This window comes from Lagopus leucura, unplaced genomic scaffold, assembly GCF_019238085.1.
Source record: "Lagopus leucura isolate 7727_CA_CO unplaced genomic scaffold, USGS_WTPT01 Super-Scaffold_100053, whole genome shotgun sequence".
NCBI lineage: Eukaryota > Metazoa > Chordata > Aves > Galliformes > Phasianidae > Lagopus > Lagopus leucura.
The window spans coordinates 2,015,651-2,085,724 of NW_024962299.1; the positions used below are offsets into that span (position 1 = coordinate 2,015,651).

At 51.0% G+C, this 70,074-nt stretch overlaps 2 protein-coding genes and 1 long non-coding RNA gene across 5 annotated transcripts in view; 2 read left to right on the forward strand and 1 right to left on the reverse strand.

Moving 5' to 3' along the window:
* Positions 1–2,082: 2,082 nt before the first annotated feature.
* On the reverse strand, positions 2,083–44,029 carry JPH3 (junctophilin 3). 3 transcript variants are annotated; one of them, XM_042885953.1, is made up of 6 exons: positions 43,244–44,029; positions 30,645–31,422; positions 18,062–18,166; positions 14,646–14,770; positions 10,289–11,199; positions 2,083–3,929 (listed from the first exon to the last, which is right to left on the reverse strand). In XM_042885953.1, exons 1-6 carry the CDS (start codon positions 43,623–43,625, stop codon positions 3,849–3,851), a joined length of 2,382 nt encoding a protein of 793 aa, XP_042741887.1. In that variant the 5' UTR covers positions 43,626–44,029; the 3' UTR covers positions 2,083–3,848. The 3 variants fall into 3 exon arrangements, with proteins under 3 accessions (XP_042741887.1, XP_042741886.1, XP_042741888.1); XM_042885952.1 differs by having other exon boundaries at positions 18,050–18,166; XM_042885954.1 differs by lacking the exon at positions 18,062–18,166.
* Positions 31,903–34,281, forward strand: LOC122188007. Its single transcript, XR_006181456.1, has 3 exons — positions 31,903–31,929; positions 32,421–32,570; positions 33,946–34,281. It is a non-coding gene; the product is annotated as an uncharacterized LOC122188007 (long non-coding RNA).
* Positions 44,030–60,311: 16,282 nt separating the features above from the next.
* The window catches only part of ZCCHC14 (zinc finger CCHC-type containing 14), a 42,960-nt gene continuing 33,197 nt past the window's right edge, over positions 60,312–70,074 (forward strand). Inside the window, exon 1 of the mRNA XM_042885881.1 lies at positions 60,312–60,911. Within this exon, the coding sequence (XP_042741815.1) occupies positions 60,348–60,911 (564 nt within the window). The 5' untranslated portion in view covers positions 60,312–60,347. The remainder of the gene's footprint in view (positions 60,912–70,074) is intronic.

Here is a 70,074-nt window from a genome sequence, read left to right on the forward strand (position 1 = left end):
GAGGCCAGAATGTGTATTGGTATCTCAGTCTTCTGAACGTTGGCTGAAAGTCTACAGAAGCCTGCTGTTGGATCAGATAGCTGGTGGTTTTCCACGCTGTAGATCCAGAAGGACCTTAAAGAAGGAGGTGTTTCACAGGCACACATCAGTGCAGTGACTTACCTAAAATGGTACCCAGGGGAAGGGCTGGGGCTGGAGCTCGGTGGAAAACTCGGAGCTGGGAAACTCCCACAATGTCTGTCATAACAAGAGTTGTTCCTGTCTGATGTGCACAAAGAACAGCTTGTGCTTTTTCAATGTATGAGCAGAACACTGATAAAATCCAATTATTCCTTTGGCATCTATCAGATGGTTATGTTTGCCCATCTTATTGTAAAGGAGTGAACGTGTCAACATTTACATAGCAGAAAGCGACCTCAGTTTATTCTTATATCTGGAAATAGTCAAGCTGTTGTGTTGGGATTTTCCTTGAGTTTGTTTTGCTTGTTTTTCAGCTAAAAGGCAAATCTGAAAGCTAAGGACATCACCTGCTGTTTTTTCAGGAAACTCTTCAGGAATTCCTTTTCCTTTGGGCCGCACACACATTGTAACCCCACTGCAAGCAGCATAGTGAAATGGGATTTTCTGTTGTGTTTACATGCAGAGCTGGGAGGAAAGAAAGGGCATGGGGGACTGCCAGCTGGAATGCCATCCACTTCAAAGGCTGCACAGAAAAGGCTGCAGGAGAAGGTATGTGGTGTTGTCTGAGTGCAGCTTAGCTTGCAACACGTGGGGTTACTTCTCCCATCAGTGTGTTTGCTTCAGCATAACGGGAGCATGGAAGCAAATGAGCTATCGGAGAGCAGCCAGGGAAACTGGGCTGACCTCAACTAAGCTCAATGCTGTTTGAAGGTAGAAGGCCAGTTCTTCACATCCCTGTTTTCGTGGGGCTGTGCTAACAGCAAAAGCAAAGTTTGGTCGTGCTGAGCTCCGTGGTTCTGTGCTCCTCATCTTCCTGCAAGCTGCTGCTCATAGGTGTGCTGTACCTGTAACTGCCAGAGCAGCAGAGCCAGCTGGGGGCTCAAGGAACTGACTTCTGCTGCAGGATCACTAAAACACCCCTGACAGCCTAAAAACCTTCAGCTATTCGTGTGCACCTGATGGCGTGGACGTAAAGCAGCAGGGATGGACAATTTATGTAGATTTATGAGCCTTGATGATGGATGTTTTCATGTGCCTTGAGTAGGTATGCATGAATCCAGGGCTCGTAAGGCAGAGAAATGCTCTGAATTACCTCTCTCTCCGGGCTTCCTCTCAAGAATATTTCTGGCCTTGGGCTAATGTGGAAAGCTCAGAACTAAGACAAATTGCTCAGCTCCCTATGATTAATAAAGGGATCGTTATTTTTAAGCACGTGGTGTGGGAGCCAATTAATACAAGTCTGCGGCTGTCTCTTGTGCTGAACCTCAGCTTGACCAAGGATTTGTACCCAGGAACAAAAGGATGGAAAATCAGAGTTGTGTTTGCTGTGCTGGGTTGGCAAATAAGGCGAAAGCAGGAACAAGTGGGTCTGCAGCCTGGAAATGCTACTCGTGAAATGAGTGCTACCTCTGTGTGATGGGTAACGAGGCATTTTTGCACTGTTTCATGCCTATCTAAATATCAGGCTGTTTGCAGGGAAGCATTTGACCCACTTCAATGGGATCTTTGTGTCATACACTCAACAGACATCCATAAAAAAACTTCTGCAGAGTCCTTAAGAAGAGCTGCATCCAGCATTACAAAACACAGCACGGATGAGTGCCTGAGGCTGCATCCCAATACGTTGCTGTTGGGTTCATCTCGGGTAGGCAGCATCCAACCACAATATATCACTGTTGGGTTCATTTCAGGTAGGTGGTGACCACTGAAGGGTAAAAAGGATGACTGAGGAGCAAAGAGGAACCGCCAAAAAGTGACGAGGTGTCAAGAGGATGGAGAGTTATTGTGGAACACGCCTTGGGAGATGTGCTGGTGTCACCTGCCCTCTGCCTGAAAGGGAGCTGTGGAGGAAGGAAAGCTGCGACAGGGAGCGAGAAAGACCATGTAAGGAAAAGAACTGAATTTAACTGGCACATGCTCTAATCCTTAGTTTATTTCTGGTTAAAAATATAGCAATCCAGTGCAGTGTAATAAGAAATCTGCTGAAAAGGTAGCAGAGAAACAGCTAAAACAGAAGCGAAGCAAAGCGGAGTCCGCTGCTCCCCACAGCATTGCATGTGGCACGCAGAGCAGGGCCCCCGTGGGTCACATCCTGCCTTGGGGGCACAGGGTGATGTCCTTGGCCATGGCCAACCCAAATCGTGTCTGTGGGGGCTGGGAGGAGACCTGGTGGCGGGGCAGGACGGCGCGGGGAACCGGACGTGGGGTCATCAGCCTTTACCAAGCCAGGACCACGCTCCTGTGATGGGGACCATAACAGCTCAGAACAGGGATACGGCATCTTTAATGAGTATGCATATTATTGGTGGGCAGAGGGGAAGGGAGAAAATCAAGGCAGGCATATTACAAAGATGGTATAAACAAACGAGTTGAGTGACATAGAAAAGAAAGAAAAGAATACATCCTTAGAGGCTGCCATTGCCAATGATGTTGTTTTTTTTTTTTTTTTTTTCTTTTTTTTTTTTTTTTTTTACAGGGACATGTTGGAAGCTGGAATATACATCCTGCATTACAAAGTGCAAAATACTACATGCTCAGAGCCCAAGCATGATGTCTGAAACAGTCCACAGCAAGATGTAAGGGACAAACCCACCACCCTCTCCCTCCTTTCTGGCACATGCTCCAGTGCTCCTCCCCAGATGCCATGTAAAAAAAAAAAAACCAAAACAAACCAAACAAAAAAAAAATACAACTTTTTATCTTATTTTGCTTAATTTTATTATTACTTTTTTTTTTTTTATATATACTAGGTGGATCAGAATCGAGCCTCTCTTGCTGCCGATCTGCTCCCTGGCATCTCTGTGGTTGGGTTGGGATGCTCAGCTCCACTCGGGTCACTGGAGATGCCTGCACGTGTTTGGGGGCCCTGGGCACGACGCCGAGCCAGAAGGAAGAGCTGTGAGCAGCACTCAGCCTTGGGAGGTGCACCAGCCCTGCTGCATGGGGACGGGGCTGAGGGCAGGAGTGTTTTCCCCCCGATTTCCCCCAAAGGAATTCTGCAAGACACTGTTTGCAGCTTGGTTTTGACAACAAAGAACAGAATGGGGCTGGGTGCTGCTTTCCATCCTTCACATCCCGGCAGGGCTTGTGCCTTCCTGTGCTCCTCTCCTCCATTCACAACCGGCCACCTGCTTTGGTTTTTCTCTCCCATTTCCTCTCTCGTGAAAGCTGTTGGATCCCCCCAGGAAGCTCAGCCCGGAGCATCCCAGGATCCACGCACCCTCACACCCATCCCCTCCTCTATCTCCATTTGGGAGTTGCTCACCGTTGTTACAAAATACATTTTCAGGGGTGAGGGGAAGAGGAAGGGAAATGAGGTTTTCTTTTCTCTTTTTTTTTTTTTTTTTTTTTTTTGTTGGGATTCCTTCTCATCCTTTCCAGTGTTGGGGGGGCAGAGTGTTGATAGCATTTTGCCATGCCACACAGCATAGTGTTATACAAGCAAAGAATTTTTGGCTAAAATCCAAAAAACATCACCCAGGAAAAAAAAAAAGGCAAACTGTGAGTGAGACTCGATCGTTTGTTGTTCTTCTGTGAAAAGACTTGGAAATTGTCGTAGGACAGTTCAAGTTATGATTTTCCCTTTTTTGTTGTTTGTTTGTTTGTTTGTTTTTTAACCCCCCATTCATACATGTAACTGTTATTTTTGCAAACAAGACAGTCTTGAATTAGATGAAAAAGTTAATAAACAAAATGGCGACTCCAATATTTAGTAAGATCACCATGACTACCAAGATGGGAGCTGAGCCCTGCAAGAGAAAGAGAAGGAAACGAGTTAGAAGGAGCCCAAAGCACTGCAGATCCTCACCCCTCCTGCTGGGACATCTTGTGGTGGTGACAATTCCATGTGGATCCCAGTGAGTGCACCCATCTACTGCAGTGTTATTTGCTTATGGGCTCTGCCTGGGTCATGTGTGTAGGAAATCTGGCTTTAGCAGAGAAGACTCGATAGCAGTTGAGGTGGTAACTGAAGTGAGAAACAGTTAAAAGAAAAAATTGAGTTGGGTTTTAGAGTTGTTGGGGGCGGTTTGGAGGAGTCTCCAAGGGATGTTTTCCAATGATTGCAGTTGCTGTACAGACATCCTGTTGATAGCAAAGGCTGGCACGCAACTCTGCGTCAAGGCAATGTTTTGGACAGCCCTGATGATCTGCTCTGGGCTCCACAGCAAATTCTATTGGGGGGCTGTTTGGGAAACATCCCAGCGTGGTTGCACCTGCCTGGGGTGGCACTTTCAGCATGGGATGAGCATTGCATGAGCTGCTTCTCTGAGTCCCTTTTGCAGCTGCCAAGGGTGTTGTGTCTGCTGGACCCCAATGGGGCAACGGGAAGGGAGTACACAACATTCCCTGTCCTAAAGTGATAGCAGGGAGAGCTGTGTGCAGGTGGGTGGCAGCTATTTCTTGGTGTCGCTGCATCCTCATCTGTTCTCACTGCTGCAGAGCTATGCTGCCTCTCACAGCCTGCAGTGGTGCAGGTGGTTCCTCTGTGCTGTACCAGAGCCCCTGTGCCCATCCAGGTGGCACGGGGCAGGGCTGTGGGCACAACTGTGGGGAAATCCTTGCACCAGTGCTGCTGGAAGAAACGCTCCGTGCCGGACACAGCGGGTTCCTCCTCTGAGCAATCTGATTCAGTTTGCATTGGGAGTGGGTGGGAGAGAGGATGCTGGAGCTTGCTGGAAAGGCATAGCTGTAGCTTAGCAACAGGGTCAGAGGGAGCTGAGCAGAGGGAGGGATGGCAAGGAACGGCTGTTGGCAGCCAGGTACCCCCCTGGCTGCTCCCAGCCACCTCCATCTGCACTGCCTGAGCTCGGGAGCCACAACCCGGCCCTGCTGCTGCCAGGTGCTGCAGTGCACGATTTAATTTTGGGGTTTTAGCTCCATTGCAGAAGATTACTGGGTTTTGTGATTTTTGAGCTCGTGTCAAATGCAATCACAGATTGTGAGCGATGATCGCTGCTGTTGTTTTTGTTGGCAGAGCAGTGTGGAGACACAAAAGGCATTTGGTTTCCTTCACCTCACAGTCAGGGCTGCTCCCTGGCACACTGACATCAGCTGTGGTCCACGCACAGCTCCGTGTCCCTGCCAAAGGGCAGTGACCATTTCTGCCCTGCTCTGCCCATTGGATCACCTCAATGACATGCAGACTTAAGATGCAAACTGATCAAGCAGTGCCATGAGCCCCTGCTGCTCTGGATGCTCTCTCCTCCCAGCTAAGGGCATGCGTAGGATTCCTCATTCCGTGATATCTGAGCTTTATCCTCACCTGGGGATAGACCCGGTGCTCTGGCTTAGATTACAGCACTTTGGTACCTGAGGCTGGGGAGGGATTTATCTGGGTGAGCCCTCAGCCAGAGAACTGCAAGAGTCAACCACCCAAGCACACACCTGCTGGCACCAGCAACACCTGGGCCCCCATTATATGAATGTTCTGCTCCAATCTGCACCTGTTTGCATCTTGCATTTCAGCGCAGAGCCAAGAGCCAACACTTGCTTTGCTGCTGTACAGCTGGACTCTTCTATGTTCTCCTCTCCCCTCCCAGCACTTCTCCCAGGGCTGGTACCCACTGGCCTTACAGTGCATTCCCTGGCAGGGGCTGGATCCCTGCCTGCAGCAGCTGCCCACATAAGCAGCTTTGGGACATTAAAGCTTCTGTTTTAGCTCCAATTACAAATCCTACTGCACTTCTCAATGCTTACATCTGGCTTATTTCTAACTCGTGAGGTCTTTGTGCCTTTGTTCAGGGCAGGCACTTGCCCTTCTCCCTGTGGATGGCAGAGGTGTCCTGAGAGATGTCTCATCTGCTTCTAAGCCATGATTCCTTTTTTCCCATCGTGGGATGATGGGCAAATTTCATCAGCACTGCAGCTCTGGGGCACAGCTTTATAATAAGATCCCTGGGCTCCTTTGTGGGAGAGGGAAAACAGCTGCCAAGGTTATGAAAGGTAGGGGTACCAGCAGGTGCTGGGGCTCCTGCAAATGCAGGGATCAGCTGTGGAAACTTCAGGCTTTCCTCCTGAGTTGAACAAGCCAAACCACAGATCCCAAGCCTTGGAAATGCCAAAAAGTGAACAACCCCTCCTTATGGCACAGCAGTGATCTCTGTGAATGCTTCCATCACTTTGGGGCATCTTTTGGCATCTCCCATTGTGGCATCACCACTCCTCCCCCCCCTTGCTTTGTTTGTGTGTTCTGTTGGGGTTTTGTTCTCCTTTAACCGTTGTGTAGCAACTTGAGTCTCACCAGGAACACATGGGACAGCTGGTTTACAAATTAATTATGCCACAACCGTATTTAGGTATTAACAATCCATTATTATCAGTTATCGCAGGGACACGAGCTTCATCTCTGCCATGGAAACCATCATGCAGGTTACCTAGGAATCCCTTTGGGATCTGTTAGGTGTAATTACTAAGGACTTGGATCAGCAAAAAGCATACGGGCGTTGTTTTCCAGCCTCAGCACTACAAGAAATGCTGAAAACTTCACAGCTGGGTGACATTAGTGCTGAATTGTCACCTCACTGCCAGGCATGGGATGCTGTGACACAGCTCAGGAGTGCTCAGCAAGGGGAGAAGGGGGGCTGGCTTTGGTAAGGGGGTGGCGGGTTCAGGATTTTGGTGTTGTTTTGGTCAGGAGGTGGCATTTGGTCTCAGCTTTCTCAGGAAGGGATGCAGAGGTGAGGGATGGCAAAGAGAGCTGCGCTCCTCAGCTCCATCTGAGGGCCCTGAGACGGAATGGATGGGGAAGGGACACCGCTGGGTTCAGCATCACGTTGTTCTCTGAACGCTATTTGTGTTGTGTTGGTGTAAGTAAAGCCTGCAATGTCTGCGAGTGGAAGAGATCAGAGGAAGAACAGGTTTAAGAAGCAAGAAACCCAAAACTCAGCATGCACCACAGTCCATCTGTGTGCCAGCAGCTGCCCCCCAAAATTGGGGGGGAGGGGGAGGGTGGTCCTGGTGGAAAAGGGAGGAAAGAAAGAAAAATCCGAGATAGAAAGCGGAGAGGACACAGCGCTCAGCGCCACGGATGCCAACCACAAAGCATCCCCGGGTGCTTTTTGCAGCACCCAGAGATGCAGGCAGAGCTTTGCCATCTGCTGCTTTAACCAAAATGCGGGGCTGGGGGCTGGGATGGGGCAGGGGGTGGTCCATGCGATCTGCCTTCCCCACGCCGCCGCGGTGCGGCTCCGGCAGAGCCGGCTGCACATTGGCTGCCTCCTCCCTGCTCTCCCCAGCGACAGGGAAACCTGCTCGGAATACATGGGTGGGAAATGCGCAGGCAGCGGGCGGGGGGATGCTGCAGCTCCTGCGTCCTCCTGCCTGGCACGGGGGGTGGTTTGTGCCGTCCGTAACCCTGCAGACGGTTCGCAGACCCCTGCTCGCCCTTTGCCATAAGAAGCAACGCTATCAGCACGGGCTGCGACCGCGGAGATCGCATCTGACAGTGGATCGGGATGTCAGGAGCGGATGGGGCTCTTTTCTTTTTGGTTCCTGCCCCACTATCAGGCTTTCTCAGTGCGGGGATTTTAAAGGGCCAAGCACCCAGCCTGCTCGCATCCCGCTGCCTTCTGCCGCTGAATGAGGACAGGCAGATGGGGGCTCCTTCCCACAGCTGTGCTGGGGACCCACGGCCCTGAAGTGTTCCTTTTTGGGGGCTGCAGATGTTCAGCACCTGCAGAAAAGGGTTCTGTTCTTTTTTTCTTTCCCCCTCAGTCCTAAAAATACAACCGATGGATAAAAGGAGCTGCTGGCCTCTTAGAAACCTTTCCCCTTCCAGCAGCTCAGCAATTCCTTTCCTCCTTTCCTTTCCTTTAGGCCATTTCAAAGGCTCCAGGAACCCGCTCGGACACAGGCTTGAGCTCTGTGCCTTGTGGTTCTCAGGGCCAGAATGGACAGTGATGTCTATATAAGTTATATTAACCCAAGAATGCTGGTCGCAATGCACTCCTTTATGCTTTCATCCAGGTGATGACTGATACAGGCTCATTCTGTACGCACACACACAGATCAGGCGGCTCCAAGCGTAATTTTTGGCTGTGACCCCCTGATAGCAGAGCACCAAGCATGGAGCAGGGAACGGCCTTACAGGGGAATGGAAACCAAGGGAACCCAGCTCAGAAGGGCAGAGAGGAGGGGGCAGGCGAGGTCACAGCAGTGCTGGTAGGATGGGACGTGGGGGTGGCACACGGCTGCCCCTGCTCACCACCCCTCACTGCTGCCCAGCCGCTGCAGCCGCCCCTGCAAGCACACTGCTGTGTGCTAGAACAAATTGTTGCTGGCATTGTGGGTTATTTAAATCTGCATATTATCCCTTCCTCTGTATTACATTAGCTTCCTCCCAAACCTCCGCCATCTGTTCCACCCTCGGTTATGAATGTGAGAAAACTGAACATGCTGCTTCGCAGCTACAGCACTTCAAAGGACGACGTGCAGCCTAATGGCTGCTCTGGGCACCGCCTGGCGTTCACCCCGAATTGCCATCGCTGTGATGCTGCCTTGGGATCTGTGCATCCAAAGCTGCAGCTCGTACTGGGAGCACTGGTTTTGCCGGGCTGGCAGGCTGCATCCTGCAGTCTACCAGCAGACATGCTGCCTTCAGCTCCTCTGAAATGCTGTGTGGGTGCTTTAGAGCCTGCGCTGAAGCTTGCAGGATGGATAGGAAGGCAGAAAGCTACAGGGCTGCGTGTGGGGGTGATTTATCATGGCAGGCCTGCAGCATCCTGGCTGCTCACGGGCTGAGATGCCACTGTTTCCTTCTCCCACCCATTTGTTCCCATCCTCTGGCAGCACAGGATCATCCAGCCCTGCCCGACTCAACGAGGGCCCACATCAGACCACCAGCACTTCACCCAGCACTGCAAAACACGGGGGAGAAGGGAGGCAGCTGTTCTTGGTGTGAGTCCTGCAATCCCCACACACAATGGCTGGGAAGGACCCAAGAAATCGCAGAGCTCAGCTTCATCCAAGCTGTACCCAAGCTGCAGATGCCCAAGCTGCTCTCGCACCACCTCTTCCCTCCCAGCCACCAGGGAATCGATCCCAGCTCTCAACTCACCAGCAGTTGCTAATGGCTCACCCCTGCCTCTTCTGCTCGCATTTAAGCCCATTAATTCTGTTCAAGAACAGATTATTACTTCCTACATTGCAGCAGCTGTTATACACTTGAAGATTGCTTTGTCTCCTCTTCTCTAGCCTGAACAACTCCAGCTCTTCCCAGCAGCCATCTCCATTGAGCCCCTCTCATCCCGAAATGAGGAACCCACAGGTGTCCCATGGGCTGTTATCCAAATCCCACAGGCTGTGCTGCTGGAAGCAGGCTCGTGCTCTTCTCCCTGACTTGTAGAGCTCCTGGCTAGCCCATCACCCTCATTGTAGTTGCCCATTGCTTTCCCTGCCTGAATTGCATCCAGCTGCCTGCACGGACTGAGCCCAACCCATTTGTGACATGCCCTGCTCCACCTGGTTCAGGTCCCCGGTACAACGTGGTGACAAAGACACTGCTTTGGCATCACACAGCAGTGGAGAGGTGCTGCAGGTCAATGCAATGCCCAACCATCACGAATTGAGCAGGAATGTCATGTCACGCTTTTGGGTCATATCATGCTCCTGGGTCATATCACGCTCTTGGGTCACGTTGCAATCTAGAGTTGTGCATCACCCTTGGGTCACATCATGCTCTTGGGTCATGTCACACCACTGGGTCAGTGTCACATCCTTGGGTCATGTCACAACCTGAGCCAGCATGAAGTTCTGTTGCTAAAACCCAGCAAGGAAGTGTCACCAAAGCCCACCTGCCCTTTCACCTTTCCCCCAGGTGAATACTTTGTGCCCACCAGCTCGCCTGTTCTTATTGCTGGCCCCCACGGATAGCTTATGAAGCTCAGGCTTCCCTGCTTGCATCCTCCAGTGATAAAACCACTGTTCCCACCAAGAGAACCTGCAGAGGAAACCCTGCATCCCCTTCCTGCAGGTACTCCAATGCAGCAAGGGAGAACAGAGGGGAGATTCCAGACACAGACCCATAGCAATGCAGAACTCACTGCAGTCCCACGACAGCTCCGTACCAGCTTTCTCAGCCAGATCTGAACACACAACGTTGCCTACTTACCGTACTGGATTTGAGCGCATCCCCACTGTCCTCTTCAGATTCTAGTGCAACAGGTAAGGATTTCTGTGGCGGGGAGAAGGTTAAGTCCCACCTTAGTAGCCGGGGCTCAGCTTTGTCCCCAAATCTCAGGTTTTCCAGTTTCTGAACCGTAGGCTCGGCAGAGGAAGCTGGCCTGAAATTCTCTTTGTTCTGGGACTTAGACCTCAGTCTCTGAACCCCGAAGCCCCGCTCTTCCCCGCGGTGGTCGTCAGCCATGCTCCTGCAGGCTCCCCCTTTGCTGTAGTGTCTTTTTTGGGTGTGAATCTCTTGCATATACGAATCCATCCTCATGAGGGGCTTCATCTCCATCTCGTAATTGCTCATCTTCTCCTCGTCTAGCTCAAGCAGCTTGGAGCTCCCTGAGCTGTGGTTGTGGGACCTGTGGTGGGAAGTCCAAGAAACCGTGGCTGGGGAATCTGTCCACCTCTCTCTTTGCTTGTGGTTGGAGGCCGAGTGTTTGTGCCCTCCGCTCCGCCCTCGGTAATCTTCGGGGACGTTGGCCGACCCGCTGCGCAGCGTCCCGCTTCTCACGCCGCGCGTCCCGCCCGCCTTCTCTTCGCTCCAACTGTTGGGTCGCAGGTAATCCCCGCCTCGCCCCTCCAGCAACATCTGGATCTCCCCACCCCTCTCTTCGTCCACCGAGACCTGCCTGGAGAAGTGAGCGCTTTTGTTCCTGCAGGAAGGGCCCAGCGGCGGCGTGGAGGAGGGGCTGGCGGGGAAGCTCTGCAGAGGACTGTCCTCCGGGGTCAGGTCGGACGGCGTTGTCCCTTTCCTGTAGAGCTCAGGGCTCTCCTGTTGCAGCGGGGTGCCGGTGGAGAGGACCTCGATGTCGTCGCTCGAGTTCTGGCGTTTGGGTCTCTGGCATTCGAGCCCTTTTCAGGGAGTGGTTGAAGGGGGGAAAGAGAGGGAGGAAAGGAGACAGGGTTATTTCTGTTCATTTTTTAATGACAAAGAGGAGAGATGAGCGTTGGGTGGCCAGGAAGCTACAGGGTCGGGTCAGGACTGCAGCAGAGAGGAGCCGTGCACAACTCGTGCCACCAGACCGAGAGCGAAGGCACCACACATGGAGCCCGAGGAGCACCAGGTGGCTTCTCCCTGGGGATGGGCAGCTCAGGAGCAGCTGAGTGTCTTCTGCAGGTGGCGGGTGAGAAGCACGGCGCTTCTCCAAACAACTAAAAACCCTGGGTGGTATGAATCCTTCATGAGACACTACATAATTTTGGAGGGTTGCAAGCCACCAGTGGTTAAGTCTCGTTTTACCCTCTCAAGGCATAGCTGTCCTCAGCTAAAGCCGTGTTAAATTACATGAGTAATTTGATAAATATATTAACTACCTAATGCCCCTGAAATGCATCTAATTGCAATTGCTATGGCTAGACAAGAAATGAGTCTCAAAAAGAAGAGCTCAATTTCTTACCGTGGTTTAAAAATAAATGCTCGCAAGTGCCTGCTCTAATCTCTATGCTTTCTCTGAGCCATTTGCTCTCGTGCAACTTCTTGGGGAGCCGTCCCTGTGCACCCCGTGATGTGATCTGGATACGTATGGGAGATGCTGATGGATGTCCCCACTGGAGGACTTGCAGGGGAGGCCAGCAGGAGCTTGGAATTTTCCTGCTGAAGTAATTTCTCAGTGGGAAATTGGGCTCCTAATATGTTTTCTTTTCTGTGTTGTTTGCCACAGGAAATTCTGCTTGTGTTTTGGGACAGTACTCAAACAGCTCGGTCTTAGTTGGTTTCCTGTGAATCTGTGGGAGAATGGGTTTCCCAGGGTTTATCTGGGCTCCCCGGGCGATCCTTGTACCACTGGGAAACGGAATGAAGGAGAAAGATAGAGCTCACAGCTCTGTTTTTGTGCAGAAAATCTCCCTGAGGGCCTTCTGGGGAAAATACAGGTAGGTGGGCTGCTGGCTGCTGGGGAGATGTTCCCAATTCACATCTTCCTGGCTCACACATGGGAAACTGAGGTGGGCAGGGAATAAAGAGCTACATATGGCAAAGCCACTTGTATGGCTCAGATGCAGCCAGCTGTTGGTGCAGGCTCACCTGATATTAAGGACTGTAGAATCATTCAGGATGGAAAAGACCACTAAGACCACCAAATCCAACCAACCCCACCATCCCAGTGACCACGTCCCTCAGTGCCATTTCTCCATGGTTCTGGATCACCCCTCGAGATGGTGACCCCACCACTCCCTGCTCAGCCTATGACAGAGCCTGACTGCTCATGCAGAGGAAGAAATTGTTCCTGATGTGCAACCTGAACTTCCCCTGGTGCAACTTAAGGCCACTTTCTCCTGTCCTCTTGAGCATCCCTGCTTGTCTCAGGCTTTGAGCACTCTTCCCCTGTTCAGGTCTCCAGAGTTCTCAATGGAGATGCAAAGACTGGAAAGCTTCCACCAGCTCCAACCACCAAAAGCAGCCTCAGCCTGCTCACAACTCTGCTCCATCGCCTTCACACCAGCCCAAGGCTCTCACAGCCACCCCAAGCACTGTAATAGAGGTGAGAAAGGCCCACCATGCTCCTGCATCCTCACCCTAGGATCATAGAACCGTTAAGGTTGGAAAAGACCACTGTGACCATCGAATCCAACCGCTGACCCACCCCACCATGCCCACTAAGCAAGTCCCTGCATCCTCACCCCATCTCAAATTTTCCCCACCCAGACCCGTAATGGGCTGAACTATTTCTGCTTCTCCTTCCCTCTGTGTTTTCACCCCCTGCACTGTGCAGCCCTGGCTGGGGCTCGGGGTCAGGCAGCGACGCAGGGCTGCAGGCTGCTCTTTGCAGAGGAACACGACCGATGCATGGTGCCATCCTGCTGGCTTTCGGTATCAAAGGATGTTCAACAATTATTCTGCTCTAAAATTAGCTGGCAAGCACGTGATGTTCCTGGAAGAACCGTTGTGAGAGCGCTACGGAGGATGCGGAGCACCAAATCTGGATCTCCAGCAGGAGAATTAAGGCAGCCGTGCCTGGCCATGGCACCTTCAAGGAGAGCACGTGCCCCATGTTTTGGGTGGTGTGTTTGTTTTTTAATGTCCTCTAAATGGAAGGTTCTGCCCCCCTTCCCTCATGCATGACCCACCAAGGGGTGAGCGCCAGAAGCACGAGCCCCACCACCAGCTGTGCACTGCGTCCCCATCCAGCAGCTAGTAAAAAATGTATTACCTAAAAACATCTTTCTGAGAGGTGGTTTAAAACAGCCAAGAGGAAATGGAGATGAGGAATATCTCAGGGCTGAGGAAGCCCCAGGGACCACACAGCCCTGAGAAAATGCTCAGATCTCCGACAGACAAACTGGAGGTCTGCAGGTGGAGGAAAAGGGTGTTTAAGCAGGGCTGTGCTTTCTACCAGCAAAAATGGGGCTGTGTGGGGCTCTGCAGCAAACCCTCTGCATGGGATGGTAGGGTTGAGAGATCCCCTCTGCCTGGCGAGCAGCACCCCGATGTGAGTCACCAGCACCAGCCCTCGAGCAATTAAAGGGAATGAGTAATCTCCAGTTAAAGAGCTGGAGAGGGGAGAAAATAATGACAGACGCCTCCTAATGAGGGTTTGGTGCAGGAAAAATTTTGAATAAAGCCATTCATACACATTAATTACTATGTTAATTATGGCTGCGGGGACTTGGATAGCTCCCTCCTACCCCTCTACGCACAGCTTTGGTGGGGCAAATCCCCCCGTGGGCTGAGCATCCTTGGCTTCCTCCTCCCAGAGCCCTTCCTGAGAGAAAACTGCTCAGCTGGGCACTGCCTGCTCCCCCCACCCTTGATGGGCAGAACCCGGTAGAAACCATTGAGAAAAGCTGGAAATGCCAGAGGGACATCTGGCTCTGTGCACATGTAAATGCATACAAGTCCATTGGGCAAACCCTGAGTGCGTGTTCCTTGATACCTTTGCACTGAAGGAGCACATAACACACACTTACAAAGCCCAAACTTTCCAAAGAAAGAAGAAACCAAGCTCTTGAAGCCATAGGGTAAAACAGTGAGTACTTTTGGGATCATCTGAATTTGCATGTTGCTTTTGGAGCCATCGGTTTTGTTTTCTGGGCAACCATTGGAGACTATGTGTTAAAAAATGGAATTGTTTCAATGCAAGGAGCCAAAGTCCCTGCTCTGATAGGGCTGCACGGGGTAGAGTGTTGTGTTGCATATGGGAAAATAAGGCTCCACAAGCTGATGCTATGGGTACCCAATGGTGCCAGGGAGCTGCGGGCACACAGAGGGTGTGCAGGGCTCATTTTTGCCTATTCTATTTGCGAACCCTGATATGAGATACGTGCAATGTGGGCTGTCCAGTGAGGCATCACGCACTGACCGTTTTCCCTGTGCTGGAAGGAAGGAGAAAACTCTTTGGCAGTGATCCTGGCGATGCGCGCTTCCTCCTGGGCTTTCTGTGCTGCTGTCATGGCCGCCTCTGCCTTGGCCCGGGAATGGGAGGTCCTGCAAGGCAAACAGAAAGACAAGGATGTGAGCAGAGGGTCACAGCACTGCTTGGGGTTTCCCTTGGTCCCCCCAAAGCCCAACCCAAAGGGTTTGGGCAGAGCTGTGCCCGGTGGCGTTAATGCGTTGCCGCTTTGCGATCTCAGCTCCAAGCAGTTGCAATAGTGGTGATCTTCAGTGGGGACTCAGCGCTGCAAAAAGGGCTGTGTTAAAGGCACGGTGAAGGCTTTGATCTGCAAAGCATCTCCACTCCTGCGTACCGCCTGCCAAAATCTCCATCCCGCATCTCCAGGCTGAGCCCTAAAGCAAACCCTGCAGACTGAAGGCGAGGAAAGCAGCCAAAGCACAACAGGGAGAAACCCAGAGAGCACCCAGCAAACCCTAAGGCTCCTGGGACACGATGGGGATCCTGGGGCTGCCCTGCACTCAGCCAACACCGCGTCAGATGGATCAGCACCCACACCCTATTGCACAGAGTGCATCCTCCAGAGGTGTCCCTTCCCCTTAGCGGAGCTCTCGAGGCACTTTAAAAATCCTGTTCCTCCCCACCCCGGTGCAGGCAGCGATATAAATAGCTCTGCTGATTTCTTTTCCCTCCAAAAGCAGGCCCTCCATCTCCTTTAATCACTTTTTTTTTTTCTTTTTTTCTTTTTTTTTTTCCCCTCCTGCTCTCTGAATTCCCTCTAATTTTTCGACATCTGCTTGGAGAGGAGTTGCCATTTCTGACAGGCTCCTATAAATGGAAAACAGGGCCAGCAACGTGCCTCGCTCCGTGCCACGCGGTGTGAGTGGGAGCGCAGCTGTGCCCCATCACCTCTCTAAGCCCAGGCAGGATGTGAACATCCCCTGTCCCTTTTGTCCTTTGTTTTTAAGTGCCACAGACTTGCCTTTGCTCTAATCAGTGCTTTTTTAAAAATGCAAACCGACTGCTCCACAGTAATTATAGTATCACAGAATGGCTTGGCTTCGGTTCCAACCTGCCTACCATGGGCAGAGCTGCTGGCCACCACATCAGTTTGCTCAGAGCCCCATCCGGCCTGGCCTTGGGCACCTCCAGGGGTGGGGTACCTACAAACAGTGCCAGCTGAGGCTTGAAATTAGGATGCTGCCTGCCTGACATTGTCCTATGGGCACTTCTATGGGAGCGGTCCATCCATCAGCTCGCGGTGCTCCTCCATCCTCCTCTGCCTCCTCTACCTCCTTGACCCAGGAGCAGTCTGCAGAAGGGCCTGTCCCTGCCGTGCTGCAGTGCTCTCAGACAGCATGCTGCCGGTCCCTGCAGGCCTGGTACAAAGGATTAATAACGGCTGGTGGTGTCTGGACCGCACTCAGCAGGCAGGATTACACGCTGCCGCCAGATCTGCTCCCTGGAGAGGCAGCTGGAGGCAGATAGCTGGAGCTATCTGTCACTTCTTCCAGCACTGTGCCAGCAAAGGAGGCTGGGAGCAGCTTGTGCCGCTCACAAGCAGTCCTGGGGACAGACGAAGCTGTCTGCAGAATGGAAGGGCATGCTGGAGCAGCCTGCAGGGAGCATCTGTGCCACGCTCCTCACTCATGGACCCATTGGCTCCCATTTCTTCATTGAGACGGTTCAAAACATCCATCCCCTTGGCGTGGATGACTTTTCATCCCTTTGGCTTCTTGGCTTCCCTTCCCTTTGGTGTTGTTGACTTTCCGTCCCTTTGGGTTGATGGCTTTCCATCCCCCTGGGATGGGTATCTTTCCAACCTTTTGGTGTTAATGGCTTTTCATCCCCTTGAATTGATGGTTTTCCGTCCCTTTGGGGTGATGATTTTCCATCCCTTTGGATTGATGGCTTTCCATCCCTGGGAAACTTACTCCAGCATCTTCTGGACCAGTTCTTCCCCATCAGATCAGCCCAGGAACAGCAGCTGCTTGGGGGTTCGACCCGAGCAGAGTTAAAATCAATTACATTAATTAAGTCATCTCCAATCTAAAATATTTGCAATGCCCACAAAGCAGATAGAGCGCTGACTGCTGCACAGAGGCGCAGGCAGGCTTAATTGTTTGTAATGCTCTCTAAGATGCTTGCAGAGAGACAGCGTCGGAGTGAAAAGCAGAATTATGATGATCTATACGTTGCATAATAAAATACATAAGTATTCCCAAATAAATGCAAGTAATCCAGTTAGTGCTCGCATGACTTTGTCACATACTAAATTTAACAGCTGTCTCCTTTATACATGCCTGCTGCTCGTGGCGTGCACTAAATCTTAATTCCCCAGCTAATTGACTTTCTCTCCATGTAAAGCGGTTCTTCCTCCACAGGCACTGATCTACTCACCTTTCTCAGTCGCAGGTGGGGATTTTGCTGGGGTGTTGCCCAACTCTGAAACTGGACAGTAGGTCAGAGGGGCTAAATCCTAGAAACCACAGTCAAAATAAGCTTGAATTTGTCCCTTTGTTGCCTAATCCTGCAATGATCACACTGGACTAATGCCGTTGTTTGCAAGGACTTGATGCCCCTTGCACCTCATTTCAGCCGTTAGAAGTTGTGCCTCTGCTGGAAGATGCTCCATTAGGTTTCCTCTGCCATTGATGGATGAGTGTGGGAGAAGGATCAACACATCCCAGTGTAATGGAAATGGGCTCAGTATCGATGCACACAAATGCAAAGGGGCTTTGGAGGATGGCTACAGCTTCTAAGTCTCATCTTAGCCCACAGAGCATCCAAACAGGATGGTGTCAGAGGCTGGGAGGAGCCAAAGGGGGATGCTGGGGTGGATTGGAGCTCCTGAGACCCATGGCTCTGCTCTGATCCACGAGAGGCTTTGGGCTATTGCATTTATTGGGTTTTGCCAAGCTGACTCACTGCTCTCCTAGACCGGGCATGCGATCAAACTGGCAGGAGGCACTGGCAGGAGGCAGGGGGAACAGCAACCAAACATTGCTGCAAATCTTTGCAGATCTCTTGCGATTCGGCCAGAAGTGACAGGGGAAAGGATAATACCTGCGAGCGCCTCGTAATGCCAAGTTTATCGGCTCCGGCTAATCTATGAGAAGCTGGAGTCAACTGATCTGAAAGGAAGAATGTGGCTTTTCAGGAATGCCAACAGTGACTCCTGCTCGGCTCTGTGTGCACTAAGAGCTGAGAGGGCTTTTGCTGCAAAACTAATGCTCAGGGCTGGGTTAGCCATAAAGGAGTGAGCTTTGGTTGGGAAGAAACAAAGGAAAGATAAGACCAGGCAAGGCTTGAGCGGTGTCTATGCTAACAGAGAGCTCTGGCAGGAGAACAAATTAGGCTGGAAATTTGTGGACCATTGGAAATACTTCTGGAACGGAGTCTGCTCAGGAGTGGTAAAGGTGATGCTCGGGTTCATCAAAGCGTGGGCTGATGAGAGAGCCATCCTCCGTGCTCCTTTTTCCCTGGTGTTCCTGTAAGGAAAGCAGACTCTCTTCTGAGAAAAAAAGAAGTAGCAGACTTTTTGAGAAAAACCTGGCTGGGGCCAAAGGCAGTTGTGTGGAAACTGGGAAATCTGCATCGTTTGTGGCTTAAATGTGACGAAGAATCATATGGGCAACATTTCTGAGCAAGGAGGGCTCTTTCCCAAAATTCATATGGCAGCTGTTGCTGGGGAATTCCATTTCCTTAGCTAACAAAGCCGTCCCTTGCTCAGAGGGATCCTGGCACGCCAGGGAATCACAAAACTGCTGCTGTGCTGCTTCTGTGTGTTGGGGTGGAGACGGCCAGCAATTCCCCTATGGCAGAAAGCTTGGCTCTCATTGGCATCTCCATCACTGCCCCTTGAACTGCCCGATCCTACAGCAAAGCCGTGCTGCAACATCTGACAGTGTTCAGCTAATGATCAGAACTGTTCCTAAGGCCTTCTCCTGTGCAGTGTTTTGGGGCCTGATGAGGAGCTCTGCTTGCCCATAGGCACACACAAGCAGTGCGGATGGAGTCACGCCGGCAGTGAGCTCATCCCAGGCCATAATGAGCAGCCTCAAGTTTTCCTAAGGGAGCAAGCTGGCTCCATTGGATTCACTTTGTCTCTCAGGTCAATATGTAATCAGGCAGCTTTTGTGTTTTGCTTTTTTTTTTTTTTCCCCCCCTCCAAATGCATCTTTATCCTCCTATTGGAGGAACGTTTTCTCCCTCCATTACAGAGGGTCATGCATTTTTCAAATGGCAAAATTCAATTAACACACGGTAGCTGCTAGAAAATACTTTGGGGAAAATTCAGTGAGAGCGTTTCTCGGGGCACAGAAGTCTCAGGGCTCTGCTTTCCTGTTTGGTGGCTGCCTTGGGGCCGACCGCCTGCGTGCACAAAGCTTGCTCGGCTGCAGCATGCTCAGCTGCATTGAGTTGGCTGGGGTTGTTTCACACTCCCATTAGCACAGCTGAGAGCAGGATCTGGCCCTAATTGCAGCAAGCTGAGATGCACTGAGAGCTGTAAAGCAAAAGTCCCTGAGTGATCAATGCCAGTAAACCAACCCTAGAGCTGAGGGGAAGGGGGTGAACACCAACGCAGCCCCAGTCAGGGCAACCCAACCCCTGCCTGGGACCCGCCTCCACCCCAGGGCTGCCTCAAACCCCGACGCTTGGCCACAATTCCCACTCTCCTCCATGGGACAAATGGGGACTGAATTATTAATAGCTGCTGCAGACTGTCTGGCTTCTACCTCTGCGGGAGCACGGCTGATTTAGGGCAGAGCGTGGCCATGTGGTGCTGCTGGGGAGGGCTTCAAACCCATCTTGCATGCCTGTGCCCACAGGGCTCCGGCTCAGCATCCTTTCCCATCCCACATCCAGCACCCTGCAGGCCCTATAAGACCAGCCCCATAGCTGGGGTGGCTGCGACCCGGCGCTGGGCTCTGTCTAGACGCTTCCTTCAGGGAGTTGAGAGATGGCAGCAATTAACAACCTGTTTGTTATTTTCACTATCTGGCATTTATTGCCCTGATAAAACCCACTCTTAATTCCAGCTTGACTCTTTTCACAGCTCTCCTGGTTGGGTTGTTATTGCACTAGGCTTGCCTTGAGTGATTTGCGAAGGCAGTAATACAGTGCCGGTGTTCAGGGGGTGGAATATTAGACTCACCAATTAGCTATCTGCACATAAATTCCCATTTACCTGCTTATCACAAGCATATCTGCCTCGCCTGCTTCCTCCATCTACTTTTTCCTTTACCATCCCTCCCCTGTTGCTGGAATGCTTAATCAAGGAGCAAAAAGCAGCTAATGTGACCCCCTGTGTCACAATGTGACCTGTGTCCCAGCCTGAGGCTCTCCTAAAGTCATGGAAACGTGGCAATGGGGCCAATTTCCATGGAGCTCCTTTGCTCCAGGCTCCCGTGCCAGTTCTCCTCCAGCTCTGTGCTTTTCAAGCTTACAGATGAAGGAAAAACCCACCAAAGCTGCATGTGCAGCCCCCTGGACTCTGAGCCAGATCCTTCTCAGGGCAGGACTAAAAAGGCTTAACGCCTCCATCCTCTCCAGCTCACCTTATTGCCATCATCCCAATTCAGTCACAGGGATGCTTGTATTTTTTTTGTTATCCCTATCAGTGCTAAACAATAAGTGCCAGCCTGGCACAGCTAAATAGATTTCAGAGGGCTGGGGCATATGGAGTCATATAATCATGAAGGTTGGAAAGGCCACTAAGATCATCTAGTCCAACCATCAACCCATATGGGGTGGGTGGACGGCTCTGGTACCCAACCAGAAGGACAACACTGATGGAGAATGGAGACAGGTGGGAACAAATCCAGCTCCAGGTATGGAGTTTCCCATCTTCTTATAAGCTGGAAACATTTCAGATATGGTGTGGCTGTGGCATAGGCTGCCCAAAGAAGCTGTGGGTGCCCCATACCCGGAGATGCTCAAGGCCAGGTGGATGGAGCTATGGGCAACCTGACCTGGTGCCTGGTTCAGTAGTTGGCAACCAGCCCATGGCAGGGTGTTGGAACTGGATCGTCTTTGATGTCCCTTCCAACCCAATCGTTCTGTGATTCTCTGCTTGCAGCAACATTGGGATGTTCATCAGCTGCTGGAAAATGATGGCAGGTGATGCAAGACCTGCAGGAACGCATTTGGAGCAGGGTGTGGGAAGAGTAGGCTTCAAGGAAAGGGAAGAAATGGGCAGAAGAGATGCGGAGATGTTCTCTTCTTCCAATCACTGTGGGTTGGATGGGGCAGGTTTCCACGTGTTGTTTTTTTTTTTGTATAAGTACCCAGGTACATCATGGAAAAGGCCCATTTGAATGATGAGAGGAGAAATGGGAAACATTAAGCTCCCTCTGGTCCCTGCTCTTGTCGAGTGCCTGCAGACAGCCGTCCACGCACACATCCCAAAGGCACAAACACTCCTCTAACCCTGAGCAAAAATAGCACGTTACAAACGATCCTGCCACTTCCAGGCAGGAGGCAAAACAGGTTGGAAGAAATCACTAACAACCCTTGGCAAGAAAGAGAAGAAGAAAGAACCAAGAAAAAGCAAACGAAGGCACAAAATCTCAGAGGAACCTGGGCTCTGCTGGATCCTCTGCACACTGCAGATCTATACTGTCTGTATTAAATGCAAAAACAGAGCAGTAGAAAAGCCCGACATCGATGCCGCATTTGGGTGGAGATTTTTAAATGCACAGCAGGCCAAGTTAGAGCTCCCAGAGCAGCCATAACTCAGCCTGCTTGGACACGTGTAGCATTTAGTTTGGCTGTGCATGCTGCTGACTGTAATGACTCCAGGCTGGATCCAGCATTCCTATTGCATCTCTCTGTCTCCAGGCGAGCCGTCTCCAACATGGCACCGCTTGGGGCGTCCTCCATCCCTGTGCATAGGGGCAGCTGGTTATTTTGGGAGCCACCACGGATTCGACAGGTGGCACAGAATCAGAGAATCACATAGAATCAGAGAATCATTAAGGTTGGAAAAGACCACCGAGATCATTTAGGCCAACCGTTGACCCACCCCACTATGTCCACTAACCGTGCCACCAAGGCATGACCACGGTGGGGGCGTGCAGGGTGTGGATAGGGGGCTTGGTGTGATGCCAACCATCCACCTGCAGGTGGTCATGCCCTGCAGAGGTGGGATCAGGACTGGATCACCCCGGTCAATAATGAAAGCCAACCTTCTTGAGATAGATAAAAGGCTGGTAGAAAATCCTGGCTTAGTGGGGACCTGGAGGATGGCTGCCCTGTGCTGCAGGTTGAAAGGATTTGGTGGACCTTCAGCATTCCTCACGAGAAGGCTCCCTAAAACAGCCCATTCCTCCCCATCTTTCACACTGACCTCCTCAGCTGGCTGATGGCACACATGGGATGAAGAGTGGGGTAGAAACTCCAACGCCAGAGATGGAAAGGGCAGAACAGAGAGAGGAATTCAACCCCGGCATGAGCACAGGGAGCTGGGGGAGCCCCTGATTGGACTCCAGGAGGGCCCCAAAGCCCATCCATGAGCCATTGGCACAGCCTGGCCCTTTGGGACATGTTGGAGACTTTCCCTACAGCTGAAGGAAAAGCACTTGGAAGAAGAGGACATGGGGAAGTCCAGCAAAAAGTTCCAGGTGAAGGAGAACCTTACAGGCAGGAAAAGCAGATCCATCTGTTTAATTTCAGTTTCATTTTGATGCCCGGAAAAGAATGAGTCAACCCAAATTCTGAAGCAAAACAACAGAACCACGAGGAAAAAGCCTTTTTTTCTTTCCCTAACCCTTTTTACCCCTTTTGGGTTTTGGCTGAATTGCTTTGGCAGTTTCACAAGTTTTGGTCTCCTCAAGCAAAACAGACATTTGGCAAACAAGATTCCCAGGCAATTTTTGTATTTATTTTGTATATATATGTTATTATATATATATGTATTATATATATATTTTTTTTCTGCTGTGGGAGCTCCTGAAGCCTGAAAGACACAGCATGATGTTGAGCTCAGGAGCCATCCTCTGCCTGTAGGATGTGATTGAGAGGGATGCTCTGTGACGTGCCTCTGGCCACGCAGCATTGCAACCAGCCAACACTCAGCAGAAACCCACCCACACCACAAAGCAAACTGCAATAAAGCTTGTCCAGAGCCAGCAACAGACTTGTATCACTGAACTTCATATTGTAGTTCCAGCACAGGCTGGAGCTGGGCCAGGACATGGAGCTGACACGGCCCTGGCAGTGCTGATGGATTCTCTCCAGCTGCTGGAGGAGTGGTGTGAGATATCCGGCCTCACCCTCTGGGATTTCTCTGCTGCCTCCAGGTCTGTGGGGTGGGGAGAGCGGCTCGTTTCTGTGCAATAGGGCAGGGGACTGAGGGATGGACTGAGATGGTCCAGTACTTTGAGTGATGGGGTAGTAAGGCTGTAAGAGATGCTCAGAAAGCAAACAAGCTGTGATGGGCACAGCTCTTGGTACTTCACTGGGGTGGAGCTGGGGGTAATGGGAAACCAGACAGTGCTGTGAGGGACGTGACAGCATCATCTCCATCTCCACAGCCACCTCCAGCTCCTGCATTGCTGACTGTGTAGCACACAGGAACCCCCCCCCCCTCAACAGCACCCCATTAACGCCACTGCTTAATGCCACCCTGGAAGGTGCCCAAGGGGACAAGGACAGGGTGCCAACATCCCCCAGCACAGCTGAGCCCTGCACAGGGTTATGCTGAACGCAGATCCACAAAGCCCTACTAAATGCACACCAGACACAAAAACACTGAAAAATATGTTGCATCAGGATGCTGCCGGCAGTCCCCAGAGCTCCGTTCCCTTCGGGGATGGGAGGAGGGATAAGGCTGTTGGGTGATATTTCCCATCTTTTATGTGCTGCCTGAAGCTGACCCATCCTCGTGGGTTCCCACAGCCCGGATGGGACAGGCAGGAAGGAGAGGGACCCATGTCCAGCCCTGTGCAGCTGCTTTGGGGCTGCCCAGACCCTGCTGCTGTGCGAGCGCTGCCAGCTGCAGCCCCAATGGCTGTTGGAGAGGAAAAAAAAAATGAAATACACATCTTCTGTGTTGCCACAGCAACGAGCAGCTCCTGCCTGCCTCAAACTTCAGAGCCCACCCAGGAGATGCTTTACTCCACAGATGTGCACCCCAAGCACCCCACAGCATCCTCTGGTTGGGATGCAGCCCCTCGTCACGCCTTGAGGATGGCAGGCAGCCCCAGATCTGCTCTTCCCCTAAGGCAGAGCCCGTGAAAATCTCCACTTAAGCAACTGACACACAACAGGGGAAGGGATTCAGAGCTCGGGGGAGAATCTGGGCTTTTAATTATTGATGCTTCACCTCTGTGCTGTGGTGATGAGAGACAGAGCAGACAGACGCAGGCTTATAGCAGAGAAAGCATTTCTAGGATCCAGGTGAGTTGCAGATCCCTGCCCCAATCCTGCCCCATGCCTCTGGCATTGGAAAAAGTGCCTTCCAGGGCTGGAGCATCCCCCAGGAGATGGGGAGAAAATGGGGAGAGGCAGAAACTGCTGGGGAATCCCAGCTTGGAGCCCAAGGTGGGTAAAAGAAGCTGATTGAGGAGGCTGTGTCATCACTAAAAGGGAATTTTAGGGTGCTCAGCACCCTGAAGAATTGGGACCTTGCTTAGTCACAACTTCAAGGGGATAATCGTTGGATCCATGGGTTAAATCCGCCAGGGATTTCCAAGGGGGGAAATTCACTTAGCGAGGTCTGTGGTCAAATCCTTTAATTTCCTGGATTAGGGAGGCAGGATGGTTTGTTGTTTGTCCTGCACGGACAAGGAGACACAAATCTCATTCCTTTAGGATTTCCTTGGGGAATGGTCCCCCTGCTCCTCCCGAATTCACATCTTCGAATCTCTGCCAGTGGGGACAGCGATCCTTAACAACACCCACAAGGAAAACATTCAATATTTTTGCCCGGCTCTGCGTTTTCATCTCAGCTGCACTCCTGATATTGCTTTTGCCTCACTCCAGAGAGGAAACAGGGCTCAGGGCTGGGAGGGCTGAGGAGCATAGGGGATTGTGGGGAGGTTGCTGCAGGGATGCACAGGGGTGGGAGGCTGGGGTGGGAGCAGCACAGCCAGCAGGGATATGTGCCAAGGAGCCAAAAACGAGAGCTGGGAGATGAAAAGCAAGCAGGCCTCTCTCACAGGATGGGAAGGCAGCACTGGGGCTTGCTGCAGCATAGGGACAACCTATAGCTTGCGTATGTGGCATCACTGGGGTGCACCACACAGCAGCTCCTGTGGATGGGGGGGGTAAGGGATGCCACAGCTATACGCCACACTTGAGCCTGCTGCAGGATGTCCTGTGGCCCTGCCAGCTGCTATGGTGAGGATGAGGAGGGAGGAAGGCTCGGGGGCTGTGAGCCAGGCAGCTGCGCAGGGCTGGGGGAGGGGGGAGGATCCTCCCAGAGATAGCTGAGAAAAGCAACCCTGTAATTTTTTTCTAATTGAACAGTGGCAGAAAGGAGAAGCAGGGGATGGCTTTTGGTCCTCGCTGGCTTTTCTTCTCTCCCCCCCCCCGCGTATGAAGAAGTGCGGCTTCACTTGAAACTATGGGGTGGCAGCACCCTGCTCCCTTCCCGCTGCCATCAGCATGAAGAAGAGCCTTCCCCATCCTCCTCCTCCTCACCTCCTTCCATCACCCTGCACAGTAGAGGCAATGCCTGCCCTGCTTGCCCTATGCCCCATGTCAGTGGGGACCCACATGGACTGGGAGGCTGCAATCATCCTGCACTGGGCTCATTCTGCCCCTCAGCTCAGCCCATGTACTAAGCTGGTAGAAGTGTTGGATTAAGAAGCAGGCAGGTGATCTGGGTGCCTGATGGGCTGCTGTGCACAGAGGAGGAGGAAGAGAGGGAGGAGAAAGAAGAGGAGGAGAAGGCAGGCACTGATTGAACCCCCAGGGGATCACTTCTTGGGATCACTGCACTCCTAATCCTTCATCTCACCCCCTCTCCTTGTGGTCCCATGGCATAGTGCAGCCAGCTCTCCTATTCTGAGTCACTCCTTCATCCTGCATTCCCCAAAAGCCATTCCTGCTCCACTGCTGCTATGACAGCCCCTCCAGCTGCACTTTGCCAGGATCGTGGCTCCATCCTCGCCCTTCCTATGCTATTCCATCACCACCTGGCAATGTTGGAAAGGCTTACACAAACCCATCCCACACACCTGCATCTTGGATTTGGGTTGATTCGGCTTACACAAACCCATCCCACACACCTGCATCTTGGATTTGGGTTGATTCAGCTCAGTGAGAAGAGAAAGTGGTAGGAACAGTGAAGAAGGGAGTCGGGTCATGGCTGAAGAGCAGCAAAGGAGAGCAGATGAGGGTTTGTTTATTTGTTTTAAGAGGGATTACTTTGCAAAGCACTGCTCACCCGAAAGACAGCCAGCTCTCCCCATTCATACAGTGGGTGCTGCACTCAGCGTGGTGGCAGCTGGGGACACACTGCCTGTCCCTGTGTGAGCGTGCTGTCTGCTCCTGACCTCTGACATAGCTGCAGCAAGGTTTAATGCCTTAAGTCCTGTCTGAGCAGGAAGTTATTAGATCGCACTGCACGAGGATTTAAGGCAGTCACTATATGGACAGTAGGGGCTGCAAGAGTGGGTAAGGATGAGATGCCCTGGGGGTGTTTGGGGAAGAGGAAGGCAGGAAGAAAACAGACTGCTGCAAAGGGAATCACCCCTGCCCGAAAGGTCACCTCCGTCTCTCCCCTCTGCTTTCATCCCTGTCCTCTGTCCTCAAGGAAAGGATGGGCAGTGTGGACAGGGATGGAGGGTTCCCAATGGGCACCACACAGCACCACCAGCGGCCCCGTTGGTCCCGATGAAGGGGCAGTGGTGATGTTTTCTCCCAGTTCAGCTTTTCCCATTCCAGCTGCCAGCTCATCCCACCATCCCAGCCAGAGGAAGGGGACGCACACAACCCTTTGCACCCCACATCCTCCAGGCTCCATCCGCAGCGAATGGTGAGACAGGGCCGGGAGCCCCTGCAGGAGAGCCAGCACAACCCTGGGATCCAACACAGCCAAGCACAATCACAAAGCTGCAGGCACAGACCTGAGAGAGCATTAAGCAGCATCGTTACAGCTCGGCGTTCTGCCGGGGGTGACATTACTGCAACTTGAAATGTTTGGGATCGGAACTGCCGCGTCTATTCTTTTCTGTGGCTTTTGCCTGGGCTGCATTTCCATTTTCTAAAGAAAACACCTGCTTGGCTCAGACAACCTCCTGCACTTTGTTGCTTAGCACTCTGGGGCTCTTCTTGCCTTGCTGCTCCCCTCTGTGTGCCAGGTGTGGGGCACACGCAGAGCCCCAGCATCCTCCTTTACCCATCCTTCCTGGCTTCATTCACTTCTTTTTTTTTCCCCCTCCGCTTTTACTTTCTGAAGTTGAATGACACCACGCTAATTTGCAGCCCGATTCCTCCTGAGGACGTTGAGCTTAATTATATTTTTCTCATCATTAGCGAATGGCTAGGCTATAATTACACCTGGAAGCATGTTATTTAGGACTAACCCGAGAGCAGCATCCCCTCCAGTGCTACGGGACCGTGAGTGCGGAGCTGAGCGCGTCCCAGCGCTGCCCATCACACCAATGCCCATTTCTCTGATGGAAGTCCAACCTCTTCCTCCAAAACTCTGAGATGGAAGAGCCTGCTGGCTCAATGGCTGGATGTTGTGTTTTAGCTGCCCGTGGCACACCGGTGCCTATGGACACGGTGGGTATCAGTGTGTTACTGGGGAGATGGGGTCCGGTGTCTTCAGTGCATCCTTCTTCCAAGTGGGCTCATGCTTGGTGGGGTGGGGAATGAAGCACAAAGTGGACACCCGACACATTCATTGTAATGGGGCAGAACGGGGCTCCCCGGATTGGAAAAAACCAATAGCTCATATTGGGGAATATTGGGGAAGAGGAAGGCAGGAAGAAGAGTCTGCTGCAAAGGGAATTACCCCTGCCCGAAAGTTCACCTCCGTCCATCCCCTCTGCTTTCATCCCTGTCCTCAGTCCTCAAGGAAAGGATGGGGAGTGTGAGCAGGAAGGATGGGGAGAAACATTTGTTTTCCAGCCCTGAACGCTGCCTCTTCTCACCCAATGACTTTAGAGGAGCAGGAGGATAGAAAATGTTCTTTCCTTTTTAATTGCGTTAGGGAAAATTTAGGAGAATCATCTACGGAACCTGCAAACTGCTCCTGAAATGAGCTTACATTTCTGTGTCGCAGATCACATTGTGCTTTGTGCAGACTGAAACAACTTGAAGAATCCAATTTACTTGTCTTCAGCACACTATGTTTTTAGCCTACTTTCCTCAGGAAATGGGGCTCGCTTATGCGATTGTGCTGTTTATATATCTATACGCCATCACTCCCACACTAATAACTTCTGAACGTGTTGGCCAATTCCAACCAAATCTGACAGAGAGGCTGAGTTTTCAAAAATACTGAATCCTCACAAATTTAATGAAATCTGTGGGTGGCCACATATTTTTCCCCCACCGAGGGAAAGGCTGTGCAGCGAATTCAGCCACATTATTAGACAGGAGAGCATACACATTCACGTGCACACACGCACACAAAGCCTGTCCTGGAGGTTGATGGTAAGCCAGTGGCTCTCGTTGGTTTTACATGTGGAATATTGCACCTGTGAGCCCCAAAGGGCCACAAACAACCCTTTGCTAATGTACCTACTGCCTATTTTGTGCTTTTATTTCAGCTCGGACAATGCAATTTGGTGTGGGCACTGCAGGGGTGTGTTGATCCATTTAGAAGCTTGAAAATGAATCATGTTAATTACGTGGAAGCCTTTCTAGCCGGTCGTAAAACCTTGCTGTCTTCTGCTTCTGCATGCTGGGGTGCAGCCGAGAGCATCCGTGTAAGAACTATTACAATGGGAAAGAGCTCAACAAGAAAGCCTGTGCATTTCAGACAGAACAGGTTTCCTGCTTCCCACTTCCATTTGGCAAATTGCAAACACCACAGAGTCCCCAGCACCTTGAGTGTGCACAACACCGAGTCCCACTTCCTCTGTGCCTCCAGCAAATCCTAAGCCCCGCAGGCGTGCTTGAATGCAGCCAGACAGCTTGGCTCTTTGCTGCTAAGTTTTGGGGCTTTGACATGAGCCATTAATGCAGGTGGAAGGATGGGCGTCATGCGCAGACGCTACCCCAGCACTAATGCACTGCGCAAGTCACGTTGGAATCTGCCCATCCCCATCCCCATGTGCTGCACAGCAGAATCAATACAGGGCTTTTCAGCTCCCCCACACACCAGAGGCAATGTTTGTGCCATCAGAAGAGTAAATCCTGGTGTGGCCACGCTTTCTTGTGTCTGTTCTGGAGCAGGAAGGGTAAAGCTGGGAGGTGGCAGTGTGGGAGGAAGGGGTCACGATGCTCGTGAGCGATGCCAAACTTGGGCTGCATCTCTGCTGGGGTATCCTTGAAGCAGTCCCGTTCATTTATTTCTTTGCAGCTTTACTAATGACTAACGGGGTCTGCTGAGTGGCCCTAAATCCTATTTGTCCTTTCTCTGGATGCACACATGGTCATGGGTTCCATGTTCCCCATCTGATATGGGGGCAGAAGGTGTTTGTGCCCCAGATGGATCTGATTATTTTTCCTCCTGCTCCTCTCTCACAATTAGAGGTGGAGCCTTACATGCCAACAACTCATTAAAGCATTTCCAGCCTGTGGGGGCCACATGTCTCCCAGCTCCTGCTCTCATGGTGTTCCAGAACTGGAACCACCTGGGGATACCCAGGCTCTCAGAAAGGAGATCTCCATTTCCAGGGTTCAGCCCACTGTCTCAAGACGTTCACATCGTCTCATCACACAGAAAGATCTGGTCTTTCCTCTGCTCTGCAGTCTTTTCCCTACCTGGCATTCGAGTGGGATTTATTTTTTTTTAAAGCTTTGACAACAGCTTGGTCCAACATCAGCTAGAAAACATCAAGTCCAAATATGCTCGCCAAGCAGGCCTGGGAGTCTCATTCACATTGCATATCAGTCATCAGCAGACATGCTGATAAAGATTTCAAGTGTGACACTGAATACAAATGATCCAGATCCAACAATTAATCCAGCACAGGAGACTGAGGAGCTGCCTGATTTTTTTCCCCAACCACCTGGGTTCTACGTGTAGCATTTGGTCAGAAAACAGAAAGAAAACCCCGTGCTTTAATAAACCACTCCCCAAAGTGCTGCAGAGATCCCTGATCTCAGCTGAAGAGCCTTTCCTCTTCAGCTCACCTCTCTTCTGGTTGCTCACTGCAGCTCACCATGCTCTATGCACATTCTGGGAACTGGCTACAAGGCACTTGAGTCGGACATGATTTTAAGCTAAACTAGATATCACCCTGTTGTTTTTTCTTTCCTCCTCTTCTGTTGTTTTTCAGCCATATCTGATCCCTGAAATGGCACAGACCATCCTTAGGGTGGTTTCTCTGGGCTGTGTCAGAGAGAGGATTTGGGGAAACAGCACTGCAGGAGCCCTTCTCCTATCAGGGTGTGGAGAAATGGGGAAGACAGCCCAGGACCTCCCAAGTGACAGCTGCCTGTCCCACCCAGGGACTCAGAACCCCAATCCTACCATGCTGCAGCCACCCTCACGTGGCTCTCAGTGAGTGCACTGCTCCAGTTGACTCTCTATTGCTGTTTTGGGAGTCGTGCGCCCTCAACAGTGAGCACGAGGAGCAATTCAGCCTGGATCCATCCCATTTTTGAGAAGAGTCCACAAAGTTTACCCGTGCGTAAGCACAAAGGCTTGGCTTTGCACAGATCCAAGAAGCAAGCCCACAGACGCAGCCAAGGCTGCACCATCAACCAACACCCACCTCAACATCCCCCAAGCCTCCAGCTCCACAACGCCTCCCCCAAGCAACTATAAGCCTCTATAAGACACAAACCTCCTCCCACGTCCCCCCACTGCCGCTGGGGCCGAGGTGCCCCGATGCCTACCTGGAGGCGGCGATCTCTGCTTTCTGCTTGGCGATGGTGGCCGCTCTCTCGGCCGCCTCCACGGCCCGATCCACCTTCTCGCGGATCTTGCTGGCCCGCAGCGGGATGAGGTTCTTCCTCTTGCCACTGACCAGGACGTTCTGCTTGTACTTGCCCTCCTCCTTGGTGCCATCGGGGAAGGTCATGCAGCCGTAGCCGTGGCGCTTGTTGTTGGCCCACTCGCCCTCGTACTTCAGGCCGTCGGAGCGCTGGCTCACCCCAAAACCCGACCGCTTGTCGTTCTTCCACTCTCCAACGTAGATCTCAGTGGTGGTGGCATCAATGTCGTCTTCGATGACAGACAGCTCAGCCTCGCCCTCGCCCAAGCTGATGGTGGAGTTGATGTCGCTGGCGGTGGAGCTGACCGTGCTCATCCCGGCCTCGCTGCGGAAGGAGCTCTGCTTGCTCCGCTGGCTGGCCAAGGAGCTCTTGGACTCGGACTTACGGAGCTTGAGCCCGCTCAGCAGCGACCGGCGGAAGATGCCTTTCTTCTTGCTCTTGAGGATCTCGGCATCGCTGTGGGCCATGAGGACAAAGCCACCTCGGGACACGGCGGGGCTGCCGGCCACCGCCGGCGAGGAGTCGGGGTGCAGGGCCGTGCCATTGGTGTGCTCGCTGCGCAGGGAGTTGATGGACGTCCTCAGGGGTGACCTGATGACCGCAGCCATGCCGTAGGGAACGCTCTGACGGACGCCGTACCCCTGGCGCATCCCTCCGACCCACTGGCCCTGATACGTCCCTGGGGAGGCAAAAGCAAAGAGCGGGTTCAAATTTTTTCTCCAAAAGTGTGGTGACACGCTGGGACAGCTGCCCAGGGAGGTGGTGGAGTCACCGTGCCCGGAGGTGTCGCAGAACTGTGGAGATGTGGCACTGAGGGACACGGTCAGTGGGTATGGCAGGATGGACTTGGTGACTTTAGTGGTCTTTTTCAACCTGAATGATTCTGTGATGCATCCTGTGGGAAGGAGTAGCATCAGCCTGCTTGAGCTGCTATTGCTGGGACCTGTTATTATTGGGAACGTTTGGGCTCTGTAGTGGAAATGCTACTTTACAGTCTGAAGCAGTGATGGAGCACCTGGTGGGAAGGCAGGGCCAACCCAGGGCAGCTCAGGTGTAAGCAATGTACCCAAGTGATTGGAAGGGCTGAAGCCAGGATCCACCCCTTCCCAGAACTCATTTAAGGTTCGACAGTGGAGATGAGAGCATCTCTTGCTGGAGATCCCTGCCTACTTGAAGCTTTCAGAAGGTAAGCAGTTATTTTTCTTCATTTCTGTCTCTATGGCTGCTGCATTTGGGCTCATTCTTAATTTGCAAGAGCCAATGGCTTTGCCACCCGTTATAGACTCCCAAAAGCGAAGTGCGGCTCTGGATCCCAACCCCATCTCTACAGTCATAGTATCCCAATGTGGGAAGAAAGTAAAACATCTGAGTCAATTTGCGGGTGTGCGCTTTAGCTGTTAGGAACCAGATGAGGCACTGGGGCAAATGGAGCCTTCTTCCCCTGGGCTTCCCTATAGATCCAGCCTGAATTTGGAAAAGGAAAGTGCAGGGAGGCTGGGATTGTCATCCAGGAGCAGACTCCATCCCGTCTGCTGCCGGCAGTGGTGAAAGCAATTGGTGTATTACCATGTATTTTTTTTCTGTACATCATGCTTTCATCCAGTATGCAGCGGGAGGGAGAGGCTCTATAGAAATAAAAGCCTCATGGGGATATATCTGTGTGGTTATTATTCTCAGAAACGTGCCCCTGCTTGAACTCCTCCATTTGCGTGGGCACTTGCTGGAGTTACCTAACTGGCAGTTTGCTGGGATGCACGCTGCATCTTGCTGTGCCTCGGGTTAAAGCCATCCGTGCTGGAAAATGGAGCCACAAGAAATCAATCCCAGGTAGGAAAACACCACCCAAGCACAGTCAGCATGCCCTGTGTACTGCAATGTGTAGTGGTAATCTGCTGCTTTCCTGCCCTGGGGTTGCAATCCCATCCCGTTGGCACGCTTTGTCATGTTATCCCTATCGGTTGAACTGCACAGCTTGTTTTTAATTCTTAGGTCAGCTTTAATCTTTTTGGGGCTGTCTCACAATGCAGTGATTCACCACCTGGCTAAGCCCTCGCTGGGTGGATTTGCAAGCCCTGGGCACACTCTGAGCCCAGCCTGGGGCAATGCCAAAGTAGGGTCCAGCACTGTGTGGTATCGGGGCAAGGGAGACTTAAATAGCCTTAAAATAGTGCCCCTCATGTGAAACAGCCCTGATAACAACAGCCCAGCAGATCCCCTCTGGCTCAGACTGATAGAGGCTTTCCATCCTTGCTCTGCGTGAAATGCTCTTTGCCCTTAGCCATCAGTACCTGTTGGATCCTCCTGAGCTGGGCAGTGGCTTGCCTTTCCCATCTGAATGACAACTTGCACCACCCTTCTGCAGGTTTAAAGGCATTTTATACACAGGGAAAAGCAGGAAGTGGTTAAGGCTGCTGTCTTTCCCCAGCACGGGCTGTGGTTCCCTGTGTATGCCCCCAAAAAATGCTTTCTCCAAGCAAAGATTGCCTTGGAGAAGGGTCACTGGGAGGATTTGCTCAGGATTTATAGGATTAGAGCTGGGAGGGAGGCAGAATGCTGGGATTAGGACTGGCACCTGCAGGGCAGGGTGAGGAGCAGAGCTTGGGCACAGGGCAAACAAGGGACAGACAGCAGGATGGACAGCAGGCATCTTGGGGGGGACATGGGACATGTCCTCTGGTTGGATTTGAGCATGTGAGGGGCAGGGAGAAAAGTCCTTGCGTATTGTCTATCAGAGTCTTCAATCTGATCCCCAGCCCCAGGAAGCTCCCAAGGTTTCCCCCCTCTCCTTGCAAGCCTATGGCTGAAAAACCAGGTTAAAATGAAGCACTGTAGAGCAAGCAAGGCCCTTTGCTGAAAGCCAGAGATGGTGACAAGGAGCAGAACAAAGCAGGCTCAGGGCAGGCGTGACAGCACATCTCAGCTGGAGTGGAGGCAGCAAATTGGTCACAGCAGGTTCCTGCTGCAGCAAGGCAGAGGTGCCCAGGAAGCTGTCATCTCTGCATGGCCTTAAAACCTACTCCTAAAGCTGCACGACTGCCAGGAGCAATCGCTGCATCTGCTTGGCAAGGTTTTCTAAGCAGAGGATGCAGGGATTTGAGGAGAGCTGCTCCATCGGCCAGCCCGTCCTGCTACTGCGCTGCCAGCGTCTCAGAGCTGCTCCCAGCACAGCAAAACCCAAACCTCACATCTGCCTCCCTCATAGGTGGAGGATTGCCAATGGGGATTGCCTCCCTGACGGCCTCTGGGACATCTGCATATCTTCGTGGACACCTCCAGATCATGGAGCTGAGTTCCCTCCCTCCTCCCTCTTTTGACTTTATTACCTCTTAAACCCCTCAATATCCCAGGATTTGGCCACGAAGGCTGGAAGCTCTCAGAGCCATCTGATCTGCATTGCTAAGCACTGTCACCTCCTCCCCTTGCACCACCTGGCTTAACCTCTGCCCTCTCACATTTGCAGATATGTGCACAGAGCTTAATCTCACAAGGAGCTGGGAGACTCTTTTTTTTCCCTGCAGAGGAAACAGGATTTTATTGCTTTCCGCTCTCTGTGCCAGGATGGACCAGCTATGGCTGTTTTGGAGCTGGGGTGCTGCAAAATGCAGTGGGACTAAGGATGTAGCAAGACAAGCACTTCTGATAAAAATGGACCCAACCTGAGCTGCAGAGCACCTCCAACCTCAAGGATTGCAGAGGAAGCATAGGATGCAAAGCATCTACTGCTTGCTGTGCTAACACAACCAAAGTCACATCCATTTCTGTAGCTCTTCCCTTGCTATCAGCTCTTGCAAAGTGCTTCCTAAAGCATGAATTGCATGAGATTAATGGGGTGATTACACAGGGGGAATGCAGCATCCCGAGGGCTGGGTGCAAGACATGGATGAGAGCAGATGCACAACATCTCAGTCACCGCTGCCCTGCTGAAAAGAGGGACAGATCCTGCGCTGTGAGTGAGAATTTTGTCATAATTTATCATAATGGCAGCAAAATAATGGCCCATGGGGATAAGCAGAGAGTTGTGTGCTGACTTGCAGTGGATTTACCCCAGGGAAGACTTCTTGACTCTCAGAGCAATTACTCTGGCAGGACTTGGCCCAGAACCAGGCGATGCCAAGAAGAGTGGGGCTGCAGGCACGCACATGAACGCGTCCGGAGGGGATAACCTGAGGCTAGAAGAAAATAAATGAAGTCATCCCAAATGATGGCTCAGCGAGAATGTTCCTCCACCAGAAAGAGAAGCTGGGTCGTGAAGAAGGAAACGGGATCACAGGGAAGATGGGGGAAGTTGGGAGGGGATGGAAACACGGAGAGAAGATGGGTGATGCTGTCACTGGCCACTGGCACGTGTGGTTTGGAGTCTGGTGGATTCTTGGCTCGCTCCCCTTGGAGAAAGGCTGGCTGCTTTCCAAATGGCTTTTCAAGCTCCCATGGGAATTTCCATCGCCCTCAGGACCGTGTGGAACCACAAGGAATAAGTCCCGTTGCTGAATCTCGAGCAGCTTGGATGTTGTAGAGAAATGACAAGCACCAAAGAGTAATCTAATTTGTTGCAGTTATTCAGCGCTTTCTCAGCACTTGGCTCAGGAAGTGGAAATTCATTCTGGGAAGAGCACAGGAGTCTGCAGGCGGCTCCTGTTGTCCCCACAGAGCCACCAGACACTGGGGTTGGCCCTACAGCAGGGCAGGGAACCTTGCACCTCACAGAAACAGGAACCCAGAGCAGAGCCCTCACATTCCCTGCTGCAAATGGGATCATGCAGCAGCATTCCTGCAACGTGGATGGGAAGAGGGAAGACCAATTTGATGGGTTTTTTGTTGTGTTTTTTTTTCAAAATGCTCTGGAAGGAGCTGAGGCACTGCAGACACCAGGAAGAATGATGTGTCTCATTGTTTGCTTCTTCATTTGCTTCTTCATCTCTGCCAAAGAGTTCTGGGGGTTTTGGCTAAAGGCGAAGACTTGTCTCTGTCCCTGTCTCATTGGAAGTGGCAACAAATGCACAGCTTGGTGTTGCTGTGCAGAGAATGCCACCAGAAACCTCACTTCATCAGTGCAAGTTGGTATCTCTTGCCAGATAATACCAGGGAAGGAGAGATGAATGCCCCCACTTGGCCTTTCTAACCCAGATATAATCTATGACACAAGGTGATGGCAAGGAACCATCCCCCTGTTGTGTGGGGAGAGCCTGTATTGCTGCCTGCTGCCCCAAGCCAGGGGGCCACCTGTGACCCACAACCTCATCTTGCTGCTGGGGAAAGCCATCAATATCTTGTGAAGGCCAGCAGCAATGTCCAAAGACGTCAGACAAATAAGCAATGTTCAGACAAATCTGGGGTTTCCTTAGGATCCATCCGAGCAACAAGCAAATGATGGAGGCTGCCAGGGGTAAGATGGGCTGTCTGCATCCCTGTAGCATTCACAGGGCTCCCCTGGGCTGAAGGTGGAACTGCTTGCTTGACCACAAACTTGGTCTGCCTGCAGTGGTTTTGGAAGGGGACAGGACATCAAAACCTATGGGGCTGCAATGGCTGCATTTTCTTTCCTCCTTCCCTCCCTCCCCCATACCCAAGGAGCTGCCATGTTGCAGGCTGCTGAGTCCTTTGGCTCTGCTCCAGGAAAATCATTAAGTATGAGCTTTAGGGATTGCAGACTGCTCGCTTGCTTCCCCCAAACCAAGCCCGCCAGCTCGGTGTCAGCAGGACAAAGCCCTGGCAGGGGCAAAGCACAAGGGAGCTTTGTGTGGATCTGCCCTGCCTTGCTCCGCTTCACTTTCTCGCATTGAGAAATACAAATAGCTCAACTTTGTGTATCAGTCTGAGGGGTTTCCAGGTGAGCTTAGCTGCATGGGCTACTATACAACGCAGGGCCATCCCCAAAGCATGGCCAGAGCCACCTGGATTGGTGGCTGTGTTGGATGAAGGCTGTCACCCAAACCTGCCAGCCTGTTTCTGCAACTCAGTGCAGCTCTGAACTGTGGTCTGTGCTGTCCGAAGCGCCCGTCTGCTGTTCACAACCCAGCAGAAGCAATTAGGAATTGTAAATTGCTGGTTTATCTTGTGAAGGATCCTTCCTGGGATGCTCACCCTCCTCTCTTATCGCTGACTAACACCACGTATTAATTAAAGGCATCCGATGGCAATAATTAGGCCAATCTCTTGAATTCTGACACAGAGAAAGTGGAGAGGAGAAAAGAGGGTAGGAATACTCCCCAAGGATGTCCAAAAACCATGGATATGTGGCACTGAGGGATGTGGTAATGGGCACGGTGGGGATGGGGTGGGTTGGGGTTGGACTTGGGGATCTCAGAGGTCTTTTGCCATGATAAAAACATGGAGATGCTTCTGCTGTGGCAGCCTGGCGGGTTGTTTGCTGCAAATACGCTTGGGTAAGTGCTTATACAGAGGAGGATAGAAGGTATGGATTTTTGAGTATGTAAATATGATCTGCAGGCACAAACACGTGACAGATGTTAGTCATTGCTTAATGTGAGGCTGGGTACAGGCGTGCAGGATGGGCACAGGGAGGGGAGAAGGGAGAGATGGGATTGGATGGGAAGGGAGAAATGCTTCAAACTGTTGGAGCTAAGACCAAACCCTGGCATTGCCAATGCTGATGGAGCTCACTGTGTGCATGTGACAGCCACCACCTTTCTTAAAGCAGCAGGTCCTGCAGCCAGGTGGAATATAGCTTTAGAGGAGTGGAGAACCCAGAAAATAGGTTTCCAGTTGTCCTAAAAGCATGGTCATCAGCCTTAGAGAACAAGCAAAGCAGCAGCACCCAGCCCCAGCTGGAGCAATACAATAATTTTAAGGAGGCCCGAGGCAGGACAGCTTTAGCAGGAGGGGTGGGAAACAAATTACTGTATAGCTCAGCACCTTCGTTATGGCTAATGTGCTCCTCACACAAAGCAGAGTGAAACTGGGCTAATGCTAAGGCTGCTAATCCCCCATCACGTAATCCTCCTCACAAACTCTCTGTTCTCACCCCATTTCTCAGCGGGGCTCACGGGACTCAGAGCTGCCTGCTGCAGGATGGGGTTTGGGTGAACCCAAGAGGGTTTGGTGGCACTATATCCACTTATCAGCCCCTCAGATCCCCAAATCCTTTCATTTACTGTGCAGTTCAGAGCACGATGAGGGTCTTTGGTACATCCCATCCCTTTGGGCAATCAATGCTCAGTCTTTGCAGCACCAATATCAACCCCTCAGATATAAATATTTTCCATCCACCTGCTGGTTATAACTGATAGTTATTCAGCTGTCTCACAAGATATGCCCCAACCCAGCACTGTCCCCTCTGGGATCGTCACCAACGCTGTCCTGCCTGGCTTCTACATCATCAGGTAGTGTCTATAGTAATGCAGGTCATCCATCTACATCAGCATTCCCTGATTCAAGACATTCAAGTTTAATCAGGTTAATTTTAAAACCATGGCTTTTTTTTTCCCCCCCTTCTCCCTAACAGAAGGCATTTCTAGCACTCAGCTGCTGGTTTCCAAGCCTGTAAGAATGACTTTTCTGCAATAGTCTGGGTGGGAACCTTGCTTCAAAAATGAAGCCGAAACATCTTACAAAAATCACATGATTCCCCAAGCTGGAGCTTCTAGAGAGAATGTTCTGCTCCAGGAGCAGATGTCACACAGCCCCACGGGACACCAGATCCGCTCCCTCTTGGCACATGCAAATATCCCATCATTTGCCTTAAAAACGATGAGAAAACCCAACTCAACCCATCCTAATGACCCCACGGCGCTGCTCTGCCCCGCTTCTGCATTCTTCTGCAGACCTCAGTGTTGAAGGATGGGACCCTGAGTCGCCATAAAGGAAACAGTCCTTGTGTTTTGGAGTGGTCTGCCCTGGAGAGAGGAGCTGGGCTCAATGATGCTCATGGATCCCTTCCAACTTGGTGCGGTCTGTGTTTGTATGATTGCAGGGCGATGCGTCCCAGCCTAAAACGCTCGGATGGAGAACTGCCCGTGTTGCTCCTACAGGGTGATCCCAGTGAAAAGGGTGAGGAGTGTCCATATGGCCACGAGTTAACAGAGATAATGAAGATGAAGTGGTGAAAGGGCAGCAACGCTGCACATCAGAACTGGAGGGGTCCCTATTACGGTCATGGGGAGGTGTGCTGTGGGGCAGATTGATCTGGAGGGTCCTGTGTTTTTCCCCTGAGGCGCTGCAGGCCAGACAAGGCACCAGAGCTGTCTGCCAGTTCCTGTGCCCTGTAATTTCTGTGCCCTGTACTTTCCCCTGGGGCCAAAACCCTTCCTCTGTCCTGAGCAGTACCTGAAACTAAGCAGCGTGTTCCAATGAGATCAGTAATTACCATCAGCCCGAGTCATTTATTTTTAACGAAGCTGGTCAGAATCTTCATTTTGTATTTTGGTTCATTTTTTTTACATCCCAGCATTTCGATCGCTGTTCTCCTATTGTCACCATTGTATCCCTTTGCAGGCACCCTCAGAGCCAAGCCCAGGTTGCAGGATGCTCTGCAAACCAGAATGAGCTCTGGGCTGCGGGCTGTGCCCCCTCCCTGGTCCTGCAGCATCCCCACTCCATCTCCGTGGTCCCTATGAGCCTCTTTTTGCTTTTGCACAGTAATTCCCATTTGCATCCATGGGAAAGTTCCCAACACATGCGCTGAGAGCACCTGGAAGTGTCAGCAATACCACTGCAGGGGTGAGATGGACGTGGAGTTGTGACATGGGACATGGAGAGGCTGCTCCCACCCCATCGCAGTGCATAGCAGGAAAATGTACCAGCCCAGGCCAAGAAATCCCACTTGCCTACTCACACGGCACTAACAATGAAAACACTAATTATATTTCACTTATCTATCAAAGGGATGATTCAAGGAGGTGAGTGGGCACGGAGCATTACACAAGATGAGCACCGAGGTGCGACTGCCCATCCCTTCGGGGTGGCCCTCTCCAAAAATGTGCATGGATCACACAGGTTGGGCTGGGGGAGACAACTAGAGGGATGGGGAACAGCTATGGGGCATGGGGGTGGGAACCTGGTGCCCAAGGACTGGATGGGCTATGGAGGCCTCAGAGAGAGGTTCCCCCATCCAACCCCTGTCCCATTGGGGCAAACAGGGATGGGAGAATGGCTTTGCCAGGGCTGAAATGGGCCCAGGCTGCTCCAGCAAAGGCGATGCAGTGGCACTGGATGACATTGCTGTTCACTCCAATGGATGCTTACCTTGATAGATGCTCACCCCAATCACCCTGATGCATGCAGCCCCTTCTACCCAGTACCCCTGCTACTCAACCTGCTACCGGCTGGGCTGAACCAGGCCCAGCAAATGTGCTCTGCAACCCCAGCATCCAACAAAAGCAATTCTCAGCTCTTGGTTTATATAATATCATCCTGCTGCTGGATGGGACAGGAGGCATCGAGCAGTTCTGGCAGTGGGACAAGGGCGCACGGATGGGAAAGAATGGTGCACACGTGTGCCACAGATGCACAGACATAGGCTGCATGTGCAGTGATGCCAGGGAGCTTCAGTGGTCTCCCTGAGGGGGCTGTGTTTGCTTATTGGTGCCCCATGCAGTGTGTTTGCATCGCTGTGCATGCAACCGCTTGGCTCAGGGAAGCAAGTTTGCACGGGCATGGGGCAGAGAGTGGGGGGGCAGAGCATGTGAGTGGGGGTCTGTGCATGGAGTGGGGAAGCGGCGTGGGGAGCAGAGGCGTGTGTGCATGGTGCTGAGCGTGGCAGTGTGGGAGGTGTGAGCTTTGCAAGCTGCCTGCGGGGGCAGCTGGTGTGGGGGTTGGCAGCACCCGACGTGGGGGGACGGTGCCTGGGGCTGTGAGCTGGGGGTGCTGAGCAGGGAGGCATCGTTTGCCGTGCCTGAGCTGAATGCATCGATGGATGCGTGCATGGCGAGATGCTGCATCCCTAAGAGCGCTGGTAATGGCTGGGGGAGTTTTGGGGTTGGTCCTTCACGCTATTGCACAAGGAGAAATTGGAGTGAAAGGCAGGGATTTGGTGGCACCTTGCTTCCTCAGCCTGGCTGTGCATTTAGGGGCCCATCCCCTAGGCCTGGTTGATGTGCTATAAAAAATAGCATGTAAGGGATGAATATTTATCTGTAGGTGGCAAGTGACAGATGCTGGGGCGAGGATTCTAGGATACTTCAGTTTGATGGAGGTAATAACTTGAATAGATTAATGAGAAACATCCTTCCTCAGAGCTGCCTCCCCTGTACCACAGCTACACGGTGCCCTTGGTGCAAACATTGGCTTCTTGCACCCGAGAGCACAGAGTTCACCAAGGTTTGGTTTCCAAAGGTCTGAAGGTGTCCAAATCCACCCAAAGTGGGGATGTGGGATTGGGAAAGACTCCCTGGCTGCTGGCAGCTGAGTTCAGTAAAGTGCATCCTACCTGTGCCAAAATGGGATCAGAGAGCGTGGGCATTGGGGGTGTGCATGGGATATCCCCATTCCCAGCACCTGGCCATGAGCTCTGCAGCTCTGTATGGCCCCATGCAGCCATTCCCTTCTCCCAGCACTGCGTACAGTCCCCAGGGGACAGCGTTTTGCTCTTCCCCTGCCCATCTCACACCTCCTCCTAATACCAAAGATGTGCATGGAGAAGCTTTTGGTCCTGAGCACAGGGAAGCTGGGCTGGCCTGACAAGATGGAAGCAGCAGCTGTTGGCTTCTGGTAGCTTCTCAGAGCAGTGAGCAGCATGCAGCCTGGCTTGGGCATGCACCCTGTGCTGTCCTGCGTGAGGTGGGGGGTGACAGAGGTGTGGGGCCAGAGCAGTCCCCAACACCATGGGCACTCCATACAAATGCCCCCAGTGGGGTCGGAATGCTGGGGGGGTTGGTATGGGGGCAGCACTGGAGTTCAGATCATGCAGAACACCACCCCCACCCCCTCCTGACCCCTCACTGTGAGCACTGCCTGAGTTTTATTCCCAGCAGAAGGATGTCAGATGTAGGGATCGCTCCCAAACCCAAATCCAACCAATCCCAGCATTATTCCAGGCATCTGAAACAAAAGGTGCAGCCGTATTTTCCTCTCAGAGAAAGCCCCCCCCCCCCCCCCGAGCAAATTATCTTTAAAAAGAAAGCGATCTCTTCTCCCTCTCCCTCAGAGAGCACAAAGAGCTGCAGGTACCACGTCTGATCATAGGGCAGCACCAGGCTTGCTGGAGAAAGCTCTCGCAGCACCTGTCAGGAAGGCTGCGACGGAGCTCAGTTCCTGCAGTCCCCTGACCGTGGCCATCCTGGTAAACCATAATGCCATAAAATATAAGGAACCCGCTTGGGGTGGTGTACATCCACCAGAAAACCAAAGCCCTGCTGCAGGGAGGTAGGCCTGGCTCTTATCATGGTGGCAATCCAGATGGAAGGACCCCGAAAGGCTACGGAGGATGATACAGCCACTTAAGGAGAGCACCAGCTGTTTTCCCTCGTTTGGCCCTAAAGCTCGTTAGCCCGGCGATTGCTGATCACTCCAATTGGGTTTTCTTGTTTTGTTTTGGTTTTTTTTTTCCCCATTTAATCCTGGTTTTCCCTTCCACATCTCGCTAAGCCACGTTGACGGCAGAGAATAGCTTCTGTGATCCCTCTGAGCCCCTACGCTAAGCATTAAGCCGTAAACTAGGAATGTAAGACTCTTGTCTGAATTAAATTCTTTTGCCTGGGCATTATTCATTAAGTGTGGGGCTGAAGGCAGGGTGTTCACGAAGCCCTCGGCCTTTCATATAAAGGGTTTGCTGCAATAGAGCTGTATGGATCTGCCCCAGACATCCCTGCATGCTCCGCTCCCCTCTGCCCTGCTTTGCTGCATCCACTCCAATGCAAATCCTACAGGTTACAGTGGTGCAGAACTGCCCTGTCCCATGTACAACTCGGGCTGCTCCCACCAGCTGGGCCCACCCCATCCTCCCTGCTTTGTCCTCCATTGCTCAGGTACCAGCATCTCATCCCCTCTCCCAAAAAAGCCTTTGTAGGTGCAGGCCTGGTGCTGTGACCAGCTGAACATATGGGGCTACCTCTGGCAAAGAGGTGGCCTGGTGCCATGCTGGCTGCTGCCTTATCTCCTGTGGGGCAGTGAGCAGCAAGCAAGCAAGCAGGTTGCCATGTCCCAGACTTCAGCTCAAGCCTGGGGGCTGAACATAAAGCTCACTGCTACCTACGCATCCATCAGTGGTACCCACACATTGCTGGTACCCAAATATCCCTCACGGTACCCACAGGCTGTTGGTACCCATATACCCATCATTGGTACCCATATATCCATCACTGGTACCCATGCATCCCTCACTGGTACACACAGATTGTTGGTACCCATGCACCCATCATTGGTACCCATACATCACTGGTACCCACGCATCCCTCAGTGGTGCCCATCCATCTCTGGTACCCACACATCCATCTCTGGTACCCACGCATCGTTGATCCCCATACATCCCTCGCTGGTACCCACACACCCATCGCTGGCACCCACACTTCCTGCCCCAGCTTGGGAGATATCAAGACACCACCTACCTCCATCCGAGTAGGTCTCAGTCCCGTAGCCATCCTGTAATCCATTGCTCCAGGTGCCTTCATACTTGGCCCCATTTCCAGTGCATTCTCGGACCCCGTACCGTCCCTTAAATCCGTGGGTCCACTCTCCTTTGTACACCCACTTCCCCTTGCTCTCCATGCCAATGCCATGGCGCTTGCCCTGCGCCCAGGTGCCCTGGTAAGTGTTGCCGCTGGGCCAAGTGTAGACCCCCAACACCTCAAAGCCGTGACTCCAGGAGCCCGAATATTCACCTTGACCCTTGGGGCCGGTACAGATTCCGTGGCCATGAGCCTTTCCGTCCTCCCAGCCTCCACAGTACGACCCTCCATCATCAAAATTAAACCTTCCCCCACTGGACATGCATGTAATTCGGTTTGCAAATCCCCCAAAAGGTGAAAAGAAAAAAGAAAAAAAGAATAATAATAATAATAATAAAAAAAATGATGCGGGAGAGAAAAGGAGAACGATGACTTGGAGAAAAAAAAAAAAGATAGAAAAATCAGGTTGCAATCATGCACCAGATCCAGCCGCTGCTCAAGCCAGTTCCTCGTGATTATTCATTCTCTGGGAGTGTGTTCGGGATCGGTTGGCTCTTCCCCTGCTGTGGAAACAGTATCATTAAAAAGAAAAAAAAAAAAAATAGCAGCAAGAACAGCGGCAGCTATTGGGTTTTGGTGCAAACGGCTCCACCTAAAAACCATCCACGGCAGAAAACGGGGGTGGAGGGGGAGAGAGAGAGAGAGAGAGAAGAAGGGGTGGGGGGGAATAGAAGAAAAAAAAAAAAAAAAAAAAACCCGCCCAACCCCCAAAGGGTGGGAAAACAAGGGGGGGGGGGGGGGGGGAGGCCCCCCCCGCTCCCGGCTCAGGCCGCCCGGCCCCGGCGCATGGCTCAGCAGCAATGCGGTTCCCCCACCGCCTCCCGGCCTCGCCCTACGCACGTCCTAAAAAGCCTCTCCCGCAGCCGCCGCTCCCCTGCAGCTCTGCCCGCCGCGGGAGCCGCTCGCTGGGGCCGCCCGTGCCCGCATGCTGCTCTCCGCCAGGCCCCGAGGGGGGGGGGAGCGCGGCCCGACCCTCGCTCCCCCTCCTTCCCACGGGGCTAAATCCTGCTTATCAACGAGCGAGGATCCTGGGCTGCTGCTCTGCCTCAGCTCCGGGTGGATTTAAAGAGACAGCGGCTGCGGCTGCCCCCTCCCTCCCTTCTTCCCTCCCTCCTTCTCTCCCTCCCTCCCTCCAGAAGGATGCTGCCGGGGTTGGATTTCTCTCTCCATCCCTCCCCGCTCCTTCCGTTTGGGATCCGGCACGCCGCAACCCCGCTTATTGATTCGCATCGCTCCAGGCTGCGTCCCCTCCCTTCGGCATCCCGGGGCGCTCGGGATGGTGTGCAGGGCCTGAGATGCCGGGCCCGGGGGGGAGGGGGCGGTTTACAGGATGGTGGGAGATGTGGGATCGTCCAGGAGCACGCAGTGTCCCCATCCTGCAATGCTTGTGCCAGGTGTTGGCAGCATCCGTGTGCCCGCTGCGTTTGCTTTCACACGCAAGTGAATGAGGGCCGAAGGGGAGCTCTGCTGAGAAGGATGATGAGGAAGGTGCTCCTAGAGTCAAATCTGGGAGCTGTGTGAAAAGAGAATCGCAGAATCCCTCAGGTTGGAAAAGACCCCCAAGATCCTCAGGTCCAACCCCAAACCCATCCCACCACGTCCCACAGTGCCACATCCCCGCGGTTCTGGAGCACCCCCAGGGATGGTGACCCCACTTCTCCCTGTGCAGCCCGTGCCAATGCATCACCACTCTTCAGGAGAAGCAATTGCTCCTAACATCCCACCTGGCCTTCCCCAGGCACAAGGTGAAGCCGTTCCCTCTCATACGGCCAAACACAGCGTGGTGGTTGGATTGGACGATCGCAGAGCTCTTTTCCAACCTTCACAATCATTCAGCTCTGCAATTCCACCCTTCTCCCAATCCCTTTCCAACCATGGGATTTCAGTCCCGGCATCTCAGCTGTGTCCCCCCGAGTCCCTCCTGCCTCCATGCCCACCCAATGCGAGCTTTGGGGCTGTGCTCCCCACTCCCCTTCTCTCTCAATGCATTTTCTGGTGTACAAAACCACCCTCATCTGGAGGAAGTCATCCTCCTCGCAGGAGCTGGAGGGAAGAGGAGCAGCCACAGTGGGTGGGAACTCTCCCACTTCAGCTTTTTTTCAGTGGAAAATGTATTTTCAAACCACGCTGTGTCCTTAATGTGATAACTGCACTCTATGCTTTCTTCTCCCCCAAAATTCCACGCTTCAGGTACTGCAGATTTCGGCAGCTGCCAACTCCCCCCTCTTTTTTTTCATGAAAGAGAAAGCCTGTGAGTGGAAACCTCCAAACTTGCCAAGGAAAACACTACCAATAAAGTGTTTAAATACAAGATTGGCTTCTAGGGTACTGCAGGCCTACCAGAATGGTTCCTGGTTTTTATCCAGGTTGGATATTAGGAATGATTTCTTCTCCCAAAGAGCAGTCAGGCACTCAAAGTGCACAGGGAGGTGGTGAAGGCGCTCCAGAACCATGAAGACGTGGCACTGAGGGACCTAATGGGCACGGTGGGATGGGTTGGGGTTGGATTTGATGGCCTTTGAGGTCTTTTCCTACCTTAGTGATTCTGTGATTCTAAAACCAGCCTTCATTTAGGAACTGCACATCTGTGTCTGAAGCGTGGGCAGTTTCTATGCTAAAAATATAGCCAGGTTTTGCATCTTTTTCTGTCCATGAGCGGGTTCTGGTTTTGCAGTGTGCCTGTTGTGCGTCCCACTGCCCTATGGCAGGAGGGGGAGTTGGCTGGGGAGGAGTGTGGTTGTTATCAAAGAATTTGTGATGAGCTTCGGGATGCTCAAGTAATGGCCAATGGCACGTTGGCAGTCTGGTTGGGTGACTGGGAATGCTGGGGCCATCATGGTGGGGAGGCCAAGTGCAACACAGCATGCTGCTGCCTCCAACCCTTCCTACACCCCGAATAAGTCTGTTTTTCCCAGACTTTACCCAAAGGCCAGGGTTTAGAATTGTCAAACTGTAGCATCATAGAATCACCAAGGTTGGAAAATACCTCTATGATCATCCTGCAGTGCCATTCCATGGTTCTAGAACACCTCCAGGGCTGTGACTCCATCACTTCCATGGGCAGCCTGTGCCAATGCATCCCCATTCCATCATCCACAGTTTTATAGCCCTGGGAACTCCTTTCCAGACCAGTTAGGATCTCTTGGTTGGTGCTGAGAGGAAATTCAAGAGGCCAGGCTGCAGAAGGAATCCTCCAGCACCTCTGCTGAACTTTGCAGACATTTCCCCGAAGGGCACAGACAGCATTAAGTAGAACTGCCAAGCTTTTTTAAATAACCGAGTGCATTTGTGCACGAGGAGAAGTGATTCGATGTTTGGAATAAAAGAAGAAAGTTGGGAAAAAAAAAAATACAAGGAAAAGCAAATCAGCTTATGGTAGTGGTAAGAACCCATCAGATCAAGGAACGGAGCGTAGAGGAGGGAGAAGAGAAAATGGGCATTGAGAAGGATCAAAAATGCAGAGAATGAAATCAGCAGCTGCAGCTGCTGCGGACAAGATGCTGGTGGGAAGGTGGAGCTCTGGGTGGAGCTCAGGACCAGCTCTGTCCTGCAATGAAGGAAAAGCATTTTGGCTCATAAATCAAATACAGAACATGAGCGAGACTCAGCCTTCTCAGCAATGCCATCTCAGCAGGTCTGTGCTTTCATGGAGTGGTAGAATCATGATGATTGGAAAAAAACACTCAGATCATTGAGTCCAACCCCAACCCATCACTGCCATCCTCACTGAGCCCGGCTGCGTCCAGCCATGGAGCTGAGCTGAGCTGCTCAAAGGGAAAACTCATAGGGGCCGAGCTGGGAGCACGGCAGCCTGATAACACGTAGGGGAGGAACAAAACGGTTCACATCCACTGGAAATCAATTCAATTTCAAAAATGAGTTGGGAAATGGAAGGATGTGAAGATCTCCGAGGATATCTCCATGCCTTGCCATCCTGTGAGCTGGGAGAGATGCTCCATGCCAGACCCAGAAGCAGCATCCAAAGGTGGCTTCAATTCATTGGTAACACAGGGAAAAAAAAATGATGTGGAGTGTTTCTGGGTGAATATCCCAGCAGATAAAACATGAGATCTCCCTGCTGCTGCAGGGCCTCAGCACCACCTGCTTCTTTCAGCAGTCACATCCATGATATGTAATAAAGTCCCTGTGACCACCAGGGGCCGAGCGATGCACACCGGGGGTCTTAAGCTGCCAGCATTAAAATGCCCTCAGGATTTCTGGAAAAACAAAAAGAAAGAAAAGAATTTCCTAATGATAAAATATTGCCTTCAACGTGAGGGAATTCCCTGCTATACCTCGTCCCGACAGGTGAAGATGGATTTCTCCCTGAACTAGGCATGAGCAATCATGGCTTGATTACATTTGTTACGTGCAAATGAAGCAAAGCTTCAAAGTTATATACATATACATAGATATATATAGTTGGCACTTTAAAAGGTCCTGTTTCACAAAGCAGAAAATAATTACAAGTGAAATCAATTTGGGGAAAGAATTTAGATGAAAAGTGTGCTGGAAAGGGAGAGGCCTTTAAGAATGTTTAACCCCCAAAGCAGTAATGCAGGCAGAAACCTTTGTTAGGAAACACAGCATGGCTTGGAAAGGAGCTGCCAAGACCAAGACATAAAATATAAACAGAGAAAAAGAAGGAAAGGGAAACTGTTAGTAATTAATAGACCTCGGATGCAGCGGGAAATTAAAGGCAGAAGGAAAATTTCCAAGATTTTCAAGAATCTCACATCAACGTTGGGCCAATACTACAGAAATGGGGGATTTATCAGCGACGCAGAAATGCTCAGTGCAAGTTTCCTCCTGGTGTCTGGTTGAGAACAGACAAGGTGCTGACAAATTGCTTTCCAAGGGTGCAGAGGAGGCACGATGAGATCTGTGGACCTGTGGGTCTGAATAACCTGCATGAGTTGTGTGGGAGGTGGGCAAGGAGAGCCGTCTAGAGAACGAATGGGGATTTTGTTCCAAGCAGGTCTTGGAACAGTCACCAAAAGCAGCAGAGTGTTGGGAGGAGGTCAGCACTGCGCCCACCAAGGATGGTGTCACAATGGGCACCAAAGATCCCCAGGCTTTTATCGTGGCAGGGATCCCTGACAAGTGATGTGAGCCAGCACCCAACCTGACGGGTCAAGAATGAACGGAGGGCAATGCAATGAAAGGTGAGCAGCAGCTCAGGGCGAAACAAGGGTGGTAAAGTCACTGAGGAGTCACAGGTTTGTCAGGGGGAGACAGTGTTACTGGTACAATACTTTCAGCTTGGTGGTCACACGGATGGCTCCTTGCCAACACCAAGCAGTGCCCTCGTGCCCCCAGTTCCATTGGCTTGGAATACACAGCCTTGGATACGTGCTTGATTTTCGTTTTTGCTTCCTGCTCGTTTCCTCCTCCTGTTAATTGAACTCCAGGAGTAAACCCTCACTTGGTGTTGTCCCCAGGTTTTCTCCTGTCTGCTTGGTCTCTAGCTAAATTACCCCCGAACCAATTAAAGACCAGAAAGATGTTGCAGCAAGCAGGACTGCTGCTAATCTTCCGGTACACTGCAGCTGATGAAAGTGATTGAAACGGTTGGAAATTACATTACTTGAAGGAGGTCAGCCTTCGAGTTGTAAGTAGCATTTTTCTTTTTTAGTATGTGGCTGCTTCAGTGCTAATAATCTCTCGCAGGTCAACAAAAGTCAAGACCTGGGTGAACCAGAAAGAGAAACTCCTGAGTGTCCTTGGGTTTAATACCGGTTCGCAAAGAGCTTAGGAGAAAATGACGGAAGGTTTTGCGTCCTGCAATAACTGTGCTGACTGTCTCACAGGGGAAATTGGTTTGCAGAGAGAGGAAGGACAGAGATGGCTAATGGGCATGTTACAGGCATGTGGGCAATAAATTACCTTGATTGTCTTCTTTGTGCTGGCCACGGCCTAAGTGCATTTACTGGTCACCGAATGTATCGCATTAACCTGCTGCATACAGTATGTGGCTGTTTATCCTGCCAATTACTGCAAATCTAATCAGCTTTAGCCGGGTAAAAATAGAGCCAGTTTCCGTGTGGAAATCAAGAGGCACAAAAACAGCAGCAAAGAAGCTGATCCTGATCAATGAGCACATGGGAGGAGAGAAGCTGAGTGCCGGCAGCACGGAGCGCGGTGCGATGCCTTCTCCCTGGGTGTCAGATGCGTTCTTCCCAGGGCTGATATCCTCCTGCATCACCCATGGAAGGAGCTGGGGAGTGAAGGGAAATGTGGCCACAGCTTCTCCTCATGCTGGTGCTTTGCTTGCAGGAGCAGATCCCTGATTTGAGTGCAACGCTGTGCTGAAGGACTGAGACGGCTCTTGCCATCTCGGATGGCAAGTGGATGGCACTGCAATCTTGGAAGCTGAAAATAAACCCAACGGTAGACACTGTGGTTTGTCTTTAAACCTCAAAGTCTCACTTGCTCTTTTGTTTTACCAGATCACTATAAATGCATGTGAGCTGCTCGCTCACCATCAAACCCAGCCCTTTGCCTTGCCCTTCTCATCCCAGAGGGCAAACCTCTGCCATCGGTGTCACAGCAGCAGCATCTACCAAAGGGACTCAGCATCCCAGCCACTCACATCCCTCCCTATTTTCACAGATTGCAAGAGACCAACGAGGCTCACTGGGGCCAGCCCCCAGCTCCATACAGCACCACCCCAAATTCAAACCCCTATTTTAGATTTCCATCCCAGTATTCCACCTGGTGTCCACCTTGGTACAGCGCAAAACCCAGGCTGACCAAAACCCAGGCTGACCAATTTTGTGTAGCTGAAAGCTTCTTGTAAACACAACCAAAGCAGCCAGCCTTAACCCAACGAAGCCCAGCCGTTTGTTTCAAACCTTTGAATTCTCTGTCTGAGAGCAAGGAGTGGGAACGCTGCCGATAATTATGGGACATCTGTCACCCGTGTGTTCCTGCTGGTTTTGTCAGGAAATGCAGCTGACATAATGTGATGAGAAGAAACCTGCTTTGGGAAGCCATTCAGAATGCTGGTTTCCATCTCCAACACCACCCTGTGCCCTGGCTGCTCTGTGGAAAGGCGGGGGGACCCTAATCTGATGGGAAAACCATACCCACCAGTCCTGAGATGGGCTGTGACCAGCATGAGATATTAAAAAAATACACAATTTTGGGAATTTTTGCTGTTGTTTGGGGACTGTTTGCTAGAAAGAATGGACACAAAAAGTTGTTGTTGTTGTTGTTTTTAATTTCTATTTCAATTCTGGCAGCTCTCATAAACTCCATGACGTTTTGCTCTCCATCACCTGTGCTGCCCCTTCAGCATCTGTCAGCACACGGATTGCCTGATTTTGGGGCAGGTTCTCCTCCCTTGCCACTTGCCATCCTCAGCAAAGCCCAGCATGAACCAAACCGTGGACACCTAGCAACCAACTCAGCTCTGAGGTAGTTTGGCACCAGATTAGACAGATGGGATTATGTTTTCAGTTTAATGGAGATGCTGATGTACTTATTTCTATGTGAATAATGAATGTTTGGAAACGCTTTGAGCACTGCAAATTGTAAGGACAGTGTATTTTACTGTGCTCAGAAAGCCAGTGGCAGTAGTTTCCCAGAATTGTTTGGACTGTAGCAATAGAGATTTATAATTCATAACAAAGAAGAAATGTCTTTCACTGAAGCAAGAAGACACAGCAATGTAAAAGAGTTGACATTACTTTTACTCTATTCTTATGAAATACAGTCATGCAACAGTGAGGATCATTTTTTTTCTGAGCAGACAAACAGCCACATTGGGATTTAGCCCATATTTGTGTAGGTTTTCAAAAAAGATTTCTTTTTCAAGTCCCTTTTTTTAGGGCATTTAAGCACTTTGCAATCTGGAGTAGCATATCTAGAGTGCCTGAACACACAGAACTCCTTTGCTGCCCAAAAGCTGGAGTGGAAAGCTATCCAACACGCTTGGTGCAAAACAATGAACCTCCAGGAAACTCAAAACTGGATTCATGGGGTTTCGAGATCTGCTTAAGGAACCAGTGAGCAGCACTCAGGAGTGGTTAACAAGCAGTATTACACCTACTAACATGGGATAATCCAGGAATGAAAGGGTGAGGGATAAAGGGACGTCGCCCTAGGATGGTGAGACACACAGAAATGAAGGCTTGAGAACCTGAAAGCACCAGATTAGCCCATCCATCACTGTCATGGTACAAAGGAGGCAGCAGGGTTGGAGCAGAAAAGGATGTTTCAGTTTTCACTGTGATGGAACCTTGGTCCTGCCAACACAGCGTCCCATCACTACTGGCGCTGGAAAATCCTCTGGCATGGGGGAAAACATGGCTTTGCTCATTGCAGACACAAGGGGAGGTGGGGAGCTCCCTGAAAGCTGTGGAGCTGAGGATTCACAGAATTACAGCACCAAATAAATACCAGCTTCAGTTTCTTTCTTATCTCCAGTGTCCCAACCAGGCACCTTCCACAGTGAGCTGAGCAGCACATTGAGGACTGGATTTTGAAAGTAAAAGTGTAGTGGCAGTGCTAAGTCACAGCTTGAAGCAGTGATTGAGCACCTGGTGGGAAGGCAGGGCCAGCCCAGGGGAGCTCAGGTGCATGCAATGAACCTGAGTGATGGAAGGGCTGGAGCCAGGATCCAACCCTTCCCAGCCCTCATTTAAAGGCTGGCAGTGGAGGTGAGAGCAACTTATTGGAGATCCCTGTGAACCTGAGGCCTTCTGAAGGTAAGTGATTTCTTTCCTTTATTTCTGTGCCCATAGCTCTTGCATTCTCAGCAGCTGCAGCCTGGATCTTTGCTACTCTGCTGCGACTGCTGTGTTTCTGTAGCATTACAGAAGGGCTGAAGTCTAACTCTGGAGAGAAAGCCTCCAGGTTTTTCTTTAAGGTCAGCTACAGGTACTCAGTTGATTACCAGTGCTACTGAGCCTTCAGTTTGAATCTTCAGCTCTGGGTTTACTGTCCCATTGTTCCACCCCTAGCACTGAACGCAGTGGAGCATCGTCTGCTCCCCCTGCTGTGCTCTGTGCTAACAGGACTCATCCCTACATCCATGCATGAATCTCCCATGCTGCAATAACATTCAAGGAGGGTAGCAGTGGGACGTGTCCCAAACAACAGGAAAAATCACACCTGGGAATAACTGGAACCATCTGGAATGATGGGTTTGCACTGGGATCTCACTCTTGCTGTGCCTGCAATGGGTCCCAGTGTCCCAAAAAGCCTTCTGCAAAGCAGATCAGGCAGCTGTGCATTGCCCAGGTTTACTTCTACCTTGAGTATTTCCTATGTTTGCTTTCCTGACCAAGCCCCAGATTTGCCCATTGCTATGCAGCATGTGCTCCCATTCCACTGCTGTGGGGATTTTCCCTTCCTGCCCCAAAATGCTGCACTGAGCCATGCACCCTATGCTCTTCCCTAAATACCCCTAGTTTATATTTACTCCACAAAATGCTTTGGGAAGGGAGATGTCCCTACAGCATAAGATGACACTGTCCTAGTGTGCTTATTTCCACGAGTGGCCATTCCTATGAATTGCAGCCCAGTAATTTGCTATTCCAGTCCCATGAAATAGGAGAATTGCAGGGGTGTGGAAGGGGCCCTCGGCACAGCAGGAAGAGAGCAGTGAGAGCTCCCCGTGGGCCCCAGCCAAATGGTTCTCATCCTTGTAATACTGTGACCAGAAAGATGGCCTCAGTGAAATGCAGCCCTTGGCCAAGTGTGCTTTTATTGCAGGATTGCTGTCCCAGACTGTCTCAGTTGCTCTTCTGTGACCTATTGCATCATGTGTCAAACAGACATGATTCTTGGCATGGGATGCACCAGGAGGACCAGATCAGCCTGCTCCTGGAGCTCAGCCTTATGGTCAGTGCTAATAATTTAGCAACATCTTTGTTGAGAGGAGAAGACCGTGTTCTCTCAGTTATTTGGGAGTCACTCGATCCAAACATAACCACTGATAGCCATTCAACAGTTCTCCTGGAGCATCACCTACTAAGACTGCACCCATTTATTTTTTTTTCACTTTTTGTGCTTAATGCTATAGTTTTCTTAATGATTATTTTCCCTTGATGTTCAAACAGCGCTCAGAATCCTAGACAGGGTGAAAAGCCCATGCCTGCTTGAGTTGCTTCAAAGCACATCTTTACATGGGATGCAGGAGAGACCCCTGGTACTTGCCAGCAGCTGGGCTGGGCTGGAATCCTCCTTTCCTGGAGATCAATGATCCAAATCACAGCTGCCACATCAGCCTTTCCCCACCTGCGTTTCACTGCAGCCATCAGGTCGGTGTGGTTGGGCAGCCTGAGGACTGGGTCCCAATAAGGATATGGATTTGGCCTGTCCCAAAATGTACAGGATAGAGTCACATTTCCCATAATTTCTGGGGTCTGCAGCAACAGTAGGTTCCTGGCACCCTCTAATGGAAAAGACAAGTCACTGACTTGCTGTTCTGCCAGCCTGCCTTTCTATTTTGAATTTAATATCCCAGTAATCGCTCCCAGCTGGGCAAGATACAGCTCACACCAGTGCAGACCCACAGCATGAGCTGAGCAAATGTCAGGGCTGTGCAGGGAAGGAGTGACAGCCCCGAGCCCGGAATTGCTGCTTTACTTATGGAAATGAGAGGCAAGAGCTAATCAGCTCTGACATTTGTGCCTTGGTTGTGAATTTAAGACGCGTGCTGCTGGGCTAGCAGTGTTGTATGGCCTCTCCTTCCCTTGGTGGCATTTTTGGGGGTTATTTTTCCAAGCTTGGCAGCTGAATCTTTGCCAGTGGGCTCTGGAGCTGAACAGAATTACTGCTTGGATCATATGTTGCTTATTTTATTTATTTATCTTTTAAAGCTTTGTGACACAGTCCCACGTGCAGCCCTGCAGCAGAAGTCTTGCTGGCCATTTAGAGGCATGGAAAAAGCCACGTAGATGGTATTCCTGCATCCTCTGTATAAGAACTTTGGGGTTTGGGGATCAGGATTATGCCTTCAGAATGCAAGTTGGGCCCTGTAGGGGTGGCAGTTCCTGGGGCTCTGTCCCACACGCTGCCCTGACACAGACACTGCTTTGCTAGGAGAGGGTGCAGGCTGTAGGTGGGAGCTGAGTGCCAGTCCCAAAGCTCTGGGTTTGCTGCTGTATGTGAACTGAGCAAAGGTGTTGTTTCCCTTTGGCAAAAAGCTCCAGGAAAACAACGGCAGCAGAAGAAAACAGCAAAGTGCCCTGAGTTTGGCCAACGTGCCATTGCTGAGAGAGCAAAACTGGGGCTGCCAAGTGACCAGAAACCCATGGAGGACTGCTGTCCCTTGGGATTGCTGAGCACAGGGGATGCATTTTGTTGGGAAGTTTAAGGTAGAGCTCTGGAAGCAAAGGCTGCTGCCGGAATTGGGCAGCTTGCTTCTAAAATCCTGTTAAAATTCTTTTACTTTTAGACTCAGGGTTTCCACAGCAACAAGGCACACAGCTCTCTGCGGAGTTCGGGGCTATAAATAAACCCTGGATCTATAGTTGTGATATTAGCTATGAGGGCTTTGAGGAATTGCATGCGGTGACGAAGTGAAAGGCTCAGTGCTGAAAGGAAATGTGTTTAATGAGGAAATGATGGTTCCCAGCTCGGTTTGGATTGTGGCTTTCCTTTGTTTGAAGCCACCAAGCACAGCACCTGGTAAGGACCTGCCTTATCAGGCTGGCACTGATGTCTGTAGGATGGTTGGAAATGGTGCCCCACAGTCTCTGCTTGACACAGCTGTGCCTTTCAATGGATTGCTGACAAACCAGAGGTAGCCTTCAGCTGCTGTTTCACAGCCCCAATCCTTCTGGGGAAGCAGTGAAGCAGCCAAGGCTGGGGCAGACCCTCATAGCCCCATTCTCATAGCGCATTGCTGCCATACGGTGACTTCCATGGCTCTGCTGTGTGTGCCATCCCTATTTAGGGAAGGACTTTACATGTGCTAGCTTGAAGCACGGCTCTCAATCCTAATTGCTTCCTTGGAATGGGATTGAAGGAATTCAGAGGGCAGGAATTTGGTGTGCAGGACCTAAAGGAGGGCTGCCCTCACCTCTCCACATCATCTCATAAACAGAGCTGCAGTCCCAGAAGGAAGGGTAAATAGGAGCTGTGTTAGGAGCAGGGAGGAAATTAAATAGCTATCACATGGCATACAAACAAGCTTGTCAGGGAGAGGGAATTGTAGGCTTGGAGCTCGCAGAACAGATTTGTATACAGTAGTGAGGAGGAGGAGATGAGGAAGGAGAAGAAAGGAAACACAAATCAAAGAGTTATTTGGAGTTTCCTCTGTTGCAGACAGAAGGTCCGTGTTATTCAAACAGATGTACTGCGTGTCACCAGTTTTCTTCTGTTTGTTATTTTAAGGATGGTCTTAAGAAAATAAATTCCTCTGGAAGGCTCTTTTATACCCATTTTAGGCAGTCTGTGGAGAGAAGCCCAAGGAGTGGGGCTGGGGAGATTCCTCCATGCTGAGCAGTGATGGAACCCACTGGCAGCAACCACTGCTGCTGCTCCCCTGGCAGAGAAACGGGAAGATGAGGTCTGTTGGCACAGAGGTAGACTTTGGTAAAACCCATGTAATGCTGACATGGGGCTGCTGATCTGTCAGCCTCTCCTCTGTGCCTGGGAAGATCATGGAGCAGATCCTCCTGGAAGTTTCCCACATGGAAGAGAGGGAGGTGATATGGGATAACCAAGCCAATGTCATTCTACAAAGGCTTGTCTGTGTCAGTGGACAAGGAAGAGCCACCAATGATGACTATCTGGACTTCAGTGGGGCCTTTGACACAATCCCCTGCAACATCCTTCTCTCCAGATGGGAAAGATATGGATCTGATGAGCAGAATTGTTTGGTGGATGAGGAAATGGTTGTGAGACTGTGCCCAGCGAGAGGGGGTCAAGTAGGTTGGGGCTCTGGGCATCTGATAGAGCTGTAGGTGTCCTTGTTCAGTGCTGGGGAGTTGGATCAGATGGCCTTTAAAGGTTCCTTCCAAGGCACAAGCTGGGGGTCAGCTGGTGCTTCTCTTTTCCTGCTGTTAACTGACCATCACACAGTGTAGAAGTAGCCCTTCTAATGTAAGACACAGACGAGTTGGAACCAATAAGTAACAGTGAAAAACAAGAGGCATTGCAGGGGAAGCAGGCATCATGCCCATTCTCCGAGGGCTCTGTCCTGCTCCCTCTGAAATCAAAAGGAGTTTTGGAGTTGGCTGCAGTGGGAACAAGATCAGTCCTTAAGGCACTAATTAGTACAGCTGGCTGAATAATGCATAATGAGTAGTTCATTCAGCTAATTTCATCTCCTTTTTTCTTTTTTTTTTTTTTTCCTATTCATGAATTGCCTGTGAAGCAACCTCAGTTTTCTCATTCTGGTTGTGGTTCAGAAGTTATTTGTGGGTTTCTTCAGGGAATAACCCCCAGTGTGCCATTGCAGCAGGCATCTCGGCGTGTCAGGATTTGGTGTCTGCACAGAGGTGTTGGAAGCGCAGGGCAGGTAGCAGGGAGGGCACGTGGCATTCTCTCTCACTGAGCTGATAGTTCTGAAGCTAGCAAGTGTAGCATGGGTTCTAAACATGGCAAAGAAAAACTGATTTATTTTATAAGTATTTGTGCGTGTTTCTTTCCTCTTTGTGCTTTCTCGTTGAACAAATCGAGCTGGTAAGTGCAATTCCAACCCGAAGCCAAGAGGGGAGGGATGTGATATGAAAACACCCCAAGGAATGTCGCTGGAATATTCAAGTAAACACTTCCAGACTTTATTTTCCAGATGTGGCTGCAGCAAAGACCAAATTAATGCTGTAGAAGGGCTGATTCCAACATCAGATGTGGGACACCAACTGCAGCCTGGGAGCTGCGCACCCATCCTGGGCTGTTGGGAGGGCACCCATGGGGGGTTGGATCCATGCAAGGAGCTGTGCCAGCTCTGGGACAAGGAAATGGAATCGCCCAAATGAGACTTTCCTGGATTGGGGGAGGAGAGGAATGTAGCAGGAGTCAAAGGGGAATAGCAGGGCTGCGACTGGGGTGGTGGGAAGGGGGAGGCAGGGAAAACCAAGGATGTTTGTTTTGCAGCGGTTTCAGGGATGAATGCAAGGAGGAAGGAAGCCGGGGGCAGCGTTTTGGCAGCCTGGGGCTGTGGGTTTTCGTGCTGAGACAAAACCCTGTGGGGAACCAGGAGAAGCCAGAAAGCTGTGAGCATCTCCCGGGGCCGAGCAACCGCAACCCAAGGGGCAGCTTTACTTGGGGGGTGTGCAGCCCTATCGGTGATGCCTCCAGCAGGAAAAACACCCCGACAAACCCCAATGTCGGGTTGTGTGTGCCCGGCAGAGGGCAGTGCCACCCACCCGGCGCATCGCTGCCATCTGCAGCCACCTCCGAGCCCCATCCCAGCCGCACACGCTCCTTTTATGATGTGAAAGATAAGAGATGCTGCCGGCCGGACATCTGGCTTTTTTTCATTACTTTTTCCTCACGTGATGTTTTTCTGTGCTCTTCAAAGCCGGAGTTTGTTTGTTTGTTTTTCAAAAGCAAGAGTTCCAATCCCAGCATCTGTGAGAAACCTTAAAGGAAATAACGTGTGTGCACAGAAGTACTCGAGTGCTCATGCCGTGGCAATATTTACCCTTCCCCTCTGTGTAACCACACCGATGGCACGCAAGCCAGTTGCTTGCTTGTGTGTCCTGCCAGCAAAGATTGCTTTGGGATCAGAAATCTGCAGCCCTGTGGGGTTGGGGAATGGGAGAAGTGGGCATTGGGCTGTTCAGGAGTGAGCAGATTTGGGAAGGGGGAGTGAGGTTTTGGAAAGGGGAAGCACTGGGCTGTGCTTAGGATGCCCAGAAATGCCAAACTGGTAAGTAATTCTGCCTGTTTAATGACAAATGTTGAAGAGCTTCTGAAAGCAAGCAGAGAACTATGGAGAGCTCTGGGAAGAACCCCTGTGAGGAGACCTGCAGGCTGGAAGCTCTGGGCTGAGGGTAGAGCTGGGCAATTCAACAGGCCTTTAGCCAGCAACTAACATGGAGTTCTCCCTCTCATTTCAACAGAGATTCTCATCTTCTTTTCACCCCGTGGATGGATTATAATCTGAAATATCTCCCCTTCTGTAGGGCTACCCAATTCAATGATCAATTTTCATATGCCTTTGGACATCCTAGCAATGTTGCATTGAGTCCAATGCACACAAAGATGAAATTATAGTGGTAGATGTGGCTGAGGTTGCTTTGTTGTGCTGCTGAAGGAAGAAGAAGCACTTCAGCTGTGCTCCTTGTGATGCAGCATCAAGGCAATGTGAGAACAGCCCAAACCTTTCAGCTGATGGGTGAGAACTGAAGTGGATGTGTCCAGCATTGGAAAAAAATGGGTCAGCACATTCAGTAACAGCTTCTCCATGTGCTGAAAGTATGAAAAGAGGAAAATAACTGCACTCTCAGTATTTACCAATTATTCCAGCAAGGAATGTTCCTCAGCTGTTTGTTTCAAGTGTGCAGAAGGGGAATTTATAGAGAGAGACGATGGAGGGAACAGGGGTGGGTTTTGGTGTCCAAAAAGCTGCTCTCCTTCAGGCATGTGGCTGCACCCCAGCACGACCTTCACTCCTGGAGCAAGGAGTAACATGAGCTGCCACAAAGCTGATTTATTTTGCTGAGGGTGGCTCCTTGCTTTGGTTTGCAAGGGCTTCATGCAGAGCTATTTCTGATCAAAGGCTCCCAGTTCACGCACTGGGCTTCAGGTTAGAGATTGCCTTGCTTAGCACGGTGCTTTCAGCATGGATTAACGCTGAGTTAAAGACACCAACATAGGCAATGAAGCCCCCAGAGCTCGGTGTCTTCCTGCAGGCTGCCTGGCCCCCAACTCAACGCAATGTAAGCCTCTCCTAAGGGGCTGAGAGAGCTTCCTCTGCATCTCCCCTCCTCCAAGGGACAATACTGGGCACGGCAGGAAAAGGAAGTCCATCTGGTTTCCATTGCACGACGGATTGCTTGCAAGCAAAGCACGCTGAGGGGCTTCGGGCTTTTCAAGGACCCTTTCGCAGCAGGAGCCCTGCAGAAGCAGAGCTGTGCAGCTGCACAATGTGGGACATCGTGCATCCCCAGCTCCTGTCGGATGCTTGCTCTTGCATTTGAACGGGACCTCAAGGAACGCAGTTCGATAGGCTGCGATATTCCAGAGGGAAACGAAAAAAAGGGATAAACGAGCAATGTTTGGAATTTTTGACCATCTGAAGTCAACTGCCAAAGCAACTCCGGTTGCAGACAACCCCGTTGCCACCACCACGGCCCCTCAGGGCTTACAGAACCCCATCCCCAACCTGCCCGCCCGCCCGCGGCCCCACACAAAAGCCGCCCGCTCCCGCCCCTCCCCTATTCAATCAGCGGAAGGGGGCAGAGCTAAGCGGGCGCTTAACGGTAGCGATTGACAGAGGGAGGGAGGCGGGTGCAGCTCGCTAGCAGCCAATCTCCAGCCGCGAGTAGCCGGCCGGGCCAATGCGAAGGGCGGTGGGCGGGGCCTCGCCGCGGGGTCAGGCCGGGAGTGGAGGCGCTCGGTCGCTCCTTCTTTTCTCTCTCTCTCCCCCTCCCCGCTCCGCGCCGGCTGGGACGCCTCACCGCGGGATCCCTCCGCCGCGGGCCGTCCGCCTCCGCGCCGCCTTCAGCGAGGGATTCTTTCCCTCGGTCGCGTACGTCGGAACCGCTCCGGAGGAAGGCCCGGCTCTCCGGGACGGAGGATGGAAAGGCTGAAAGAAAGAACCGACCCGTGAGGGAGCGCCCGGGCCTGCTCGGGGCCTGCCGGGCGGGGACCCCGCGGCCAGGCCGCGCCTCAGCGCTCGGGCCTGCGCCCCCGGCGGCCGCCCTCGGGGGGCCTCGGCCGGGCCCTGCCCGCCGCGGGGGGCCGCTCCGTAACGCCGGTTCCCCTCGGCCCCCGGGGGAGCGGCCGGCAGCGCGGAGGGGGCGGTGCGAGGGGTCCCCGGGCGCGTTCCCTGAGGGCCGGGGGTCGGCGGAGCACCATGGTGGAGAAGCGCTGCCCGCGGTTGCAGCGGGACGGGGTGTACCGGTGGTTTTCGGAGCTGCCCTCGCCTCAGAGAGTGGAGTTTTTGTGCGGCCTGCTGGATCTGTGCATCCCGCTGGAGCTGCGTTTCCTGGGAGCCTGTTTGGAAGATCTGGCTCGGAAGGATTATCATTCATTGAGAGATTCCGAGATCAAAGCCAACAACCCCGCCGATCTGGGCAGCCTCACCAACCTGACGGACGAAGTGGTACGCAGCAAACTGCTGGTTTCTCTCGCCTTGCTGGGTTCTGCCCACCGCGAGGCCGCCGGGGTCCTTTTCCGGACCCTCACCCACATCGATTCTGTCATCAACAACTACGGGCTGCAGCTCAACGAGGGCCGCACCGGGGATGAATTCCTGTTGCTTTTCACCATGGCGTCCAACCACCCCGCTTTCAGCTTCCACCAGAAGCAGGTGTTGAGGCAGGAGCTCACCCAGATCCAGAACATCATGGCCAGCACCAGCAAGAATCCCAGCAGCTCTGCCCTCAACTCCATGGCGACCTATCCGGGCTGCCATAAGGTGGGTCACTGCGGGGCGCCGTGCTTGGACTTTCAACCTAGGATCATAGAATGGCTTAGGTTGGGAGGGAGCTTAAAGATCATTGAGCTCCAACCTCCTGCGGTGGGTTGGCTGCCACCCATCAGATCAGGCTGTCCAGGTCCATGTCCGTCCTGTCCTCGGGCACCTCCAGGGATGAGGCACCCCCAGCTTGTCTGGACAGCCTGGTTGAGTTCCTCACCGCCCTCTGAGTAACCTGTATTTCCCCCTTTTTAGTTCAAAGCTATTCACGCTTGTTTTATCACTATTAGACCGTGCAAAAAGTTGCTCCCCCATAAGCTTCCTGCCAGTACCTCTCTTCTTTCAACCCCTTCTTTCTCTTACTGCAGGTTTTCTAGAAGTAAATGGCAGCCTGAGGGCTTGACGGGTCATTCCCCTGGTTGATGCTGGGGGTGAAAGGAGGGGGTGTGAGGAGTTCTTGTCTCACTCCATGAGAAGGAGTTCACAAGCTGATTAAGAGGCGTCACTGTGAACTTCAGCTGGTTGTTCCTGGGGGTGCTTCTGCTTCCCTGCATCTGCCTGGTGCACAGAAGCCCTGTGATTTGGTAGGGGAGCATGTGTGATATCTTTAGATGTGGGGACAAACATCTGTCTGAAAGTGTTTTCCTGGAAGAGACATTGGAAGGGAAGATGAGCTTGGGGAGTAGCTGCTCAGTGGCAAAGGCATTGTGGTGAGTTTGGGTTTGGGGCAGGCAGACGTTTGGAGTTGCTGATGTTAAAGAAATGTGTTTGTGCATCAACCCTGAACCACCTGGGCGTTGATCCTGGTGTCAGAGGTTCACCATCGTTAACTTGCTATGCGGCTTGGCAGCAATTAAGCTAGGCAGCTTCGTTTGAAAGGGTGCTGTTGGTAATGAGATCTAACGGTGAGCAGCAAAGCGCTCCCGGACTGCCTGTAACCTGCTTGGAAGTTCAACCCCAGGAGCAGGGAAGTGGGTGTGTGAGCAGTTAACAGCCTGCAGCTCCCGAGGCTGCACTGACTCAGCCAGCAAATAACCACCTTACCTTTCTGCTGGGAGAGACTGTGTATACCTGAGGGCTACAGAAATCTCTGCATTGGAATAGTATCCAGAATAAAGCTGTTGCTGAGGGCTCAGCACGGATTCCATTGAAGTTAAGCACTGATTCTCAATCTGAGACAGAAGTGTGTGCTTACTCTTCTGCTCAATTCTAATTTTGTGTTGGTTTGGGACACTGCTGCTTTTTTTTTTTTTCTTCTTTTTCAACTTCTGTTGAGAGTTCTGAAACTGATTTCTCTTTATCTTCCCTTTCTGTGTCTAAGCAGTGCTTATCCTTAACGTTTTATTTGCAGGGGAAGGAGCAGAGTAAGGCATTGCCTCCATTAACTTTGAACCTGTCTGTGAATAAAACAGACGTGGAAAGAGTATTTCATACAGGAGGTGTAACAGCAACCAGGATGAGCTTCCTGACAGACACTGAGCTGCTCACACCTTCCCTTATTCAAAAGATGTGTGGACCCTGAGATTGAAAGATTGCAGTGAGTTTTGCCCAGAAGATGAGCAAAAAAGGATGTAATTACATAGGCAGGGGTGTTTTTCTTGGGCTGTGCTTTCAAAGCTTCAGGAATAGTGCATATTTTATGTGGGTGAGAAGCTCTGCTGCTACTGAAGTTGATTTAAGATGGACGGAGGATCCATCCCGTTCTTCCTGCCAGCACTGAGGTGCTGCCACTTCTGCAGGCTCTGAAATGTGTGTTTTGCTTGACCAGATTTCCTTTTTTAAGATCCTTGAGCTCTTTGGATGTTGATAGCTCGGTCATTTTGCTACTTTTAGAGTGAGTAGTTGGCTTGGAACAGCAGTTGGATGAAGTAAGTGGAAAAAAAATGCCTTTCTTCATTCAGCCCCGTTTAAATATGCACAAATAAATTCCAGCACTGTGGACTTGAATCTTGTGATGTTACCAGGCTGTGTTGTGACAGTGCTTGTGTTGTAACATCACCTAGGAAAAAAGAAAAACAGCAAGAGAAAGTGAGCCTGGCTGCTGCCCCTCATCCTCTTCAGACCTGGAGGAGAATTCCTTCTCCAGAGCCAGCACTTCTCATCACTGCTGCTTTACTGCAGCCCAAGTGACACTAAGCTGGTGCTTGGAGACACTGCTGTGTGATCAGCTTTCCCTGTGCAGTGAGAGATCTGTTCAGATCCCTGCTGATCTGCACGCTGCTTTTTCAGGGGGACGTGAGAAGGTGAGGCTGTTGGGCAGCACTTTTTGCAGCCAGTTCTGTTAAAATATGGCCCAGCTTGGTACTAACTGCAACCATTTTTCCAAAGGCTTGGAGCTTGCAATCCATCTCCCGTCTCTTTCAACTCTCACAGTGAAATAGCTCCAAAATGGTTGCATGCGATACGGTCAAAAATCTGTTCTGTGTGAACAGATGATACAAAGTTACAGTAGAAATCGTGATTCTTGGAGCTGCTTTGGGGTGGGTAATCCCACATAAGCCTGGCTAGCCATGCAAGTCGCTGCTTTTGTAGTTTGCTGCAGTTACTGGCTGCAAGGAGGCACCGAACTGCTGCTACTAACTTCTTGCTTCAAAAGTTGTGCTTCAGGATTACTGGTTTATATCCATCTTAACAAGATGCAGAGAATCACGGAATTGTAGGGGTTGGAAGGGACCTCCAGAGATCTTCGAGTCCAACCCCGAGAATCATGGACGCATAGAATGGCCTGGCTTGAAAAGGACCTCAAAGATCATCCAGTTTCAGCCTCCCTGCCACGGGCAGGATCTCCAACCACCAGACCAGGCTGCCCAGAGCCACATCCAGCCTGAGAAGGTGGCTGTGGCTGGCTCTAAGTAGGTCGGTGATTATCAGATACGTTGTTTCTGCTTGACAGTACAAAGTGAATGTTGAGTTTTCGTGCCCTGAGTAGGGAAGACCGTCCTCTTCTGTGGAGCAGGCTGTAGTTTTAGTCTGTAAGTAATTTCTGCTGTCCTGTCCTGCTTTCTCTGTTGCTTCGGAGCAGTGTTAATGCTTGCAGGACTAGAAGTGTGGGTTCTACAAACTTCTTGTTTGTAGGTGTGCAATCAAAGGTTGGGTGGCTCTTAGAAGTTGAAGCAGCATAAATTGTCTTCAGCTGAAGCCCAGGCATCTACTTAGAGCCTCGCCTTCTAAAACTTCTGTTCCTACAGGGCTTGTATTTTTAGATGGAAGTGATGCACCAGAGTTTTCAGGCTGTTTCTGTACCTTGGGATGCCTTTATTCTGCTGTCTTTTTTTACCTTTGCCATGAAGGAAGCAGGATGGTACCTGGAGGCTCGTTGCTGTGCTGAGAGCTGAGGCTGTGGCTCTCCACATAGCACAGCAGCTAGAAGCATCAAGACACAGCAAAACCATGGCTGAATGTGTCACCCCCAGGGAAAGAAGCATCTCAAAGCTGTCTCCAGGTGCCATGCAGATGTCTAACCTGTGTAACTTGCATCAGTGAGCATCACTTTTTACTGCAGGTGAAAATGGAGTGCTTTTCATTCATTCTTGGTTGTTTTAGGGGGGCTTTGGGGATGCTGTCCTTACAGAACCCCTTATGCTTATGTCTTGTACTTAATGAGTACAGGGGCTTACTCAGACACCAGCACTGCTCTAGGTGTAATGTCAGTCTCTGCACAGACTAATGTTTTCTATGAAGTCTTGTATCATCAGCACTGAGGATGTAACTCCTAGAACAAGAATGGAAGTTGCCTGTGCTTCTGCCACCTTGTATTTCTGAAAGTTGCTTAATTAACTCACCAGGATCTTTCTGTGAAACAAGGGAAGTAAGTTGATGCTTTGGCTGCTTAGCACCTACTCTGCCTGCTGGCTGTGATGAGAGCTCTCCAGGGCAGCAATCTGGCTGGAGCTTCAGCTGCAGAAGCAGGGTCAGAAATAGGTGTGAGCACTGTTTGTTTGCAGCTGAATGGAAATAAGTTGGTGACAGTGCAGTTCTGTGGCTGTTCCAAGTTGATAGCTTGTGAATGGAGAAAGAGCTGCTGCCCAGTCAGCTTCCAAATAGAGCACTAATGTCTATTTCTAGTTTATAGCATAAGGTGCTATTTTTCAGCTGTGCTAATTCCATGGGCTTATCTAAAACTTAGAAATGACTGAAGGCTACTGGACTTGTGTAGAGCTGATATCCTGAGGGGTCTCCTTCAGAGCCTTCTGTGTTAGTTTCTGCAGCATTTGCTGCAGGTGGCTCAAAGTGCATACCCTGTCTTCAGCAATGCTCATGTTTTATATTCCAGCTGTGGAATGATGAGCTGGAGAAGTCACCTGCTTGGTAGGTTGAAACAGAGCCCCAGGGTAAGCAACCTAGCTGTGACCTGTCAAGTGTTGCTGTGGCTTTTGCTAGCTTTGTAGGAATAGAACAGAAAATTGTGCGAGGAAAATTAAGTTTTGACTTCCCATACAGCGTAATAAAAGGTATTTTATAGCTTCAGTAGTTTGTTAATAGCAATTGCTGGCTGGAATCAGGTGCTTATTCATGGATATCAGTAGATCAGTAATTGCTATCTCAGGAATGATCTCATTTCCAAAACCACACCACGCTGAGCAGTGGGGCAGGGCTTTGGCTCCCAGCTGGGGCTGTGTGCCAGTCCTCAGGTGTGCATTGATTCCTCTGGGTGCCTGAGGCAGTGTGGCTTGCACACACCTGCTGGAGTTCTGGTTAAGAAGTGTGGAGCTTCCAATTCTGGTGAATTTCTTGCCAGCACTCTTGTTTGGAAACTTTTGTCCAGCTGTAATAAAGTGGTTCGGTGTTGAACCCGTGATGTTCTCAGAAACGAGCCTGAAATACAAAGGAATCCTTGGAAGGCAGTGGGTTTGTGCAGTAACAGGGTTCATCACCACCAAATTCACCTCTGCCTATTGGATGCTGCTACACAATGAACTTGAGCTTAAGAACCGAAATCAGGAGGCTTCACCTCCAAACAGGGGGGGGAGAGCAGCCAAAAAGACACGTGTTGAACTTGTTTGTTCCATGAGCTGTCTTCCCTTTGTTTTCGTGCAGGCTGATTGAAGCTTCATTTTAGGGACACGTTCCACTTTATTTACTCTTTTATCTGCTGATGTATTGATTAAGCATAAGGTATTGAAGACCTCATCTCTTTTGGAATGGAATGCCTACCATGAGGTGCTGTACATCTGTACCAGGTTTGTGTGCAGAGCCCACTTGAAGAGCAGAGCCAGCAGTAGGTAACCACACCTAACAGGATTCCAGTGTCTGACTTCAAAGGTACTGAACAGCATCCTTGTTTGGAAGCATTTAGCCATTTGGTTTGGTGTTGGTGTGTTTGAATTGCTAAAACTGAGATCCTGTCATTCTTCTGTGATTAGGTGTAGGCGCTGCTTGCTGGCAGGCTGGAGCACTGATTTCCTCTTTGGTCTTCTCTTAAATAAGCAGTGGTACAGAAGAGCCATTAGGGAAATGCTTAGGGTCTCATGGCTTGAATTACAGCAGCAGGCTTCAGAACTGGGTCTGTTCATTCTTTTACCTCCCAAACACATACGTGTGGTTTCTTATGCCTACAATGGCAATGTAAATACTGTAGCTCTAAAGTCAGTGTAGTGTTGGCATTTTAAAGACAGATGCTATTAAGGACAGAAGGCTTCTGGAGCAGAGTGGGTCATGGCTGTGCTTTGAATGCTTGAGAAGCTGAAGGTCCTCTTCCCTTCTGATGTCTGTGTGGTTGGGAGCATTCCAAAGCACAAACAGGGACACAGACCTCAGAGCTGGGATGGAGAGCAGGAATGATCCCAAGAGCTGGTTATAAGGAGTTGTGTTTTGGTGATGAGGGCTTTTTTTTGGGAGGGGGGCTTGTTTGGGTTATAGGATAAGGGCACATCTTTGCACTGAATGGTCACCAGGTCTGGCAGTTGGCATTCATACCCAGCACAGAGCAATGAAAGCCTTGTTACTGTGCATTTGCTGTATATTCCTAGTATTAATGAGGTATCTGCAGTTCTTTAAAAGATTTTTAGTGGAACTTAGTACGATCCAGATTTCTTTGGTCTGTCCCAGTGAATTTGTGGTGGAGCCTTGTAGCAAGTGGGTGATTATCCTGAAGTATTTAAGTACCTCATGCCTCATTTCATCCCAGTAATGGCCTCACAGGACAAAAGCAACCGATTATCTATTATCCTGCTTTACTGTGAATTGCCTTCTCATCATCTTCTGCAAGAGTTGCTGTTGAAAAACACGGACACATCCCACTTGTCTGGTGCTGCTTTTTTGATGGGCATCAAGTGTTGGAATTACAACGAGTTTCTGGCATGTCGCACCTTCAGCTGTGGTTAGGTCCAACAAAGCCTCCAGGTGCATGTAAGTGTGGAGCAGTGGCTATGGGCGAAGTTGGATGTGTCTGTGGGTGTTACTTAAGCTTTTTTTGGCGGGGGGAAGATCAGTAAAACCCTTAATCTGCTGAAGGAGTGATTTTAGGCACTGGGAGTTAGAGGGATTTGCATCTGTAAGTGAAAGCAGGCTGGTTCTGAGGCTGTGGTTCTGGTGGTGGCTTGCTGCTGCCCCATCTTGCTCCTTCTGGGTTTCCAGCCCTACGAGCTTTTGGGCTTTCCTTTCTTGCTGTTCTTTCTGGCTCACACTTAACCTGCTGAGCAGTGTTGTGCATCAGCAGGCTGACACTGGAGTGTTAGCAATGCGTTTCTGCTAAAAGATTTGGGAACCTGAGCTAGCTATCTGTTGGCAAATAGCAGCTTATCTGCCTAAGCATGCAGGGGCTGTATCAGTGCCATCAAGCTGCAGCACTTCTGCAAACAGGATTGCACCATATTAAAGACCTTGGTGTTAACCTCAAAATAAGCTGCTGTTAATGCTCACTAATATGAAACTGGCAGGAGCGAATGGAGTTGACTGGTTTTTTTTCCCCTAGACTTCAGTGTTTTGATTCCTGAGTGCTCTGTTGTGTGTTATCTGCATTGGCCTTAAGACAGGTCAGCTTAAAACTGTGAAAAACCTTTTGGAAGGGGGACTTCTGAAAGCGAGTAACAGCAGAAGTGCTTCTGTTGGGCTTTCCTGCAATATCAGCTCCCTTCAGCTGCAGCCATGGTGTCTCACTTATCTGACTCCATTCTTAGATTGTGCTCACTTTTTTCCTGTGTAATGCATGCCTTAATAGGGATAGAAAACAATATTTTATCCCTCTTGATATGTATTTTCTTGAGCAAGTTCTTCCCTTAGATCTTACATCATTGTTCCCTTAAATTATAGGTCGTGCTACATTTTAGGTAGCAAGCATGTTGATTTGTTAGCATTGGCTCCATTTCAAGCTAAATCAGCAAGTACTTTGTTATTAAGCCATATATTTTCCCTGTTCTGTTTAGTTATTCTTAAGGGAATGCATGATTGTTGTTTTCACTTATAAAAGGAAAATAACAATTCTTACCACATTGTTTGACCTCTATCAGTCCTGTTATTTTTCTGAAAGGGCTTTCCTGCATGAAATTGATGCTGTCCCTTGGGAGTGCAGCAAACAGTTCCTGCATCTGGCACCATGGATTTGCCACCTTTTGCTCTGCCTTCAGCTGTCTTGCCTGGTGGCAGAGCTGTGTTGGGCAGCAGCTGTTGGGGTGCACTGCTCCTGGTGAGTTTGTGGCGTGCTCCGTGATGGATGAAGTCCAGAAAGCACTGCAAAATCCTAAACGAAGTAAAATAAAATCTGTGCCTGTTGGTACAGCTGATACTGAGAAGGAAATAATTGTGTTCTGCTGAACAAAAAGATGCTTGCTGGCAGTTAAAGAGGGAAAGATGTGATGGCTGACGTTCTGGCAGTGGCTGCATGGTGCACCTTGGTGCATTTGATGCCTGCAGTCAGCAGCAGGGCTTTTTCTCGGCCAGCTGCAGGGCTGGGGGCTGCAGGCTGGTGTCACCCAGGGACCCCTTGGGAAGGATGGAGTGGCTTTGCTACCATGGAGAACAGGCATAGGAGGATTCAAGCAGAATCTCAACCTGCCACTAATTATGGTGAACGTTTTGCTCTTGATTGTGGCAACTGCTTTAATTTGAAGGTGCAAGAGACAAGCCTGCTTTTCATTTGGAAAACCCAAAGTGTAGCTGTGAGCCAGCTGCTTCGGTATGGAGGGGAGCAGGCATGAATTTAAAGGAAAAACAATTTGACCATCTCTTCTGCACCCATGTGAGTGTGCATCTTCTGGTGTTACACTGCCAGTATCTGAATGCAGCTCTGGGCGGTGCATCACAGGGCTCTCCTGCTCTCTGGCCCTCAACGGAATGCTGTGCCAAGGATGGAGCGAGGTACAACAAAGAATCTTGTAGTGCTCTATCTCTCTAGGGTTGCTGTTGTATTAATCAGTTTCCATGAACTCTTTCTGCTGGTGATCTCAAAAATAACGTTACTTGGAAATCCAGCCCCTCAGTCTCATTCTGTGCCCTCTTAGGCCTTGAACGATCTGTGATTTTCTTTCTGCGTGCGTAAAGCAGAATAAAATGGCACTTCTGCAGCTTGTTGTGGTACATAGCCTGACTATTTCTGTTGTCTTCGTAAGGTTATCACCTTTGCTGCAGACTCTTACAGCTTTAGAGAGCCAACCTTTGCCAGTTGTTCCTGCAGTTTGCTTCAGCCAAGTCCTCGCTGAGCAGCTACAGTTCATCTCTTCCCAGCGCTTCTCCCCGCCCTCCAAGGACAGTATCCTCTGCAGCTCAGAGCTGATGGATTATTGCTCTGGTTTTTGCTCAGCCTCAAATAATTTTGGGAAAAATGCTGCTACATCTTTGGAAATAAAACCCATCCGTGAAATAGTTTCCCTTTTTCTACTTTTTGGAACCACATCCAAGCCTTTGCGATATCGGTACGTTCAAATGAGTGGAAAAACTGATCTGAAGTTTGGGACAAAAGTTTTGAGCAGGCAGAGATTCAGTGGTTTTACACCAGTCAGCTCACTAATGAAGAGCCCCAATTGGAACTCTTCAGGGCTCTGTGGTTGTTCTGGGCCCATCTGAAGCTGCTTTGCTTTGAAGTGTGGCTGAATGGGGTTGTGCGTGAGCTCAGGCAGTCAGGACTATGGGCTAGGTTATTCTTTACTGAGCCTATAAAAAGGAAATCTTTATGGAAAGAGCTGGAGGTTATTTATAAACAAAATGCAGATTTTAAATTGCACGTCAG

Coding starts and splice junctions, on each gene's coding strand:
- JPH3 (XM_042885952.1), bottom strand. CDS start 43,625: ATGTCCAGTGGGGGAAGGTTTAATTTTGATGATGGAGGGTCGTACTGT. Junction 11,200..14,645: donor CTTCCAGCACAGGGAAAACG/GTCAGTGCGTGA, acceptor CTCCCTGAAAAG/GGCTCGAATGCCAGAGACCC. Junction 3,930..10,288: donor ATGCGCTCAAATCCAGTACG/GTAAGTAGGCAA, acceptor TTTCTCTTGCAG/GGCTCAGCTCCCATCTTGGT.